We start from the raw sequence: 72,089 nt of genomic DNA on the forward strand, positions 1-72,089 counted from the left end.
CATGGCAAAATTATATTTACTTTTTAAAGAAACTGCCAAAGTATCTGCCAAAACGTCTATAGCATTTTGCATGTTCATCAGCAGTGAATGAGAATTCCTGTTGCTCCACATCTTTGTCAGCACTTGGTATTGCCAATTATTTAAGAGGCCAACCACCCTCACTGTTCTAATCGTAGTACAATAATTAATTACCTGAGACATACTGGCCTATTCCAATTTAAAAAAAAAAATTCACATTAAGATTTTGTCTTCTCCTAAACCAGCTTGTAAAGAATTGTTCTTTTTCCTGGAGATTTTTGCAGTGGATTTATTGGTTCTTTTACTAGCTGTCTATTTTTCTGGGTTGTTCTCAATTTTTATGACCCACTACTTCCTTATCTGCTAATGCTGTTATTCTTTCACCATTTTAACATTTTCTGTCATCTAAATGAAAACTCTGGAAGAAGGAAAAGATGATGCTTCTGCTCTGTATACATCCAAGAACCAAATACTCATCTTCTTAAATGTTTATTTAATAGGGATATTTTTGTGTAAACATATGCATATTTTTCAGAAATTTACTAAGGTTTTCCTTGTAGCTTAACAATTCTACAACATTTTCCTATGCTTTTTTATAAGGAAGTTATACCAACTGTACAAATACAGATTTGTAAGTCTTATTAAGGATCATCTAGGTAAGGCATATAGACAATATAGGTAGTACATAGAAGAAAGTTAAGAGCAATCAATTAATTAGGGACTGCAAAACTCAACTTTATTCTTCAAAGGAGGCTGAGAAAGAGAGAGTGTTAATATAAGAAGAATACCAGGAGTATGTTGTATACTTTCATTATATAAGCTATATGTAGAGAATATTTCAAGAATTATGTGGTCAACTCTGATAAATTCTGCTATGAAGTTGACTGAACCAAGAGCAGAGAACTGGCAAGATGTTCATCTTAATTAACCTTGAAGAGAGCCAGTTCTGCTTGGCAGTGTGTTGAATACTTCTGTAAATCACCTATATGGCAGTATCTTATTTTCTATATTTGGCTACATTGGAGGCTAAAGGTGACCCAGTATTTTTGACAGCAGAGGTAGAAAGTGTGTGGTCAGGAAGATCTTGACCATCTTGTCAGCCCATATATGATTTTCTTCCTCTGATACATAAAATAAAATTATTCCAACATTATATTTTTTGGATTAAACACCATGATTCATCAAATATGAGATGCTATTAATCACAGGATACATCATTATTCTATGTATCACTAAGAATAAAGGAAAGAAAGAAAAAAAATACAAGCAAAATCCTAAATCATAGCCAATGAAATTATAGCAATGCCATCAATTGTAAGACATATACCAATTACAGAGATGTTAAGATGTAGGGAAAATTTTGTCTTTGAATTGATGAGGTACTGTAAATCTCCTCTTAAATAAGTTGAGATATTACTTTTGCATTAAGCAAACTCAAATAGAAATCAATCAGTAAACAAAGAAATAGTTTCAGGCCAATGATGAACTCCTTAACATCTAGGCAATAAATAAAAGAATGTTCCCTAAAAGTGAATAGAGATCCATTAAAGAGAGTACAGAAAAGAAAAACTGTTCTGTGTGTAAGTATGTTTGAATCCTGCACTATGTCTAGCTTGCTTGTTTTAGGGTCTGCTTTGGTTGAGGCACAGGATATATTTTAAAAATGGATCAATATTGTATTATGTAGATTAATGCAAACATTGGTGAATTATTTTTATTTTTTTGGTGAATTATTTTTAAATGGTAAGGTTATTTGAAATTTTGATTTCCAGGTCACTGGAGGATAAGTAATTTGAGAAAAATAAAAAGATAAATATTAAAAAATTGGTGGTGCTGAGAATGAGCTTTACTTTTATCTTGGTAGCAAAAATTGACACAATTAACATGGAGCTTGTATATGATAAAAGTATTTTTCTCTTTTCTTTAGGCAAAGTCAGTAGGAGCTTTAAAGTGGTGGTCAACTCCCTCCCTCTCTCTCTCTCTCCCTCTTTCTCTGTCTCTCTGTCAGGTTTCCTCCTAATTGTGCATGTCACCATGATGAGAACTATCTGAAGGGCATAACAAATTCAATTTAAAAAGTATGTTAAATTGGTGAGCCTCAGATAACCATGGGTCTGTGATGTTGATGGGAATACTTCTTAGAAGTAATGGATTCAGAGATTATAGGCAGAAACAACACTTTATTACTTCTTTGAAGGATATTTTAAATGCTAACATTATCTTTATTTATTCCTTTGATAGTGTAATTGTCCCTCAGGTTTTAAGCAATTTCGTGACTGGGGCCTCTGGATTTCTAGTTATTACCTTATTAGTCTTTAATTGAATGAACTTTGCCAATGGCAAGTTATTCTAATATAAAATTTTGAGAAAATAGTATGTGAAAACTCTGCATATTAAAGCACGAAAAGCCTTTCAAATTCAGCATTGTGTCTTCCACTTACAGAACCTCTTAAAGCAAGAAAACAATATATTTAAGTGGATTTATACATAGTGGTATTAGGTGATATACCTCATACAAATACATAAAGAATTTATTGATGGGCTTCCCTGGTGGCTCAGTGGTTGAGAGTCCGCCTGCCGATGCAGGGGACACGGGTTCGTGCCCCAGTCCGGGAAGATCCCACATGCCGCGGAGCGGCTGCGCCCGTGAGCCATGGCCGCTGAGCCTGCGCGTCCGGAGCCTGTGCTCCGCAATGGGAGAGGCCACAGCGGTGAGAGGCCCGCGTAGCGCAAAAAAAAAAAAAAAAAAAGAATTTATTGAAAGCATAACCTATTTACCTGAAAGAATTGCCTTGTTAAATTATATATTCAGAATGCTATAAAGCTTTTGCTAATAGCTATACAATGGCAGGCTTATTTCACTTTTTTCTAAAACAACTAGATAGTACTGAAGAAATCTGAAATATATATGGAAATATTTTAATAACTTTGAAAGAATACATACTCATCATATCCTTCTATCCAGCTAGATTTTGGAGTAGAAAGAAATTAAACAAAAGATAATTAGGTAGTAATAAGGAACAGGAAATATATTTATGATTTATAGCTTATCTGAAGGACAAGTAAGTAAGCTAATAAGAATGTATTTGGAAAAAGAATCAATAACCTGGAAGAAACATTTTTAAGAAAAAATTGGCTTGGTAAGAAAAATATACATAAAATCTGTCCAGTAAAGAAAAAGAGGAGTTATTACCAAGAAAAAATCAACAGTAGGTGGTATTTCAAAAGAAGGAAATATAATAGGATTACAAATAGTACAGATGACCTCAAAGAGTCCTACTTTAAAGAATGTAGATAAAATGAACCAAATAAATTTGAAATGTTTAAAAAATGATAAATTCTATCTAATGGTAAAAATTTATCATTAAAATTTGACAGAAGAGCGAAATGATAATGAAGGTTATACTTTTTGAATAGTGTCTATATGTGTACATGTTTTTGTGAGTGTGTATGTATAGAATATCCTAATTGTTATTATATGATTATATTATAGCAATTGTAGTAAAATGGAGATTGATTTCTATACAGATTGAAAACTATTGCCAAGAAAGAGTGTGATTAGGAGTTTTCAACGTTTAGCTCTCCTGGATGTGTGACTCTGATGAAAGGGTATTCTATAAACTTCAGAAATGACAGTAAAATAAATCATAATAAACATGGTAAAATTGGCTGGTGACATGGAAATATATACAAATTTGAATGTGAAAATTTATTTATCTATAAATTCACATAAAACAAAAATTGAGAAGCAGGTGAATATGAAAGAGATAAGATCAGAAAATATGTATATCCCAGGAGAGGGATTTAAAATTTTGTCCTGGAGAAAAATAAAATTTATGAGTGACTTTAAATATTGATATAAACAAGTTCATATTTTCAGGAGATCATTATGAGGCCCAGTAGCATGTTCCCCTCTGGTCACCAGCGCTATATGCCTTAGAGCTATTCACCATGTGGTCTGCACATGTCCTTCTATTGTGGTGGGCCAACTACTGAGGTGCATTGGTAGGCAGGGTAGCCACTGAACCATTGGCTTCAAGGCCTTGTCTCCCTATGATGGCTGTGGGCCCACTGGAAAGTGGGACTGGGTCCTCAAACAGTTTTCTCCAGGGCTGGGGAGGCTGGGGGGTGGTGCAGTCTGCTGTTGAGCAGGGTCAGATCCCTGGCACTAACAGGCTAGAGCTAGGATTCCAAAACAGTGCTTGCCAGTGCCAATGTTATCGTGGTAGAACAAGCTCCCCAAAAAGGCTGTTGCCAGCCTCTCCATCCCCAGGAGGCTTTCCAAGACCAGCAAGTGAGTCTGACCCAGGTTCCTTTCAAACTACTGCCTTTGTGCTTAGACTTGGAGAGTATGAGACTTTGCACCTTAAGAGCAGAGTCCTTGTTTCCTTTAGCCCTCTGGCTCTCCCCAACATAAGACCCACTGTTTTTCAAACAGTGGCTTGTCTTTCTAGTGCAGGACTCCCAGGTTGGAGACTCTACTATGGGTCTCTGACTCCTTGCTCCTTGGGTAGAGCTTCTATGGTGGTGATATTCTACCTGTTTGTGGGTCACCAACCTGGAGGTGTGGGTCCTGAATTTATCACACCTCTGGCCCTCTACCTATCTTGTTGTGATTCTTTCTTTATGTCTTTAGTTGTGGAAAATCTTTTCTGCTTATCCTCAGGTCATTATCATAGGTAACTGCTCTGTAACAGTTGTAATTTTCATGTGCTCGTGGCAGGAGGTGAGTTCAGTGCCGTCCTATTCTGCTGTCTAGGTCCACCTCCTCAGGAAATATTTTATATGGTCATAAGAAATACATTTCTTATTCAATGATTTTTGCATATGTATGCTAAATATTTTAGGGGAAAATGCTGTCTACACAGGCTTTTAAGATGAATTTATAAAAATGCTTCATGTATAATGCAACATTTTTGATACATTATTTTTGTAAAATAAATCATGGGAAAGTGAAACAATCATAATGTTTTAACCTATTCTATAATTCAAAAAAATCTGCTTTTCTCCTTATAGATGCCATAGAGAAATTATAGGCCATTTTGGATGTGTTACATTTTTGGTTTTGAAGTTCATCACCATTTTTTGAAGCTTAAGAGAGGATGTTTTCAATTGGCAAAGAGTCTAAGTGGTTTGAAAAGCTTTACAGAGAAAGTTAATATACCTAAAATGTCACTTTGTCTAGTTGACAGAATTTAATGAGAAATTTTCTATCTTAAGACTCAGACATGAGTTTTCAATCAGACCATTATCTTTTCTGCAATAATCTGTCTTCTAGACTTAAATTAGGGCAAACATGAAAGGCTGACCACCTGGTGAAACTGAAAATAAACTTCACTCCCTTTTTTCAATATTACCATATGTATTCTGAAATATGTGTGTTCAAAAACTTGCACCCGCTTTGTTACAAAATAATAAGTGATGTCTATGTAGATTCTCTCTCTCTCTCTCTCTCTCTCTCTCTCTGTATGTGGGTGTGAGAAATGCAAGAACAATTTTAGTATATCCATTTAATATAGTGTTTATAGCATAGATTTGATTAAACTCACATGCCTTATTTATATTCTAATAAAATGTTATTTATGTATTGTCTAAAAGTACATACAAGCTTTCATTTTTGGTATAGGACAAACTTGGGCTTGATTCTTAGCTCTGCTATTCAAGCTGATGAATTTGAGAACTTTCCTTAACTTCTCTGATTTTCAGTATTACAATCTGTAAATTAGTGTAATAGTACTACCATATAGTCCTGTTTTTAGTATTAATGTGATGTTATTGGTGACTTATCCTAAGGATTGGTTTCATATAAGCCATTACTTAAGCTCTCTTTTCTTCTATAGAGCCTGAAAAGTCAAGTCTCTCACCTTTCCAGATTCTTTAGCATCTAGATTGTGGACATGTTATGAATTCTGCCTAGTAAAATGTAAGCCAAAGCCTCTTGGGAAGGCTTCTGGGAATATTTCATTTATGAAAAAGGTTCAGTTGGCATATCACTTGGGATTTTTGCGCTTATTTCTGCCCAGAATGTGGAAACAATGCCTGGAGGTGAAAATCATCTTGCAAAGAGGAGGATGAAAGCCATGTGCTAGAGATAATGGAGCTCAAAGATAAAAAAAAGTAAAAAAAATCTCTTTCCTAATTAACATCTTTGAACCTTTGAACTAACCCTTGGTTACTGTCACTAGAATTCTTAAATGGTTGAATAAAGTATTTACTTGTTTAAGACACTGTTAGTTTTTAGCTTTTGTTTGTTTGTTTTTGTTTGTGGGAAACACTCCTTGTTTTTATAATGTGTACAGGGTCTAAGAATTCTGTTAACATAATTTTTTCTTAATATATTTTAATCTTCTCCCAACCACTTTACTGACTCCGATAGTACAGGATAAAAGAAACAAAAAACAAACTACGGAAAATTAGAAAATCTTCACACTGTACAGTTAGGTATTAGCTTGTTGCTTTGTTATTTTTCTTTCTTTCTTTCTTTTTTTTTTTACCTTTTATTGGAGTATAGTTGCTTTACAATGTTGTGTTAGTTTCTATTGTGCAGCAAAGTGCATCTAGCTTGTTACTTTGAATAGCAGAATTTGAGAGTAGCAGAACTTCTCAGGAACACTGTTGTTGTAATATTCACTCATTTTAAAGCAGAATACCACTGTTCTACACATCACAACAATCAATCAGATCGAGTACCTATCTCATCAATAAGTCATGGCTATTTTAATAAGGAGATGAGACAAGTATTTTACAATTTATAATTTTTACTGAAATTTCATCACAGCGTTCATAAACAACTCAAAGTTTTCTCCCCTTTCAGCTCATTCATCCCTCAGTTGCTTTGGAGACATGGTCCCTCAAAATCACCTTGAATGCCTAAGCCATTCAGCTCTTACTCCCATCCTGCCAAATCTTTTGCTTCACAATTATGTCCATGGTGAGAATGGGAAGATGTACAGGGTGAACCTCAGTTAATTTTGTAAAAACTGCAATGAAATGAAAATGAAGTAAACAGGAACTATTTTACATGTTCATTATTTTATAAAATTAGGCATTTAAAATAACATAACAAGAAAAAATTACTTATAGTAACTGATTGTGAAACCTAGTAGAACTATTCCTCAAGGGACTGCATTTTGTTACCAAAAAAGTGGTTTAATGTTACTACATCAGATATACTTATTAGTGTGTAATTTAGCAACAAAAGATAGAGTGAAATAAAACTGCCTAAGCTTGTGCTTCCTTTTAATTATGAGCACTTGGGTATAGGGAAATATACAGGTTTAAAACCCAGATGTTTTAAAATTCAAAGATGATGCTACACTATGTTATGTAAATAAGCAAGGTTATTGACAGCTCTATCACCACTGCCTACTCGGAGGCCAAATTTTAAGGAGATATCTTTATCCTCTATAATTTGAAATTAAAAAAAATATTTGGATACAGTCAGTTCATTCAAACAAAATGTACATTTCTTTTTTTCACTTTCTTTGTATCTTGGGCCTAAATATTTATTATTTATTTATTTATTTTTATTCTACTTTTTCAATCTTTGAGCATAAAATATATTATATGTCTGCTCATTGACAAGAGGGTCCTGAATCAAAGTGGGCTGACTCATTCAATTAGAGAAGGAGTTTGTTCTTTATTCCTCTTCCCAAAACAGAACTCCCTGTCTTGTGGCACCAACAGCAATTGATACCCATGCTTTTTTCTTTTGGAGATTGGCAGAAGAAGCAGGCTGCAAACAAAGACAGGCTTCTCTGTGCTTTAGTGGCAGTTTAACTTCTTGTTCATCTTAACGTATAAGCAAATCCTATTGAAAAACAACTCAGAGGCTATTCATTGTGGAGAGTTTCTAGCTTCTAAAATGTGCTGTATTGACCTATACATTTTAATATAAAAGTAATATACATGTACTTTTGGTTTGGTGCTCATATTTATAAAATATTTTCATCAGGAATCCTCATCTTTAGTTTTCTTCCTATGAAACATGGGGTACCAAAATAATATTTGTTTGTTCTTTATCACTCCAAAAATTGCTAAATGATAGAAATGGCCAAAAAACAGAAAAGAACTATTTTTCAGAAGAATTTGGTGAGGAAAAATATATTTTTACATGTCAGGCACAGGCTTGGTGCACTACTTACATTATCTCATTTAACCCTAAAAATAATTCTGTAAAGTTAGATGAATTACATCATTTTAGATGATAAAATTGAAGCTGAGTGGAATTAGGTAATGTTCTCCAGGGTCAATGGCTGGCTATCAAACTACAAAGCTGGAATTCAAGCAGGTGCTTGTTTATCCTGAAATCTCTTTTATCCAGTATGTATGTTGGGGGAGGGAATGAAGTTTGATGGTTAATTTGCTACTCTGAGCCCCAGAAATTCTAGGGAGAAACAGCAAAATGGTTTCATTCCTATCTGTTTCATACCTTTGGCTCTCACGTAAAATATGATCTTAAGAAAATATCCTTCTGCTAAGATAAATGTGAAAGCCGTCACTATTAACACACAAACAACTATTTTAGAAAGACTGCATAGCTGTGGAGAAACCGTCTTTTTCTAAATTCTTTGTCACAATTTTCTCATTTTCACTAGTTTCAATTGTTTGTTAACTTATTATGCCTCTATGTGTGTTTCCCAAATGGGTGTGGATATAACACTGAAAGTTTGCAGATACAAAGAATCCTGGCCCACAAAACTGAGGAGCCAGAACAGGATGAATAAATTTCAGTATTCAGCATAAAGAGATGATGAAATTTCAGAAACAAGCAGGGTAATGTGGAAAGATACAAACTTGTGATGTTAGGTAGTTCCCAGGGATTAAATCCTCTGTAGAGTGAATTAAAGAGAATAATATGGAATAGATTGAGTTCATTTAACTCATAATTGATTGTTTATTATACTTAACATTACTTAGAATAAAGCTGAAATATATAGATTAAATTTCATTAGTGTAAAAACTGAGTTATATATTATTTGTACCCATAATTTTCAGGAAATGCTATATACATTAGAAAATTATTATCTTACTATGTAGTTGTCTTGAGATTCTAGTGTTGTTTTGTCATTGACACATCAATTTTCCTATATTTTCTTGCATGTAGTGAAGATTCAGGAAAGAGTGTTAAAAGAGTCAATGAAATGAATTTTGCTAATTTCTGCAAAACACAAAATGATCACTTCTTTTAAAATAGTCTCATTGTGTTAGGTAGAATAATGTACCACCTCCTCCAAAGAGGTCTGTTAGGTTCTAATCCCTGTGACATGTGAACCTGTTCTTTCACATGGTGAAATGGATTTTGCAGAGGTGATTAAGTTAAAGATCTTGAGATTGGAAGATTATATTGTATTATCCTGGTGGGCCTAATGTAATCACTAATATTTTTATAAGAGAAAGACAGGAAGAGCTAGAGTCAGGGAAGGTGATGTAAGGAGAAAAGCAGTTTGGAATGCTATAACCACAAGCCAACTGATGCAGGCAGCCTCTAGAAGCTGGAAAAGACAAGTAATAGATTCTCTTTTATAGTTTCCAGTAGGAAAGAAGTTATGCTGACACCTTGACTTTAGCCTTGTAAGATTCATTTCAAACTTATGACTTCTAGAGCAAATGAATCTGTGTTGTTTTAAGACACTGGGTTTGTGGTAATTAGTTATATCAGAAATAGAAAGGTATACACTCATCTATAAAAATGACTTCTATAAAAGTCTATAAAAATGACTTCCAGAAGATTGATAATCAAAATTTAGAAAAATCCAAGTCCATGTCTCTGTTAAGATGTTGTTGTCATGGGATCATTTGCTGGTGATATAGAAGCATATAAGGGAAGCCATCTAGTATAATCTGAGGAAGTATGACTAGGAGTTAACTGCTATGCAGTAGACATAAGAGTTATCCAAACTAAAGGGAAGTTGTGTGGGAATACGCAAGAAGAGGGAAGTACTTCTGTCAAAGGGAAAATGTATTTGTGAATAATTTATGTTGGTTAAGAGCTTGGAGAAATTCAGAACTGAAAGAACTCATATGGCTGAAATCTTCAAAGTAATGTGGAAAGTAGTATAAGATGAGACAGGTGAGCTGGAAAGAGTGTAGAGCTATTGGTCATTTTAAGTTGGGCAATCAAGGATTTCGCCTTTATTTTAGGAGCGCTTGGAAGCCATCAACGGATCTTACTGCACAGGACTAGGGTAGTTTGGACTTGTGCTTTAATTAAACTATCCCATTTTATGGCATTCCACCCACATTATTCATTCACATATTTAAAAGCTGTTCTTCACCCCAACATTAAAGGCATCTGCAACAAATATATGACAAGGGTCATTACAGTTTTAGGATACCATCCTAATATGCATCTGTAATAATGTAGACACCATAGATGATTGAGGTATTTTGTACAATGAAACACCATAATTAAATCCCCATATCTCTGGGTACTGGGTAGGCAGTTTAGATAATTAATGAAAGTCAGTTAGTTGTTCACATCATCTTAATCAATAAAGTTAGATGGCCTCAATATTTCTCCCAGCCCTAATGTAAATGGAGATTAAAAAGAAAAATCACTGTGATTAAAAACAAATCTTCTATAAGTGAACTTTAAAATGAATGTGCCACTTGTGATAGTCATGGTCTGAGTTTTATTCCCAATTAAGTGCAATCTAAAAATGAATTTAAAATGACATTTGTAAATGGATGGAAAAGAAATCATATATAACAGTGATTTGATTTTAAAGACCCAATGATATTAGCTCTTTAAAAAAGTCTGAGGGTAAGAATGAATTGGCCTATGAAACTTCAGGTGTCAGTATTTCCCACAGACAAATGAGGTCTCACTAATTTTTACTTATTTGAATGGAATCTAAGTTTGATTAAGCTCTTTTGTAAGAGGGGTACAGGATGATATATATATATATATATTATTTTATATAATCTTTATCAGTCATAATAAAAATTTAATGTGGGAAGAGTCCCACTGAAAACTGATTTTAGAAAGGGTAAAGAAAACTTCATGTGATGGCTCTAATTACAATCAAGGTAAAGCGTCTACTCCCCTATCACATATTTCCAAATAGATTTAGATGTAATTTTTAAAAATTAAAATGGGTCCAGATCATTTTGTATATTATCTAAATCTCCTACTAGTGGATGAGTAACTCAGGTTGAAGCAGTAGGACTCAGTTAAAGTCTGTCTTAGGGTCAGGATATCTGCTCTGTGCTGGCAAAAGTTAAGTTTTTCTCTACTCAAAGTACATGTTCTCATTTTTTAACCAGAATCATTACATTCACATAAAAATACTTTAAGTACTATGAAATCATCCAAACTCAAGGCACCATGTTCAGTCTTGGAGATAGAACATCAGATTCTTAGACAAAAATGTCAAGGTTCTTCCAGACTGTCCTCCACGCATTGACTTCAATTTATCCCCCTTTCTCCCATTCAAATAATTATTTTTTCCTTATTCATGATCCATTTCTAATATAAAACCTTGTTGCTTATGACATTATGTTATTCTTAAAACAATTTTAAGTGAGAGAATGAGTATAATGGCTGTGGTCCATGAAGACATTATGATTTCTGGATTCATTTTCTTACGAATTTCAGATTTAATTCATGGTCTTCTGTGTTAGGAGACATTCATGTATGTTTTTTTTGTTTGTTTTATTTGTTTGTTTGTTTGTTTTTAACTCCAACTCCTTTATATTTAAGGTCTTGAGGTGGTTTGTGATACTTGAAACCAAAAATTTCCCTAGAGAAACACCTATTATTCACATAAGACAAAATTAGGATATAAATTATTTGTGCTTATAATGTTAAACATCAAAACTGGTTAAAATACTTCTGAATAAAATAATGTAATTATTAAATTTCTATGAAGAAGTTTAGTACTTTAGATGATTATTTCTATTCCAACTGAAAAAGATCTATCATGATGACTTTCTTAATTATCTGCAGAAATATTCTTTTGCATCATTAGGAGGTTAAATGACATATATATGTTCCACTTCCTTTTCAACTTTTCCAGTATCTTCTATTAGTAAGTGATAGTAAGGCTAACAGACTCCTTTTGGTTGTCTAAAATCTTTTCATGAAAAAATCAGGGACAGCCTGGTTTAATCTAATCCTAAACTTAATGAAAAATGACATATGTAACGAACAATTTGTTTCTCAGTAGGATATTACCTATGCACTAAAACAATTCTGGTAGTGGATATATGTATATGTATAACTGATTCACTTTGCTGCACAGCAGAAATTAACAAAACGTTGTCAATCAACTGTACTCTAATAAAAATTAATTTAAAAAAATAATAAAATAAAACAATTCTGGTAAATTTTTTAGACCATATACAGAGATTTCAAAATCAAAAAAATATTTTAAAATCCAAATGAGTTCTATGTGTATTTATATTTTATATATTATATATTAATAGAATTATGTTCATATGTGATATATTACATAATATCACATATGAATATAATATTACATATTAATATATGTTATAAATACAATTTTTCAACTTTCATAAGCAGGAAAAATATAATCAGACATCGTTGGTGTTGACAATTGGAAACTAAACAAATAAAGGTTAAAATAATTTAATGATGAGGCTAGTCTGTCCCTTGGGAGGTTCTGTTTTGATCTGGATAACATAGAAATTCATTTTTGGTTTCAGAAATAAGTATATAGTCATGGAGCGTAGAGATTAGTGCTGACCTCTCACATGCCATTCTTCTTTTAGGGACAAATTAGGATTGGAGAAACCAGCTTCATCACCTGTAAGTAGAATGCATGTATTCTTTTATGCATTTAATATCATGGCGCTAGCAATTTGGAAATATGAATTAGGTTATTTATTTATTTCTTGGAAGCAAAATTTGAGGAAAATAGGGCTTTATTATCTCCATCTGTAGCTGAGGGAGACTAATACTCATTTATGTTTGTGGCCAATGTCACACAACTATGTAAAGACCTGGTTTTGCCACAGATCATCAGAATTAACAGTTGACAAGGAAGGCTGGAATTAAAGCTAATAGGATGGGCGAGGACACACTGGAACCCACCAAATTCTCAGTGGAGATATTTCTCAACACCTCTGAACAAAGATGACCTTTCAGGGTGTTATGGCAACTGCTTCACCTTGACTCCCAAATCTTGTACAACTTCATTTTGACCAACTCTAACCTCGAATCACACAGGAAAGGGTATTTTGTGAAATTTAATGCCTAGTGTAACCAAGTTGACAAAAGCACAATTCAGCCTATTGCTCAAAACTGAAGCAAATATTTTGTCAAATCTTTTTTTTTTTCTGTTTGAAGCTATTTTTAACTGAGGTATAATTGACATGTAACATTATATTCGTTTCAGTTGTATATCATAATGATTTGATATTTATATGTATTGTGAAATGATCACCATAATAAGTCTAGTTTAAAAAAAAAACATGGGGCTTCCCTGGTGGCGCAGTGGTTGAGAGTCCGTCTGCCGATGCAGGGGACACGGGTTCGTGCCCCGGTCCGGGAAGATCCCACATGCCGTGAAGCTGCTGGGCCCGTGAGCCACGGCCGCTGAGCCTGTGCGTCCGGAGCCTGTGCTCCGCAGCGGGAGAGGCCACAACAGTTAGAGGCCCGCGTACTGCAAAAAAAAAAAAAAAAAAAAAAAAAAAGAAAGCATGTTCTCTGTATACAGAGAGAGAGAGAGATTGAGTAGCACTAAGTAGAATCTATGGTACCCTTAGTATTCTTCTATACATTCATTTAACTACTAGCAAATACTTTTCTAAAGGGCATACAGATACACTGTTTTGAGAATATTAATAAAGATGTTAAGGATCAAAGAGGATAGGGATTCTACACTCAGTTGTTTGGGAAATGCAGTGTTAAGCTAGGTTTAAGCAAATAATTAATAATGCTGAGAGAATTTAATATTCCGGTATTTATTTTGAGTCAATAAGAAAGGAAAACAGGAACTAGTATGAGGAATTTTGTTAAATTATTTGTCTATATAACTCAGTTTTCTCCCCACCTTGGTAACATCTCTAAGAAGAAAGAAGGAAATGTCTCTATAGACTGAAAAATCTGATACAAATTTTCACCTACAGGTCTTATTCTCTGAATTTAAAAGGTAAATTATCTCTTTAATATGAAGTATGAGGAAGTTTGATGACTTTCCACAATATACAGTCATCTTCTGACAATTTTGGATTGGCCAGAAACTAAAGAATGGATAGTTTAATGCAAACAAACCAACCATTAAGGGTCATTTTTAGTTAATCAGCAATTTTAAAAGTTTCATAAAGTATCTGCAGAGTGGAATTCTTTCTTTGTCCTTGATTCATGATACTCCTATGACTTTGCTCAGGGGAAGAGTTGGCAGAATCATGCTGCAGTCAATCATAAAGCTATCATTAAATGTCCATGTTAATGACCAGCTTCTAATCACATTGTGGATCATTTTAATCAAAGATAGAGACATGCTTTGAGAAAAAAATTACTCGTGAAATTGGTTTTGAGTGAAAAGTTACTCTTCTGTGTATAAAGTTAAATTTTAATTTAATTTCATATTTTTATTTTAACCCTAGAGAACTCACATTTCACAGTCTGAAAAGACATTTAGCACTGACAAGTTTTCCTAATATATTATTTAAATAGCAAGTCAGTATGAAGACTGTAATATCTTAAAAATGCTTTAGTATATAATAACCCAAATTCAATGTGAATGAGAGCTCAAAAGTGGCACCCTGAAGAGACATATAAGAAAGGTCAACATTTTGAAGCAATATAGGTACTTTCTATCCATAGATCAAAATTAGTGTTTATAAAACTGATGCTATGAAAATATTGCAAGAATGCTAGGAATAGAAAAATTAAAACAAACATATGAATAAAAGTTGTATTGGTAAAATGTTTTCAGTGCTTTTATATTTGCAATAGGATCCATTATTCACTCCAGATCTTCAATGGCTTGGTTTAAATTCTATCGACTTCTCTAATCTGCATAGTTTTATCTCTCCCTTCTTTTGATTAAAGAGTACAATTAAAAATAAGATTATCTTGTTGAATATTAAAATAAATATATACACTATATATGTAACAACATATTCTTATAATATTCATATATAATATTATGCAATACAATATTATATAAACACTTGTATATGCTATAAATAGCATATTTGAATTAATTTTGATATGATAAAGGGATTTGAAATTAAAATGAAGTGATATTTCCTATACTTGTAGAGGCATGATATAAATTTATTTTCTGATCTATCTGAATATATTCTATATATTTTTGGTTAAGCTATATCTTGTAGCAGAGAAAATTAACTTTTTGAAAGTAAGTCAAAAATGCTGGTAGAGAAAGTTCACTGAGTTTCCCTGAAGAATTCTTCCCTGAAGAATTAATACCAATATGATTTGAAAATATATTTAAATTTGCCAAATTTAATGAGAGAAAACCCATTGGAAAGAAATGCTAATCTGAATTTCCAAAAGAAAACTAACAAAACTTGAAAATACAACATAGTTATCAAGGTACATTTGCAGAAAATAGATTGAGTAGATACGATTTCATAGCAAAGTTAGATGCTTAATTTTTAAAAGATTTTAAAAGAATTAAAAAGGAGATTGCTTGGGAAATAAAACAAGAGATTCCTTGATGAGTAAAACAAGTCTAATTTTTTATTGAGTTAATTTTGAACAAACTATTCATTAGAGTATGGATAAACCCCAAGACAAAAAATTTTACTAGTTTGGGGTATAGTTAATAAAGAAGACCAAAAAATTGAGTGGATCAGTTCAATTAGATCATTTTTTCTCTGACTTAGGAATACAGAAGTAGGTGGGTAGAATGTAGGTTGATCAGCTGATGCAATTACAAAAAGGTCCAGGTTCCTTCTACCTTGAACTTGCCTTCTCTGAGGTGTTCTACTGAACAAGAGATCAATGCCATCTCGCCTACACATTGCCTGTTCTACAGTTACTTAGAAGGGCAACAGAGTTATTTCCTTCAAAGCACTTAAAGTCAGAAACCACTTCCTTTACAAAGATTTGACATGGAAGCCACACCCTTTGCTTCTGCTCACCTCTCACTGCTTGAAGCTTACTCTCCTGCTGCCCCACACATATTCAATGGATGCCCAGGTTTGTATGCTCTAAATTAAGTCACCATATATCCAGCTAAACCAAAGTGGCAGGGGTGTGGAGAGACCATGAGAGGCTCTGTGGCTGGAGCCTCTGTACAGTTTTCCTTTATTTTTTTTGTCTTTGTATTTCTCAGACTAGAAAATCTCAATTGACATATCTTCAAGTTCACTGATTCTTTCTTCTGCCAGTTAAAATTTGTTTCAAATCCTTTAATCAGTTATTCACTTAATTTATTGTAGCTTTCATTTCCAGAATTTCTAGTTGTTTCTTTTTTTTTATAATTGCTATCAGTTCATGGTTATTCTCTATTTTGTGAGACTTTATTCTCATACTGACTTTTGGTTTTTTAGACATAGTTTTCTTTAGTTCTTTTAACATATTTATAATAGCTGATTTAAAGTCTGTCTTAAGTTCAATATCTGAACTTCTGCAGGGACAGTTTCTATTAACAGTACCTTTTCCCATGTATGGGCCATACTTTTCTGCTTCTTTGTGTGTCTCATAATTTTTTAATGAAAACAGACATTTTGAATAATATACTGTGGCATCTCTAAAGATCAGATTTACCCACCTCTTCATAGATTGTTTTTATTGATATGCCATTGTTTTTTGTCTGTTTGTTTGGACTATATTTATATAGTCTGCATTATTTTTCAGATGCAGCCACTGAAATTTTTGCTGAGTTATCTTAGCGGTTAGCTTTTGTTAGACAGAAATATCCTTAAATACATTGAATCTTGCTGAGGACAGACCAGGCAGTTTGCAACTCTTCCTTAGCCTTCACATTTTGTTCAAAAACAGCTAAAGGTGAGACATTAGGGCCTTCTTATATATTTTCTGGGCAGGTACACAGTCCTGCATATGTGTGTGACCTTTACATTTTAAGAAATATATTAGAGTTTTTCAAAGTCCACCATGGACACATTTTTCCCCAATTTGCCCTTTTAAGATTTTTGGTGAGTCCCTTATTATCTCAAACTGATGTTGCTACTTCGGATTTCTGTGATATTAAGAACTGCCAATGATTATTTTTGAAAAATGCCTTGAATATTAGTCTTTATGCTGAGAACTTACACTGAGTCATGTCAGTACAGACAACCTCGAGAGGAGAGCTTTTCAGAGACCTTCCTGCCTTGTCAAATAATGATTCTCCCTTGCACATGGGACTTCTGAGGTGCTCCAACCCTAGTCTGTTTCCTGTAGTGACTGCTGAGCTGCTAGGCTGCTGGGTTTTATAGATACTGTAATTGCAAGCCTGTTAATTTTCAAGGATACCAAAAATACATTGAGGGGAAGTATGGAAAGATTTGTGGCAAGTTAAAATGTCCCAAAACTTGCTCTTTTCATTGAGATTTAGCCAATTTTCTCAAATATACTCTTCTTGGATTGTTACAAGATTTTGGTTGATTTCCAGAGTTTTTAAAAGGTTGATTTTGAACAATTTTGCCAGTGTTCTCAATATTTTTGTTGAGAAGCAGATTTTTGAATTTCCTTAATTTTTTTGTTTGACATCTGGTTTTATAATTTGACACCTCTATTGTTTAAATTGTATATAATAACTAGTTACCTCAGTAATCTTTACCATCTCTTTAAATATATCAACTTACTCTGGAAAATAGCTATGGCAGGTTGTCTTTCTCTTTACCTTACATATGTATTTTTATCTTTCCCTGCAGGTTGAATACATAACACAACTCTGTGGAACTCAAGCATAGTTATATGACTTGTTTAGGTTAATAAGATGTGAGCAGAAGAGTGCTTATCACTTCTTGGCAGAAATTTAAGGGCCGATGTATACTTTTCCATACCCTCATTATTCTCTCATGATTCTAGGTATAATCTATATTGAAGCTACACCAACATCATGGGTCTCTGAGTAAAGATGTTGGAGAACAATGTGTAGCCTCCACTGATGGACTCATGCAAAAACCACTGAGATTTTGATGTTTATTACTGCAGCATAACATACCTCATTCAAATGTATATATTGACCTAACATAACACATATATATGTTAAACAAATACCTGGCATTTTTTTATGACAAAATCCCACATCCTTTATGATTCACAGGGGGTTTTTTTGTGCATTAAAACAAAAAATAACTATTTTGCTTCTATATGGTGAGGCAGTGAACTACACTTTATAGTGTATCCAAGATGCGAAAATATCCTGTATATTTCAAAAATGATACATGATGATCCTAGAGGCTATTTGTGCTTATTTTTAGGGAAAATGGGTTGTTGCTTACATATTTGAAACAGAGTGTATGCATGGAACACTTGATGGGAGTTTGAAAATTCTTAACTTTGCATTTTGTTTTTCTCACTAAAAAATAAACAAAACCCACAATCGTAATGATTCTCCTATGTTCCATTCAGAGTTGTTATAAGAAAGCATTAGTGAAAAAAAGTTTAATACTCTCTAGGTGTAATACAGTGATGTGGTGACTATCACTATCATTTAGTACTATCTAGGCATAAAGCAATGATGTGGTGACTCAGATTTGTATAAATCTTCAAATACTCATCTTCAAATAACTACCCTGTTCTCTTAGGGAACTTTAGACTAGGCATGATCACAGAATAACAAGATATTCTGTTAAGAATCAATGTGAGATCTCACCTTTCCCATTCCCTTTATTTTACAGACAAAAACTCTGATGTTTTGGAAATTTAAATGACTTTTCAAAAGCAACCCACCTGGCAAATCCCTTGTCTAGATGGAAACAAGGCCTTCTGCATCCGTGGCAAGCTCTGATCAACATTTAAGGAAAAAAATTGGTAATGTATAATACTAGGTATTATATCGTATGTATAGAAGCATAATATTATTTTATATACAATTATAAACACACAGAGTCGAGTCCAAAGCCAGATAATGGCAGGGTAAGCTTGGAAGAAAGACAAGAATAAATCTCAGGTCAGGGAAGAAATGACCATGCACGTAACGATGGTGTCTAATTCTTCAAAATAAGCCGTTATCGTAGTAAAACAGAAATTTGATTTTGAATGAGAATTCATGTTTGGAAGTTGTTTCAAGGATGATGTGTCTTCCTTTAAGATGATTAGAAAATTGCTTTTTTCTTCAGTAATCCTTTCGTCTTTGCAGTTAACAGCTGCTTGTCAAAGGAATATATGTGTCACTGTTGTCAGTTAACAGTAACTTCATTTTACTTAATTAAAAGTTTAAGAAAATAACATCTTGCAGTTACACCAAGACTTCCTCTATAAGTTTATCATCATGGGCATTAGGTAATTGCCATTCAAGACCCAGATATTCTTTGGACACGACACACTGAATTTAGCTAGCCACTCCGGAATTTAGCTAGTGTAGTTACTGGGGTGTCTTCTGGAGCTCCCCAATCATGTGGTCAAATAGCTTTCATGAAGATGTGGAAAAAAATATCTGAAGAATGTTTGTCATCCACCATCCACCCCCAATCCTTATTTTTCCACTATCAGTAAAACACAGTAACTGAGTCTGTCCTGCCCTGTTTTGGAGCACGTCGTGTGTGGATCAGACAATTCTGTCACTTTTTTTCCCCTACTTAATGTTGTTTTAATTTAGTATCTTCTGGAAAATTGTTAGTGTTGTGAGAGAGGGGAAAGCCTGTGTGAGTGTTTGCCTCTGGCTCAGCTTTCATCAGGGGATTTCCTGTGGCTAAGAACCCTGGTTGAGTTTTATGATACAGGTTCTACTCACAAACCTGTCATTGTCCCTGGAAGAATACTGACAAGGCAGACACTCACACTAAAGAGAAAACCCCAGGGATTCTGGTCACTTGTCTCTCCCTTAAGCACAGAACCAGGCTATGAGAGGATCCTTTGAAACAACACACATAGATTTCACTTCTCTGGTTATGTCCCTGTTTCACCAGAACATTAGGCTGAAATTTGCCTTTGACATTTCCTGAGGTTGCATCTCAACTGCTGGCAGATTCTTTGATTCTTTATGCAACATCTTTTAGAAAGCTTGTAAAGTTAGATCAGAAATACCTATGTGGCAACACATTTAAGCTGTCTTATTAGAAACAACTTTGCAGGCAGCTTTGCCATAGTTTGTTGCAGAAGCTTGAACAAGAAACCTATTTGCACACACAGCATGCTATAAAGGCCAATGTGATCTTTCCAAACTTGAAGTGCTGCCTCATAAACAATCTCAAAACACCTAAGTTTGCCGGCAGGTCCTCAACTGTGAATATCTGTTTGGAACTTGGACCACAAATTTGTAAATTTTTTGGAGATATTAATGTGTTAAATGCTTGAAAGCAGACAGTGCACTTTATTTTGGGCAGAATGGCTCTCCCTCTTCAGTGAAGCCTATGCAAATGAATTTTCTGATGAATTCTTACAAGTAAGTTGCTTTTGTTTCAGTTGTAGGAATTTAATTGGTTGATTTGTTTATAATTGCGGTTACATGCAATGCTCTACCTTCTGAAAAGATAGATGCCATGTGTATTTTTAAAACCTTCTTAAATAAATTATGTTACTTAACTAAACAGATCTTTTTAAAATGCAAAGTGCTGCTTCAAAGACCAAGCAATAGGTGCACTGGTAATTGAATGGAAAGTGGTCTCCTCGTAATTCCATTTGTATTGTATGTTGTGATGGTGTTAAAAAGGCAGTAACCTGCCTTTGGCATCGTTAAGTGTCTGAAGAGGTTATTCTCCTATGTTTTAAGTTAAATTATTACTTTGATTTGTAAATGAACAGGTAAATACCAAGAAATTAACAGCTATGCTAGTTGGAGCTCTAAAACAGGATTCAAAGATTTGTGAAATGCTGGAACTGCAGTATTTATGCAAGGAATGCAGAAATCAATTTTCAAAATGTTTTCCATGTGTTGCCAGGGGAAAAAGAAACTGACATTTCAGGTAATGCAATAAGCATTGACAGATCAAATGTCTAGGAATTCTTTCCCTGTTATAATCTAACACGGCATCCTATTATTCCCCTACATAATTCTTTCTTCAACATTCAATTAAGTAATATTTGTTGAATTCTGCTATCTTCTAGACACTGTTTTATACACCTGGGTTATATCAGCAGTAAAAAAGCAAAGTAACTTAGAACCATGGAGCTTAAGTTTTAGTTTGACAATAAAAATTAACTGTAATAAAGAAATAAATTTTATGGTATAGAAGATGATAATTGGTGTAATCAAAACAACAACAAAACAACAAAACTCTAGCAATATGAGGAAAAGGGAAGGGGTGAGGGGTGGAGGTATGGGAGGAAAGTTTTTATTATTAAGTAAAGAGATCAGGCTTACTTGAAAAGACTTAAAGGAAGTAGTGGGACTGAACAATGTTTCAATCTAAGACAGAGCTTTCCAGGTACAGGAAAATGAGTACAGGGTCCTAATGCTCCTAGGAACATGCCTAATGTGTTGGAGCAGGGGCAAGAGAGAGAAGTGTGGCTGAATAGCTGGCTGGGGTGTCAGGGGAGACAGAGGGTGGATTGTAGGAAATGAGATTTATCAGAGTTTCATATAAGAGGGATAGGGAGATCAAGTAGAAACATGTAAGTTATTGTAAAATCTCTGGCTTTCACTTTAAATGAAGATTGAGAGCTATTGTAGAGTTTTGAGCAGAGAATTGGACTTTCTTGTTTAAAAGATATTTCTGGCTTGCAGGTAGAAAGAGACAAATTCGGAGGCTATTTCAGTAGTCAATTTGAGAAAAGATGGTGACTTAGACCAAAGGTTGGCTTTGGTAGATGTGGTAAGAAGTGCTCAGCTTCTAGATAAATCTTGGACATTAATCCAACAAAATTACTGACAGATTGGATTAGGGTGTGAGCAATTCAGCATGACCAAAAGGTATCTACAAGGATGGATTTGCCGTTGAATAAGGTGTATAAAACTGGAGATCAAGCAAATTTGGAAGAGTGGGAAGTTCAAGAGTTTTTCTTTGAAAATGTTAGGTTGAGATATTTGTTAGATCTTTATTTGGAGATAACCAGAGGCAGTTACAAGGACCTGCAATTCAAGAGCAAGTTGTGAGTTGGAGATATACAGTTAGAAATGTAGATTAAAGTCATGAAATTATATGAATATGAATGTAGATAAAATAGAGAATACAAAGGAATAGAAGAAAAAGAAAGGTGAGGGGATCACAGAGGAGGGAAGAGGAGAAAGGAGAGAACAAAGGATTAAGACCTCACAGTCAATATTAAGTGGTCAAGGAGAAGATTAGGAATTTAAAAAAGAAATTGAGTGCCCAATGAGACAAGAAAACAAAACAAGATGAAACAAATATCCTGGGAACTGAGTGAAAAGACTGATAAAATTTGTCAAATACAAAGACTGTTCAAGCAATATATTGACTAACATTGATCACTGGATTTAGTTACATGGCCTTTATTGGTAATTTGACAGAAGCAGTTTCAGTGGTGTGATGGTGGCAAAAGTTTGGAGTGGGCTTAAGTGAGAATTGCCAGATACTTCTTATCTGTACCTACACTTAACACAACAGAAGAACATGAAAACTCAACAATGTAGGAAAAAGAGGAGGCAAGTTCTGAGGAAAAAATGTCCTTTAACAGACAAGAGGAAGTGGTATCTCTGCTCCACAGAAGATATTGGCCTGCATTAGGATCACACATAGTTGACTGATGTCAAATCAAACTGTAAAGATAGGGAGGCTGTTACGTAGGAAAGTATGGTGGTGAGACTGTCAACTTTATCTTTTGATTGTTTCAGTGAAGGGAGAAGCAGGATCATTAACTGAAAGTAAGGATGGGAAGGAGACTTGGGGTTTAGGAGAGAGAAGAACGCAGGAAATAGTCTTCTAGAACCTCTTTCTAACGGTATGGTCTAAGAAAAAGCAGTATCAGCATTACTGGGAGTTAGAAATGCAGAATTTCATGTTCCTCCTCAAGTTTATTGAATCAAAATCTGGACTTTACTAAGATTCCCAGGTGATTTGTTTGCATTTTATTCTATTTATCCTTTTTTATTGAAGTATAGTTGATTTACAATTTTGTGTTAGCTTCAGGTGCACAACAAAGTGATTCAGTTATATATATTTCAGATTCTTTTCCATTATATTCCTTACAAGGTATTGAATACAGTTCCTGTGCTATGCAGTAGGTCCTTGTTGTTATATGCACTTTATAGTTTAAGGAAAGAAAAAAAACTTTTCTAGGAGAGTTAGGAGAGCAAAATAACTATAGGAATATATTTTGAGTGACTGGTAGCATTAAGGAAGCACTGGAGGTTGAGGTCTGTGGTTATGAATACAGGGGCCACAAATTGTGCTTGTGTGTTTTTCTCAACCACATTCAGTTACATGGATATATACAAGGATTGGGCAAAGAGTTAGATTTAACTGGTTGTGTTTTTGTCAATGGAAAATAACAAAACATGAGGGGACAAAAGAGACAAGAGTGTGTACAAGAAAGAGATTTTAATGTCTGGCAATGGAATTTAAGTTAAATAATGAAAAAGAGGATATTTAAGGAGGTGAGGTACAGTGAAAATAAAATTAGATCAATGGATTGTAGATTATGGTGAGTTAAAGGACTTCTAGACACAGGATATGAGAGGACTTGAGATGGAAAAATAAGAAATAGTTTGTTGGGACTTCTCTGGTGGTACAGTGGTTAAGAATCTGCCTGCCATTGCAAGGGACATGGGTTCAAACTCTGGTCCGGGAAGATCCCACATGCCGCAGAGCAACTAAGCCCATGCGCCTTGTTACTTAGCAAGGAATATTCTTTCTGATTATCTTTTGCTGTTGTGCCAGCATATTTCAGCCCATGCTTTTCATAGACAGAAAGGAGAAACGTACTTTCTATGACTCTTATTCTGTAAGGATTTCCCTTTTCATCTTATTCATGCATGAACACTTACCTAACATATCTGGGTGCACAGAAATCAAAATGCAAATGTCATCTAACACAAATGACTAAACATTGACTATTATAATGACTACCTTGCTCAACCACCAGCAGTGGACTTAAGTCTGGCAGGTGTTTTTATTTTTTAATTTTTATTGTTTTACATCTTTATTGGAGTACAATTGCTTTATAATGTTGTTAGTTTCTGCTGTATAACAAAGTGAATCAGCTATATGTATACATATATCCCCATATCCCCTCCCTCTTGTGTCTCCCTCCCACCCTCCCTATCCCACCCCTCTAGGTGGTCACAAAGCCGAGCTGATCTCCCTGTGCTATGCAGCTGGTAGATGTTTTTAATAAAAAAAAAAAACACTTCTTAGCCAGACCTAGTCCTTTAGCAAAGCCAAAGGAAGATCAATTTACCTGAACATAGCTATTTTATTTAAAAAAAAAAAAAGGAAAAAAAGGAAACAGAAAAAGAAATCTTGGCACTGTAAGGTGCAGTGTCATGGCTGAAAGAGGGGAGTTCCTTCTTAAGCTCTGTAAACTTCATGCCTCCATTGTCAAGACACTTGCAAATCAGAAATCACTGTGCCCATTATATCTCATGAGAATATAGTTGGCAGTAAAAATAGGTTAAAATCTTCCAATATCATTGTGAATTTGAATAGTTCCCCTTTTGGTTTCTGCCCATTTGATTTATATATTTTGACATTATGTTATTAGGTACATACAGATTTAAAATTTTACATATGTTGGTCAATAACCCTTATATCATGTTCAGATATATCTCTTCATCTTAGTAGTGTTACCTTAAATTCTATTTGTCTGATAATAGTATAGCCACATGAGTTTTCTTTTGGCTAACATTGTTCAGTTCCTTTGCTTTTTTATTTTTCTTCTGTGTCTTCATATTTAAAGCAAGTTGTAAGCAGAATTGTTTTTTTGTTTTATTCCCTTTCAAACTCAGTTTGACAATATTTGCTTTTAATTAATTATTTAAAACAAATTTTTGTAATTATGACATATTTGGGCTTAAGTGTAGCATCTAACTTTCTCTCATGTTGCAAAGCTTAGCTTATTACATATTTATATATCTTTTCATTTATCATTCTAGTCATCAATTTATTTCATTTTGTAGGCATATCAAAGATTGTTGTGTACTACCGTGCACTTCAACCCTAAATACTTAAATGCCTGTATATCATTTTTTATTACCTTTATATCTTAATTCTTGTCTACTTATTTGTAAAACAATTTTTTCTTATGACTTGCCAGTTTCATATCTTTTATTATTATTTTTATGGTTCTTATAGAGATTACAATCTAAAATTTTGATGTATAAAACTTACATAAGTTAGGACTTCTGCAATTTTCTCATGACTCAGTGACCTTAGAGAACCTTAACTCAGCATATCTATTCCTTCTCTGTTTGCTACCTTAATCATTTAATTTTATTTGATACACATTTTAAACACAATAAAACAATTATCTCAACATATCCAAAACAGTCATCTGCTTCCCCAATAAACCATCAACATTTCCGAATTTCCCTACTTTAATGAAAGAATATCAGTTTCCCAATTCTTTAGCTCAAAACTTTGCTGTCACTCCTAGGCAGCCCCATTATCTCTTCTCTCTTGCCTTATCAAATCCAGTCCCTTGTTTATTCTATTTATTCAGTTACTCTCAACTGTACCTCTCTCAGCTTCCATTAGTTTTATTTTCTCATCATTATAACATTCTAGGTCAGATGATCTCTTGACTAGATAAGTTCTAGTTTGACTTTCTTCTACTTCCTTCCATTGTTCACCTGCCCTCCCACCAAAGTCCCAGGTTAATCTTTCAAAAGCATACTACTGATTATGCCACTTCTCTGTTCAATGATCTTCAATACTTCCCTATTCTTTAACAACTTGTCAGCTGCACACTGAAAGTTCAGGATTCCGTGAAGTTAACCAGCTTTTACAGCCTTTACTCTCAAGCTTTCATGCATCTGATATTCCTGCTACATGGACTACAACTTTTCCCTCAACATCCATATTGTTTTTCTTTTTCTTTGCTCTTTATCCACTAGCAAGTCAAACTTGAAGTTTAAAAAAAAAAAAATTCCTACACTCTGAGCTTCTTACTGGTTAAACTCCAACTCACTGAACACTTCCTTCAAAAAATTTGTCTTAAGCACCACAATCCCCACAAAGAAAATTCTGCTTTTGCTATTGAAACTTCATAACACTTTTTATCTCTTTTATGTTTTGTTTTAAAATTGTCTCTTCACTCTTCTATCTGTCCCTTGAGGGTCTAACCTACTTCATTGCTGAGACTGTATGTTATTAGTGTATCCATAACATAAAAAAAACATAATGTCTTATGCATAGCTTGTACACCATAAATACTTGACAAACTAATGTCAAAAGAGGAGTTGAGGGCTTCCCTGGTGGCGCAGTGGTTGAGAGTCCGCCTGCCGATGCAGGGGACACGGGTTCGTGCCCCGGTCTGGGAAGATCCCACATGCTGCGGAGCGGCTGGGCCCATAAGCCGTGGACGCTGAGCCTGTGTTCCGCAACGGGAGAGGCCACAAAAGTGAGAGACCCACGTACCGCAAAAAAAAAAAAAAAAAGAATTGAAAACCTTATATTGTCTTCACCTTACTAAACAGTAGGAGGCAATGTAGATTAATGAAATGGACTGAAATTACCATCTCATGCCACTTGAACTTGCCTTCCAACTTCCTCCCTGCTACATCTATTTCCAAAGGCTAAAAAGTAAATCAGACATCCAACAAATGCAAATTAAATCAATGTTAAGGAAAGTTTTGTTAATGTAAAAGGATACAGTATAACTACATTTCACTGTTAGAATTTATATATTTTATGGCCAGAATGAGGATGAGGGAATCTTAATGATATATATATATCTCACTGAAAACTCAGAACTAAGAACCTTAAAAGGTATGTTTAGCATCAATTAAATAGGGTGACATTTGCTCTTATGTAGTTATGTAAAAGAAAAAATACCTTATAAATAATACTAAATTAAGTAGCATAATCAGTTTTGCTTATAGGCCATATTTTCAGTGAAACTATTCCATTCCTTCATGATACTACATTTGCTCACCTCAGCTGAAATAGCTTGGAGAAAGTGTTTTACTTTAAATGTACAATATTAATTTTCAGAGTTTTCTTGTACTACCAATAGGCTGATGTTTTATCATTCAGCAGCACTCAAAGTTGCTCTAAGGAATTCTTTCCCAAAACATGTATGCTCTTGGGTCTTTCATTGGAATTAAGAAAGAAATCTGGAAACAAAAGTTTCCTTACTCAAATAGGTTAGGAAAAACTGTGTTCAAGTTATTTTAATATAAATTTTACAATGCTCTAGTTTGTTGGTTTATTTAATAAATATCAAAGAAAAGGATATACTTATAGTAGTTCAGAATTCTATGATGATGAAACAATTATATTTTTCTTCTTTATATGCAGTCATGGATCTCCTAACATACTGAGGAACATGTCTTGGAAAATAAGTATCAATACTACTGACTATGTTATATGTTTCCATGTGCTGTGTTTGCCAGTGTGATTTCTTTTTACTAATTATATTGGACATTTGTTATTCCATGGCTTCTTGCATTCGTTCCTCTGGCTCCTCTGGTAGCAGACCCTCAATATACTTTCGAGGAGTTCTCTCATTTAGCACAGAACTGATGGGAATGATGACTCCATGCTATACCCAAATACTGGATGTAATGACCCAATCTGGGCTATTGGTACTTTCTCTTCTAAAATTTTGAATCTTTAGTGGAAAGACAGAAAAATAAAGAGCTAACTCATTCCAGTAAATAGCTGGCAATACTGTTAAGTGTGGCAGGTAGAATAAACACCCCTCCTGCTCCCCCAAAACAAAAGATATTCATGTCCTAATCTTCAGAACCTGTGAAAAGTTAACCAGGTGGGCCCGATGTAATCACAAGTGTCTTTAAAGGTGGCAGAGGAAGGGGCTTCCCTGGTGGCACAGTGGTTGGGAGTCCACCTGCTGATGCAGGGGGGACGCCGGTCTGGGAAGATCCCACGTGCGCGGAGCGGCTGGGTCCGTGAGCCTTGGCCGCTGAGCCTACGCGTCTGGAGCCTGTGCTCTGCAAAGGGAGTAGGCCACAACAGTGAGAGACCCACGTACCGAAAAAAAAAAAAAAGGTGGCAGAGGAAGGATGAAGAGGGAAGATCTGGAGAGTGAGAGTGTGGAAAGGAATCTGAGGTTGCTGGCTTTGAAGATGGAGGAAGAGGCCTAAGTTAAAGAGCATATGTAGCCTCTTAAAGTTGAAAATGTAAGGGAAAGAATTCTCCCCCAGAGCCTTGGAAGGGAATGGAGCCCTGCTGACCTACGGATTTTAGCTCAGTGAGTCCCATTTCAGACTCCCAAAATCACAGAACTGTACGATACTACATTAGTGTTTTTTTAAGCCAATGTGTTTGTAGTAATTTGTTACAGCAGCCAGCCATAGAAAACCAATACAATAAACCTACCTTGATTCCTGAAATCAACATGGGTCTTATCCATTAAATGGTTCTTCAACTTTCTCTTACATTGTATAATTTCTCCTTAAACATTCTGATAAATTCTATTTTTGTTAAATTTATGCAGTCAATTTCTGAGGCTTTATAAACAAAGCATACAACTTAAGATGTTTATCAATATATTTTGGTCATCTTTTGTCCTTATTGGATTATAAAATCTTCATAGAAAATATCTTCATTTATTCCATATATAAATGGAATCTAATGCAGTCTTATGAATACTTTGTCACTAAATAGATGTATGCTGATCCTGATTAACTGGATTTATTGAAAAAGATTACAAAAATAATTCACAGGAAACATGTATTATGGATATTTTATTAGAATAAAAGGAATGATGTAAAATTAGTTGTAAAGCAGAAAATTTCCTCTGAAGTCTTGTTTAAATTTGTAGGTCAACCGTGTGTGTTGTGTGTGTGTTTTCTAGATGCTTCACAGACAATTTATTTGTAATTAGTGTTCTGTAGTTTAACTATATTGTGCCTAGGTATGGATTTATTATATTTACCCTTATTGGAATTATAATTAGGAATTCTTTTTTATTGATTTGCTTAGTTGGCTAGGTCTAAGAATTAGTGTTGCTCAACAATTCTGGAAATTTCTTGGCTAATAGTTCTTTCAATATTGTTTCTTCATTGCTTTTATTTTTCAGAACTCTGATTTAATTTACATTTTTTCTATTCTTTTGAACATGCATGTGTCTTCAGCTCCTATCATGTTTTGTATCTTTCCATCCTGAAATCTGTTACATTCTTTAAATCTAAAAAACATTTCATTAATCCTTTTACTCTAATTAATACTTTTTCTGTTTCTAATCTGCTGCTTACTTATCCTTTGATAATTTCAACAATTATATATACATATATATGTAAATGCATGTGTGGATATATATTTATATTTCCACTTTAAGACTTTATAATCAAATTTCTTTTCTTTTTTATTTTTAAATATGCATATATATTTCTTATTTAGATATTCACACATTTCTTATTTTTATAAATATATTTAACTTATTGCTTTATAGCCATGCTTGATAATTAAAATATAAGCATTTTAATATCAAATTTTGATATCAAGTTTATTTTATTAGCTGTAAATCATTTGCTTCATTTCCTTAGCTGATTTGTGATTTTTGACTATGAGGTCATATTCTTTAGAGAATCTGTAGAAATATGGTGAGCATATGTTAAAGTAGAGTTACTCTGGAAAGGATTTTTTGCTATCATTTGACTATCTGGAGGCACTACAAATCTAGGATCATTTTAAATTAAATTATTTGGTTAAGATTTTTCAAAAGAAACAGGTTGTTTGAATTTAGATTACAGACCTGCATGAGAGCCAGATGGTAAAAAAAGAGAGAAAAGGGATTTTAAAAAAACTATCCTTTAATTTTAGACAAATTTACATATACTTCTAAATATATATGTTTTTACATTCCCTAATAATATTCAAAAGGGAGAATGTCATTTTTTGAAAATTTTGATTTTTGTCCTAGAAAAGTGAGTTCATTATAATATTACTTATTACAATATAATATCACTTAATGTATTCCAGCAATAATTTATGGTGATTGTTCAGAACTGACAGGGACCAGCTGAATAACAAAAGGAGGTCTGGAGAGATACAGTTAACAAAGAATAAATGTAATAAAATAAAAAGCACAGCTCAGTTATCACCATACTTTCCTTAACCTTCTGATATTATAGGCACAGTACTGTTAGATTTCCAAATTTTATGGAGAAGCTAGAATTCTAGATCTTGAAATATTAGGAACACATTAAAAAATAAATAACAGAATTTCATAAGCAAAAATGGTGATATAAGGACCTCTGAAAATTTGACCCTCCTTAAACTATGGTCAATTAATCTATGACAAAGGAGGCAAGATTATACAATGGAGAAAAGACAGTCTCTTCAATAAATGGTGCTGGGAAAACTGGGCAGCTACATGTAAAAAAATGAAACAAGGGGGCTTCCCTGGTGGCACAGTGGTTGAGAGTTCTCCTGCCGATGCAGGGGACGCGGGTTCATGCCCTGGTCTGGGAGGATCCCACTTGCCGCAAAGCAGCTAGGCTTGTGAGCCATGGCTGTTGAGCCTGCGCATTCAGAGCCTGTGCTCTGCAACAGGAGAGGCCACAACAATGAGAGACCCACATACTGAAAAAAAAAAAAAAAGAAACAAGAACATTCTTTAATACCATACACAAAAATAAACTCAGAATGCATTAAAGACCTAAATGTAAGATGGGATACTATAAAACTCTTAGAGGAAAACATAGGCAGAACACTCTTTAACATAAATCACAGCAATATCTTTTTCAATTCTCCCAGAGTAATGGAAATAAAAACAAAAATAAAGAAATGGGACCTAATTAAACTCAAAAGCTTTTGTACAGCAAAGGAAACCACAAACAAAACAATAAAACAACCCACAGAACCATAGAAAATATTTGCAAAAGATGTGACTGACAAGGGATTAGTCCCCAAAATTTACAAAGAACTCATGTGGCTCAATAACCAAAAAACAAACAATCCAATCAAAAAAATGGGTGGAGGATTTAAATAAACATTTTTCCAAAGAAGACATATAAATGACCAAGAGGCACATGAAAAGATGCTCAAACATCGCTAATTATTAGAGAAATGCAAATCAAAACTACGATGAGATATCACCTCACACAAGTCAGAATGGCCATCATCAAAAATGTACAAACAATAAATGCTGGAAAGGGTGTGGAGAAAAGAACCCTCCACACTGATGCTGGGAATGTAAATTGGAACAACCACTATGGAGAACAGTATGGAAGTTCTTTTAAAAAAAACTAAGAATAGAGCTACCATATGATCGAGCAATACTACTCCTGGGCATATATCCAGAGAAAAACATGGTTCAAAAGGATACATGCACCCCAATGTTCATTGCAGCACTATTTACAATAGCCAAGACATGGAAGCAATCTAAATGTCCATTGACAGATGAATGGATAAAGAAGATGTGGTACATATATACAATGGAATACAAAGCCATTAAAAAGAATAAAATAATGCCATTTGCAGCAACATGGATGGACTTGGAGATTTTCATACTAAGTGAAGTAAGTGAGACAGAAAAAGACAAATATCATATGATATTGCTTATATGCAGAACCAAAAAAAATGATACAAATGAACTTATTTACAAAACAGAAAGAGACTCACAGACTTAGAGAATGAATTTATGGTAATGGAGGGAAAGGTGGTGGGGAGGGATAGATTGGGAGTTTGGGATTGATATGTACACACTGCTGCATTTAAAATAGATAACAAGGACCTGCTGTAAAAAAAAAAAAAGAAAAAAGAAAAAACAATGAAAAAATCTGTCAAAAACTGTCAGAATTAACTTTTTCAAAACTATGAAAATTAAGCAAATGCTTGCAGCAACACTTATTTTAAAAACTGCTGAATGTTGATATTAACAGTGAGCTTTATAGTATTTTAACTTGCTCTAGCTCTGTTCCCTTCTATCCAGCCCAGGAATAGACTTGTAAAATAACAAGTCAACTAAAAAGAAGTACCAAAAGGAAAAGCACAAAGCTCCAGCTTTTTCAAAACCTCATTCTGAAACAAAAATGAAATTATTATTTCTCCATTCCCTGGAAATACTCCACTTGAAAAGTCTGTCTTTTTAAACATGACTCAAACTCATGCAGTACTAAAGTTTCTTCTGAGTTCATTTTTTAAAAAAATAATTATAGGTAAGTATTTTAATGTTTCAGTTTCTGCAGGTAAAGGATAAAATTTGGGCCAAATAATAGACTGCTCAAAAAAGCTTAAAAGGAAAAGCTGCAGAATAAGTTGTTACCCTAATAAAATAACATAGACTAGGTATCTTAAACAAAAGAAATTTTTGTTTTTTTCCTCACAGTTCTACAGGCTTGAAGTTTAAGATTCAGGTACCAGCATGGTTGGTTTCCATTGAGAGTGCTCTTCCTGGCTTGCAGAAAGCCACTTTCTCACTATGTCCTCATATGGCAAAGAGAGAGAGCGAGAGAGATCTTTATTTCTCTCTCTTATTTTTCTTAGAAGCCCACATTCTTACCAAATTAGGACCCCACCCTTATGACCTGATTTAACTTTACTTTCCAAAGAGTCTATCTCTGGATATAATCATATAGAGGGGTAGGGCTTCAACATGTGAATTGTGGAGGAACACAGTTTAGTCTATATAAGATATCATAAAGCCTTTGATAAGCTCTGATGTATTGCTGGGGGTCTAGAATGCCATGCATATTTATGGACCTGTGTAGATGCCTAGGAAAAACTTGAGAAGGCCCTAATATCTCACTTACAAATGATCTTGAAACTCTGCATAAGCAGAAATTAAAGGCCAAGACAGAGTGATAAAAGCATGCCATGACATGCACACAGACATCTCAATAAAATGGAGAGATTTATTAATTTCAGAAATTTAAGGAAATCTCTAACCACTAAGATAACCAAGGAGAAACCTCAGTGGCCACAAATGACAAGGAATACATAGTTTACAGAATCAGTCCTGAAAAGTTAGGAAAGACAGCAACTACAATAAGCAGTGATGAAAACAAACATTGGAGATAGGAGAGAATAAATAGAAACTCTCCCTGAGGTAGTCATGTTGAAATTGTTAGACAAAGACTTTAATCAACTATTTAAAATGTGGTTAAGGAGCTAAAGGAAACCATGTCTGAAGAACTAAAAGAAAGTATCAAAAATACAACTATAATGAAAAATGCAGTATGGTGATCAACAAGCAATAGACAAGAAGACAGGTCAATAGACAGCAGAGAATATCAATAAAGTCAAAAGTTGTTTCTTTGTAAAGATCAACAAAACTGGCCAACTATATCTAGACTGATCAAATAAAAAATTTTTAAATTACTAAAATAAAAAAAAATATAAGAGGGGATGTTACTACCCAATGTACAAATTAAAAAAAAAAAAGAATTTAGGTGAACAATGAACAGTAATATGCCAACAAATTAGATAACCTTATTAAAATGGACAAATTCCTAGAAAGACACAAACTACCAAAACTGACACAAGAAGAAATAGAAAATCTGAATAGGCTCCTAACAAGTAAAGAGCTTGCATTTACAAAAAATAAAAACGAAAAAAATAGAATTCCCCCAAAAATGTTCAAGTAGAAATGGCTTTGTTTGTGAATTCTATTAAATATTTAAAGAAGAATTTGCATCAATTCTTCACAAACTCTTAAAAAATAGAAGACGAGAGAATTCCTTACTCATCCTATGAGGCCAGTGTTACCATGATATCAAAACCTGGCAAAGACATTAGAAGAAAAGAAGCTACAGCACAATATCACTTATGCATATAGATGCAAAACTTTTTGACAAAATACTAGCAGATTGAATCCAGCTGCATATTAAAAGGATTATATAGCATATCCAAATGGGATTTATTCCAGAAATATAAGGTTGGTATAATATACAAAAATTAATGTAATAAACTGTATTAATAAAATAAAGAACAAAAACAATTGAAGAAACTTAACCGTCTCAATAGATGCAGAAAACTCATTTGACAAGACTAACATCCTTTCATCATAAAAACACTCAGCAAACTAGGAATAGAGGTTTAGTTCTGCTACACAGTCAAATTCACCAATGATAAATCCACAGCTGACATTACACTTAATGGTGAAAGAGTGAAAACTTTCTCCCTAAGATCAAGAACAACACAAGGATGCCTGCTCTTGTTATTTCTATTCAACATTGTATTGGTGTTTCTAGCCAAGGCAATTAGGGAAGAAAATGAAATAAAAGGCATCCAGATGGAAAAGGAAGAAATAAATTATCTCTTTTCACAGATGTCATAATCTTATAGAGAAAATGCTAAGAAACACACACACACATACAAACACACACACACACCATACAGTTAGAGACAATAAATGAAGACAGCCAGATTCCAGGCTATAAGATCAGTATACAAAGATGCACAGTATTTTATACACTCACAATGAACAACTGAAAGTGGAATCAAGAAAACAGCTTGAATAAAATTATTATCAAAGATAAAATGCTTAGGAATGAATTTATCCAAAGTTCAAGATGTATGCAATGATACATACAGAAATTTGTTGAAATAAATTAAAGAAAACCTAAATAAATAGAATGACATCTGTGTTCATGGATTGGAAGACTTAATGCAGTTAAGATGGAAATACTCTCCAAACTGATGTATAGATTCAACATAATCCCTATCAAAATACCAATGAGGGACTTCCCTGGTGGCACAGATGTTAAGAATCTTCCTGCCAAGGCAGGGGACACGGGTTCGAGCCCTGGTCCAGGAAGATTCCAAATGCTGTGGAGCAACTAAGCCCGTGCACCACAAAACTACTGAGCCTTCTATCTAGAGCCTGTGAGCCACAACTCCTGAGCCCGCATGCCACAACTACTGAAGCCCAGGTGCCTAGAGCCCATGCTCCACAACAGGAGAAGCCACCGCACTACAACAAAGAGTAGCCCCCACTCACCGCAACTAGAGAAAAGCGCGTGCATAGCAACAAAGACACAATGCAACCAATAAGTAAACAAATTTATTTTAAAAAATGCCAATGACTTCTTTTTAAATAGACATGCTTATTCTAAAATTCATATGGATTAGTAAGTTTGCCAGAATAGCCAAAACAATCTTCAAAAAAAAGAATAGAGAGAACTCAGAGTACTTAAAAATTTACCACATAGCCTTGATAATTAAGACATGTGGTATTAGCATAAGTATGGGCACACAGAACAATAGAATTGAATTGGGGATGTAGAAATAAATACATATTTATTGACATTTTATTTAAGAAAAGAGTGCCAAGAACATTCAAGGCAGGGAAGGAAAGCCTTTTCAACAAATGGTGCTAGAATCATCAGAAATCCACATATAAAAGAATGAATTTGGATCCCTATTTCATGCAGAATGTACAAATTAACTTAAAGTAAAATAGTTTAAAAAAAACTATAAAACTGATAGGAGAAAATATAGGTGTAAATCTTCATGACTTTGAAATAGCCAACGGTTTCTTAGATGTGACAGCAAAAGTACAAGCAAAAATAGAAAAAATAGACAAATTGAACTTATCAAAGTCAAAAACTTTTATATATCAAAGGGCAGTATCAGGAAAGTGAAATGACAAACTATAGAATACAAAAAAAACGTATATATAAATCATATATTTGATAAGAAATTAATGTCTGGGATGCGTAAGAATCTTTAGAATTCAACCATAAAAAGATAAAATAATCTAATTTAAAAATTGACAAAGTACTTGAAAAGACATTTCATCTATATCTATATCTATATCTATATATGGATGGTCAATAGGCACATGAAACAATGCTTGAAGTCATTAACCATTAGGGAAATGCAATTCACATCTACTAAAATAGCTATAATCAATAAACAGAAGATAACAAGTGTTGGTGAAGATGTGGAGAAATGGAAACACTTATATATTGCTGGTAGGAATGTAAAAAGATGCTACCTTTGTTGAAAACCATTTGGTAGTTCCTCAAATAGTTAAAAATAGAGTTACCACACAGACGTCATTCTCTAAATCACCATAAGTAGAACATCATGGTAGATCTTACTGGGAGTAAAGCAATCAAAAGGCATGAATATTGTCCTTCAGCTAAGTGCAATACAGTTTGTAGGATAAATTTTCTAGATATCAAAGTGATATGATCTGGTTTTAATAATGCTATAATCCAAGCACAACATTCTAGAAGTGTACCTTTCCGTGTTACAGTGGATTACAATTAATGGGAGTTCTGTTTATTAACTCACTTGCATTGAAATTGTTTTTGAGCAACTATTTTTTGTTTTCAAATTGGAACAACCATATGAATTGTATAAATACTCTATCTTAATAAGTACATCTATATTGTATTATATATATATTCTATTTTTCATTTGGCAGAAGATGCATTTAAGACACAGAAATGCCAAGAAACAATCCTAATTTGCCAGATCTGATAAACAGTGAAACCATAATTTTAACTCAATTTTTAGGATTCCAAAATGTCTAGAATTCCAAAATTATGGTGCCACATGTCTTAACACAATATTGAGATGTGATTCTTGAAATCTGTTGGGTGATAACCATTTTAATTTTTATGTTCTCTTAAAAAATATCGTGTCTGGATTCATGGAAACTGGGTTATATCTTCAAATTCTGGGTGCCCCGAATTTATTTTTTTAAATAGACAGTAAATAAATGCCTTTCTAGACTCATTTTGAAGATCTAATAAGTAAACTCTTTGTGAAACACAAAGTATATTGATGTGATTTTTCTTTGTCTTTATCATTAAGGATACCACTGAGACCACAGGCTGAAGTCCCCAGACTAAAGAACAAGCAGTAAATTTTAGGCCCTAAGCATCCTGTAAAAAAAAAAAAAAAAAAAATCTATCTCTGTATGAATCATTATCAAGCAGTCTCTGTCACACACTTGAAGTAGTATCACATTTTTTAAAATGTTATGCCATGTAAAATAGATAGCTAGTGGGAAGCAGCCGCATAGCACAGGGAGATCAGCTCAGTGCTTTGTGACTACCTAGAGGGGTGGGATAGGGAGGGTGAGAGGGAGGGAGATGCAAGAGGGAAGAGATATGGTAACATATGTGTATGTATAACTGATTCACTTTGTTATAAAGCAGAAACTAACACACCATTGTAAAGCAATTATACTCCAATAAAGATGTTAAAAATAAGTAAATAAATAAATAAAATGTTATGCCAACTGATGATTGAACATGTAATTGCACAAAGCCAGCTTAGTCACTGGATATTTTTGCTCCCTGAAATGGCCTTTCTAATCTTTAGAGCAGAACTTTTGCCTCAGGCTGTGTTTAATAATATATTAAGCATTAAATGTATGATTATAGCATAAACACATTAATATTTTTTTTCAATACATGGCTTTTCTTGCATCTTTAAAATATTATAAATAAGTCTGAGGAATTATCTGGCATCTTGCTGTTTCTGTAGCTGGAAAACTTAGATTTTATTTATAACCCTGCTGAATTGTTCCGTTTTCAGCAATGTAGATACCATCCAAAATTTATCTGATATCTTTTCTTTTAACTGTTGGGGTTTGCTGAATCAAAGCAGTTAAATTTAATAGAAGTTCAGTGTTGTTTCCTTCAAGAATTAACTCATCCTAAAAAAAAAAAAAAATCAACTCATTTTTTGGGCATGAGATACCGAACAAGCAGCTCCTGCTTCATCCAAGTCCAGTAGATGTATTCTTTGCCAAAGAAATTTTGGATTTCAGCAAGATACCCATTCTCCTGAAGAATGACATTGATGGTGAAATTGGCATGCACAGACCTCATCTTAGAATAGACCGACACCCTTGGTCATGTTCTGTACATGACTACAGATAGTACAGATGGAAACGAGTTGCTTTCTATTTCCCCATGCTTTGTAGCCTGGAGCCTCTTCTTTTTCTTTCCAAGGAGACTGAGTTCTACATTGATGTGATTGAAGTCCTTCCACAAGATGCCTCTGGAATTGTGCATCCCTTCAGAGTGATGTAAACATCATCCGGAATGTGGACAGTCTTAATCCTGAGAACAGTCTTCATCCTTGCAAAAGATGCAACAAAGAATCATATTCATATTTTTAAACTGCCCTGAATTCCATATTCTTATGTACCTGTACTCATTTCCTTGTCAAAGAAATATAATTTATTTAATATATATAGTTTCTTGTTATTTTGCCATGTGTGTCTTTCCACACAGAAAATATTTTTTTTACCTAATTTTTAATTGTAGTATCTCAATAGCTACTTTCAAACTCTCTTAATCCTAGACTTGTAAGAGTTTCTTAAGCTGTTATAAATAGAAAAAAAATATACAGCTGGAATTTAAATCTGAAGCTATCATAGCCCTATGGGTAGAGGCATAGTTAAAAGTGATTGGCATGAAAAGTAACTTAAGTAGCATCATGAACCGTTCAAATTTAATAGGGGACAGGTTCAAGAAGGATCCTTTTTTTTCCCCTTAAATCATGCTCAATACATTAGGTTTTATTCACTAAAATCTCAATTAAATGCATAGACTGAGTACTGTGGGGTTGCCCAGATCAATTGCGTGTAGGTCGATCACTGAGCAACCATCAATAAAGCAATCAAAGTTGAAATATATTCTGCTTACAGTTTCTTGTTTCCAGTATGCTATGAAGTAACTGTAATTGTTATTCCCTTTAGCTCTGTCACTTGGAAGACTGACAGAGGAACAGCACTTCAGGAGGAAATGTTCTCCTCATTGGATAAATTGATGAGTGGGTACTTGAAAATTAGGGCTGTAAGACTGAGGAAATCTGATCAATCCTGTACCAATGATATACACTAATATACAAAAGTTATGATGTTGGCCTCTCCAAAGAATGTTAAAAAGTTTGCAGTTGGTCACTCAGATTGAAAAGGTATCATGAAAGGGGGTTACTATCCCCCAAATTCTTCATCTTAATTCAAACCAAGGTATAGAATTATTTGGTATCAGTATTTAAAATGGTCATAATGATTGTAGCAGGCAGTGGAATGCCACAATGTTTTCCCACCTTCTGGTACCCAGGAATTTGTGAAATCTTTTCTTGACTACAAGGTGGGACCAGTGAGTTGATTCTAACCAATAGAATATGGCAAAGGCAAAAGAATGTCACACTTTTGATTAGGTTATTTTATACAGCAAAGGTGATGGGAAATCACCCCCATGATTATTTTATGAAGCAAACATACATGTTGTAAACTTCCTATTGAAAGGGTCACATGGCAAGGAATGGAGGGTAGCATAGAGGACCTGGCAGTTAGCAAAAATGTGGAGACCTCAGTTCAATAATTGCAAGAGGTTGGATTTTGCCAGCAGCCTGAGAGAACTACAAAGCAGTTCTCAATTTTAGCATCTAGATGAGCACATAGCCCAGCTAACACATTGATTGCAGCTTTGTGAGACCCTGAGCAGAGGAGCCAGATAAATTGTGCCTGCACTCCATCATCGGATGAATGGATAAAGAAGATGTGGGACATACATACAATGGAATATTACTCAGCCATAAAAAGAAATAAAATTGAGCTATTTGTAATAAGGTGGATAGACCTAGAGTCTGTCATACAGAGTGAAGTAAGTCAGAAAGAAAAAGACAAATACCATATGCTAACACATATATATGGAATTTAAGAAGAAAAAAAAAATGTCATGAAGAACCTAGGGGTAAGACAGGAATAAAGACACAGACCTACTGGAGAACGGACTTGAGGATATGGGGAGGGGGAAGGGTGAGCTGTGACAGGGCGAGAGAGAGTTATGGACATATACACACTAACAAACGTAAGGTAGATAGCTAGTGGGAAGCAGCCGCATGACACAGGGATATCGGCTCGGTGCTTTGTGACTGCAGGGAGGGTGGGAGGGAGGGAGATGCAAGAGGGAAGAGATTTGGGAACATATGTATATGTATAACTGATTCAATTTGTTATCAGGCAGAATCTAACACACCATTGTAAAGCAATTATACCCCAATAAAGATGTTAAAAAAAAAAAATGTGCCTGCACTTTGACCCATGGAGGACATGAAAAAATAAATGTGTGTTGTTTTAGCCTCTAAGTTTGTTATATATTATTATTATTATATTTTTATTATTTATGTCATTGAACACACAATAACAAAGGAATAATTTCCACTTATATTGTTGATGGCAAATATTTCTGATAAAATAGTGCTGTAACATCATTAACAAGTATTTATGAATGGTAAATTTGCTCTATGAAGTTTCTCCTTAAGATGAGTTATTTATTTAACTGAGAGGGCATGCATTGCATAGTGCTTAAGAGCATGAATTTTACATTCCTGGGATCAAATCTCAGTTCTTCTACTTTCTAGCTGTGTTATCTTGAGCAATTCATGCAAGCTCTCTGAGCTTCAGTTATCTCATCTGAGAAAAAAAAAAGGATAATAATTGCATATATCTCACATGCTTGCTATGAAGACTGAATGAGTAAAAATCATGCCATTTATATTTGTTAAATTATTGAAATAAATATTTTGGTTTTATCCAGTCTAACTATACTGTAAAGTGTGTTATTTCTGTCAAAATAATTAATCTTCAAAAATGAAATAAATAACTCTACCCATTGTACCTAGAATTAATGTCAGGAATAGTACAGGCTATGAAACAAGTGAACAAAAAAATTGCAGATGCCCAAAATTGAAAGAAAATGAATTCAATGACAGAGCAAAAAGAACATTGAGAAATAGTCACAGATTCATAGCAGGTAATCTCAACAGATTACAGAAGTCAGAGAAAGAGAGAGCATGTAGAACTGCTTTCAGAGAAAATTTGTTACCTCTAGGTGAAACAAAATTCTAATGATAAAAGTTTTGGTTAAAAACAGCTGTAAAAAAAGGGAAACTTTATTTAATAAGGATATGTAAACAGTAGCGAGAAGAACTAGTAAAGAAATCATTATGCTAATTGTAAATTTTAAGAGAGGCTAAAGTCATTAAAACACACTAAGGAAAGAATGACAAAGAGTGGCTCACCCAGGAACATATTTCACAAAGGTAGAACAGAGACCATACTCACTTGTTCCTTGCTGGAAAATTACTATTAACTTCTATATGATGTCACATCAGCAGTGTAAACTAAGTTTACCAATATTTTTTGTTTCTAGTTTTTATATAAATAGTGAATCTGTATATGAGTCCATCCAATATATAATCTGATTCCAGCAAATATGATTTATTGGATTCTCAGTTAACTGATGCAATTTATCCTTGAAATCATGTTATTCAATGGATTAGCCCATGGTTAATTTTCCTCAGACTTCTCTCTCAGGCGTAAAGATTTTTATTCAAGGTCCTTGTAGCCGAAGTGGGCAATGTATTCGAAACAGGCCATGTGACTTTGCTTTAAATGGACATTGAGTTTAGTTACCTTTTCAATGATTACTTTTGATTTAATGACCTTTTCAATGATTACATTCAATAGGTAAAATTATTGAAAATTAGGATCCTTTGAATCAAATTCTCTTTCTTTTTCTTTTGAGTACAGAGATAAATTTAATTTTCTATTATAAAGATAAAACAGTTACAAAATAATCAACTTTTGATGAATAAAATCTTCTGGTGAAAAATAAAAGTGAACTTCAATCCATTTGATATTAATGAGGGGCAAAGTTAGATGATGATCAGGAAAGGGGGTACTTACCGTGATCCTAAAGAAGCTTCAGATTTTGAATTTTTTCAAGTCTATATTGCTGTAATAAATCACAAAAATATAACTAACAAATCTCAGTAAACATGACCTTTTTTAAAGGATTTGTAAATATCACTGTATTTTTCTCTGTCACTCTTCTCTAATTTAGAAAGGTAAATAAAATATTAAATATTGTTCTGGTGTTGAAACAAGTAGTCATTAGTATTTAAAGTCCTAATAGTTTTTCCTCTTAAATACCCAAAACTCTCCAATAATTTTAGATATCTATCAATTAAATACTTCCTGATGTAGTAACATTATTTTTTTAATTTATATAATGAAATATTTATTTTGAATGTTTAATGTGTCTATATATAAAACATGATATATTCTATTGGCTTAATTATCTATGTGAGACATCAGAAACAATTTTGTGAAGTACAGAATGATAAGCAACATTGTATATATATATATATATATATATATATATATATATATATGCATATGTAGGTTTAAATATTTCTGTTCATACTTCTCTTTTCTGTTATTTATATTTACCCTGCCATACAAATGTATCTCAACTGATGCTATTATTCCAATCTGAAATGGGGGCAATTCATGTAATATATACCATTATGACACAATACTAAATAATAGACACAAAAAATAAATTTCCAGATAAGCATTTCTCATAACATTATAGACATAGATGCATAGATAGATGATAGATTTATAGATAGCTAGATTTATAGATAGATTTATAGCTAGCTAGCTAGATAGATAGTGGTAGACAGATGGATAGATATCCATTGGTAGTAGATGATAGATTTATAGATAGCTAGATAGGTTTATATATAGCTAACTAGCTAGATAGTGGTAGACAGATGGATAGCTATCCATTGGTAGTAAACTATACTAGTGTTCTGTAAGTAGTCACATAATTAAATAAATAATATAACTCTAAAAATAATTCCAAAGAGAAGTGATAAAATATTTTGGAAAAAATGTTATCAGTGAGATAAATGTGTAAACAGAGGAGGAAATAGTTAGATTCAACAAACTATTTCTCATTTGTTAAGCATTTATTATATGTCAATATTTCTTTTAGGGAACTATATTAGGTATTAGGGATATTACTACTGTATATTTAGAAGCATAATTTTCTACTTGTTTTTTAAATGTAGTCTCATTAATTTATAGACATACTGAATAGTAGGTAGATTAAAAATGCTAAACCTAGTTAATTCCTTACTTTATTTATACCAGAAATCCTATCAAGTGATGTCATTGTGCTATTCAATGCATGAGAGAAATGTTTCTTATCCCATGGAGCTTGAAATCTAACAGGTAATATTCTTCTGAATTTTAAATCATGTATTCATTTATTTATTCATTTAAAAATACTTATAAATAATTGAGGGAGAGAAACTTTTAATTCTGATATATCTTAAAGGACATGAAAATATTTTCAACATAGTCACTTATGACCAATCCTCATACTTGAAATAGGAAATGTGGGCAATTGTGGTGATATATACATATAGATGGATGGATAGATACAAGGATGTCAAGATTTTTTTTTTTTTTTACTATTCTTGAAGGTCTGTATTTTCTAAGATATATTTATGGCATTGTATGCACAATTAAATGATGCTTCAATAACAGGAAAAGGGGATGTTAATTGAGGAAGACAGTATTAGGTTGTTGCTCATCTATTTATATGAAGACAAGGTAGAAGGTAATGTTTAATCTATGTGTGTTGCTCTATTTACTATGAAAATTTGATTATGACTTCACTGGGAAAAATGAGATAGAAAATACATGTTAAATTGTGCATATTAAATTTGAGAGGACAAAAGGTGATTTTCTTAAGTCCCAGGCCATGGGTTGATGACCCCTGTACCAGATCAAGAATAATGACAACGAGCAGCAGCATGGCTAGCAGAGCCAGCACCTTGGAGCTCCTCACACTTAAGTAGTGTTGCTCTCCCCCTTGCCCAGAAGGTCATGGAGATAAAGAAGACAGGAAAAAGGACAGAAAAGGACCAGCCAGCAAAATAGCAGGAGCACAATTTTCAGCTGACAGAGTGTTGGTTCTCCAGCCGGGTGTCAGGCCTGAGCCTCTGAGTGGGAGAGCTGAGTTCAAGACATTGGACCACCAGAGACCTCCTGGCCCCAGATAATATCAATTGATGAGAACTCTCACAGAGATCTCCATTTCAACGTTAAGACCCAGCTCCACTCAATGAACAGCAAGGTCCAGTGCTGAACAACCCATGACAAAAAAATTGCAAAACATGAACACAAACCCACCCATTAGCAGAGAAGCTACCTAAAATCATAATAAGTTCACAGACACCACTAAACAAACTACGAGATATGGTCCTGCACACCAGAAAGACAAGATCCAGCCTCATCCACAAGAACACAGGCACCAATACCTTCCACCAGGAAGCTTACACAACCCACTGAACCAACCTTACCAACTGGGGGCAGACAATAAAAACAATGGGAACTACGAACCAGAAGCCTGCGAAAAGGAGACTGCAAACACAGTAAGTTAAGCAAAATGAGAAGACAGAGAAATACACAAAAGATGAAGGAGCAAAGTAAAAACTCACCAGAACAAACAAATGAAGAGGAAATAGGCAGTCTACCTGAAAAAGAATTCAGAGTAATGATAGTAAAGATGATCCAAAAACTTGGAAATAAAATGGAGAAAATACAACAAACAATTAACAAGGACTTAGAAGGACTAAAGAGCAAACAAACAATGATGAACAATGCAATAAATGAAACTAAAGATTCTCTAGAAGGAATTAGTAGCAGACTAACTGAGATAGAAGAATGAATAAGTGACCTGGAAGATAAATAGTGGTAATAACTACCACAGAGCAGAATAAAGAATGAAAAGAATTGAGGGCAGTCTCAGAGACCTCTCGGACAATATTAAATGTATGAACATTCAAATTATAGGGGTCTCAGAAGAAGAAGAGAGGGGAAAAAAAGGGACTGAGAATATATTTGAAGAGATTATAGTTGAAAACTTCCCTAATATGGGAAAGGAAATTGTCAATCAGGTCCAAGAAGTGCAGAGAGTCCCCATACAGGATAAAACCAAGGAGAAACACACCAAGACACATCTTAATCAAACTATCAAAAATTAAATACAGGGCTTCCCTGGTGGTGCAGTGGTTGAGAGTCCGCCTGCCAACGCAGGGGATACGGGTTCGTGCCCCGGTGGGAAGATCCCACATGCTGCAGAGTGGCTAGGCCCGTGAGCCATGGCCACTGAGCCTGCGTGTCCGGAGCCTGTGCCCCACGATGGGAGAGGCCACAACAGTGAGAGACCCGTGTACTGCAAAAAAAAAAAAAAAAAATTAAATGCAAAGAACAAAGATTAAAAGCAGTGAGGGAAAAGCAACAAATAACTTACAAGGGAATCCCCATAAGGTTAGCAGCTGATCTTTCAGCAGAAACTCTGCAAGCCAGAAGGGAATGGCAGGACATATTTAAAGTGATGAAAGGGAAAAACCTACAATAAAGATTACTCTACCCAGCTAGGATCTCATTCAGTTCGATGGAGAAATTAAAACTTTACAGACAAGCAAAAGCTCAGAGAATTCAGCACCACCAAACCAGCTTCGAAACAAATATTGAAGGAACTTCTCTAGGCAGGAAACACAAGAAAAAGAAAAGACCTACAATAACAAACCCAAAACAATTAAGAAAATGGTAATAGGAACATACATATCAATAATTACCTTAAATGTAAATGGCTTAAGTGCTCCAACCAAAAGACATAGACTGGCTGAATGGATACAAAAACAAGACCTGTATATATGCTGTCTACAAGTGACCCACTTCAGACTTAGCGACACATACAGACTGAAAGTGAGGAGATGGAAAAAGGTATTCCTTGCAAATGGAAATCAAAAGAAAGCTGGAGTAGCAATACTCATACCAGACAAAATAGACTTTAAATAAAGACTATTATAAGAGACAAAGAGGACACTATATAATGATCAAGGGATCATTCTAAGAAGATATAAAAATTGTAAATATTTATGCACCCAACATAGGAGCACCTCAATACATAAGGCAAATGCTAAGAACCATAAAAGGGGAAGTCAACAGTAATACAATAATAGTAGGGGGGCTTCCCTGGTGGTGCAGTGATTAAGAATCCACCTGTGAATGAAGAGGACATGGGTTCGACCCCTGGTCCCACATGCCATGGACCAAGTAAGCCCATGAGCCACAACTACTGAGCCTGCACTCTAGAGCCCTCAGCCACAACTACTGAACCTGTGTGCCACAACTAATAAAGCCCATGTGCCTAGAGCTCCCACTCCACAACAAGAGAAGTCACAGCAATGAGAAGCCTGTGCAACTCAATGACCAGTAGCCCCACTCGCCATAACTAGAGAGAAAACCTGTGTGCAGAAACGAAGACCCAACACAGCCTAAAATAAATAAATTAAATAAATAAATTAAACAATAATAATAATAGTAGGGGACTTTAACACCCTACTTTCACCAATGCGCAGATCATCCAAAATGAAAAAAACAAGGAAACACAGCTTTAAATGACACATTAAACAAGATGGACTTAATTGATATTTATAGAACATTCCATCCAAAAACAACAGAATGTACTTTCTTCTCAAGTGCTCATGCTTCTCAATGTACTCTCCAGGATAGATCATATCTTGGGTCAGAAATCAAGCCTTGGTAAATTTAAGAAAGTTGAAATCATACCAAGTATCTTTTCTGCATACAACCCTATGATACTAGATATCAATTACAGGAAAAAAACCCTGTAAAATATACAAACACATGGAGGCTAAACAATACACTACTAAATAACCAAGAGATCACTGAAGAAATCAAAGAGGAAATCAAAAAATATCTGGAAACAAATGACAATGAGAACATGATGACCCAAAACCTATGGGATGCAGCAAAAGCAGTTCTAAGAGGGAAGTTAATAGCAATAAAATCCTACCCCAAGAAACAAGAAAAACCTCAATTAAACAACTTAACCTTACACCTAAAGCAATTAGAGAAAGAAGAACCAAAAAAACACCAAAGTTAACAGAAGGAAATAAATCATAAAGCTCACATCAGAAATAAATGATAAAGAAATGAAGGAAACAATAGGAAAGATCAATAAAACTAAAAGGTGGTTGTTTGAGAAGATAAACAAAATTGATAAACCATTAGCAAGACTCATCAAGAAAAAAAGGGGAAAGACTCAAATCAACAGAATAAGACATAAAAAATGAGAAGTAGCAACTGACCCTGAAGAAATACAAAGGATCATGAGAGATTACTACAAGCAACTATATGCCAATATAATGGACAACCTGGAAGAAAAGGACAAATTCTTAGAAAAGCACAACCTTATGAGACTGAACCAGGAAGAAATAGAAAATACAAACAGACCAATCACAAGCACTGAAATCGAAATTGTGATTAAAACTCTTCCAACACACAAAAGCCCAGGACCAGATGGCTTCACAGGTGAATTTTATCAAACATATAGAGAAGAACTAACACCTATCCTTCTCAAACTCTTCCAAAATATAGCAGAGGGAGGAACACTCCCAAACACATTCTACAAGGCCACCATCACCCTGATACCAAAAGCAGACAAAGATGTCATAAAGAAAGAAAACTACAGACCAATATCACTGATGAACATAGATGCAAAAATCCTCAACAAAATACTAGCAAACAGAATCCAACAGCACATTAAAAGGATCATACACCATGATCAAGTGGGGTTTATCCCAGGAATGCAAGGATTTTTCAATATATACAAAGAAATCAATGTGATACACCATATTAACAAATTGAAGGAGAAAAAGCATATGAAAATCTCTTTAGCTGCAGAAAAAGATTTCAATAAAATTCAACACCCATTTATGATAAAAACCCACTAGAAAGTAGGCATAAGGAAAATTACTTTAACATAATAAAGACCATATATGACAAACCCACAGCCAACATCATTCTCAATCATGAAAAAATGAAACCATTTCCACTAAGATCAGGAACAAGAGCAAGTTGCCCACTCTCACCATTATTATTCCACATAGTTTTGGAAGTTTTAGCCAAAGCAATCAGAGAAGAAAAAGAAATTAAAGGAATCCAATTTGGAAAATAAGAAGCAAAACTGTCACTGTTTGCAGATGACATGATACTATACATACAGAATCCTAAAGATGCTACCAGAAAACTACTAGAGCTAATAAATGAATTTGGTAAAGTAGCAGGATGCAAAATTAATGTACAGAATCCTCTTGCATTCCTATACACTAATGATGAAAAATCTGAAAGAGAAATTAAGGAAATATTCCCATTTACCATTGCAACAAAAATAATAAAGTGGGGCTTTCCTGGTGGTGCAGTGATTGAGAATCTGCCTGCTAATGCAGGGGACATGGGTTCGAGCCATGGTCTGGGAGGATCCCACATGCCGTGGAGCAACAGGGCCCGTGAGCCACAACTACTAAGCCTGTGCGTCTGGATCCTATGCTCCGCAACAAGAGAGGCCGCGATAGTGAGAGGCCCACGCACCGTGGTGAAGAGTGGCCCCCACTTGCCACAACTAGAGAAAACCCTCTCACAGAAATGAAGACCCAACACAGCAAAAATGAATAAATTAATTAATAAACTCCTACCCCCAACATATTCTTAAAAAAAACATAAATAAAGTACCTAGGAATAAACCTACCTAAGGAGACAAAAGACCTGTATGCAGAAAACTATAAGACACTGGTGAAAGAAACTAAAGATGATACAAACAGACGGAGAGATATACCATGTTCTTGTATTGGAAGAATCAACATTGTCAAAGTGACTATACAACCCAAAGCAAGCTACAGATGCAATCCCTATCAAACTACCAATGTCATTTTTCACAGAACTAGAACAAAAAATTTCACAATTTGTATGGAAGTACAAAAGACACCGAATAGCCAAAGCAATCTTGAGAAAGAAAAACGGAGCTGGAGGAATCAGGCTCCCTGACTTCAGACTATACTACGAAGCTACAGTAATCAAGACAATATGATACTGGCATAAAAACAGAAATATAGAGTCAATGGAACAGGATAGAAAGCCCAGAGATAAACCCACTCACCTATAGTCAACTAATGTATGACAAAAGAAGCAAGGATACACAATGGAGAAAAGACAGTCTCTTCAATAAGTGGTGCTGGGAAAAATGGACAACTGCATGTAAAATAATGAAATTAAAACACTCCATAACACCATACACAATAAACTCCAAATGGATTAAAGATCTAATGTAAGGCCAGGCACTATAAAACTCTTAAAGGAAAACATAGGCAGAACACTCTATGACATAAATCACAGTAAGATCCTATTTGACCCACCTCCTAGAGAAATGCATATAAAAAGAAAAATAAACAAATGGGACCTAATGAAACATAAAAGCTTTTGCACAGCATAGAAACCATAAACAAGATGAAAACACAACACTTATAATGGGATAAAATATTTGCAAATGAAGCAACTGACAAAGGATTAATCTCCAAAATATACAAGCAGCTCAAGCAGCTCAATATGAAATAAACAAACAACTCAATCCAAAAATGGGCAGAAGATAAATAAACATTTCTCCAAAGAAGATATACAGAATGCTAACAACACATGAAAGGATGTTCAACATTACTAATCATTATAGAAAGGCAAATCAAAACTACAATGAGGTATCACCTCACACTGGTCAGAATGGCCATCATCAAAAAATCTACAAACATAAATGCTGGAGAGGGTGTGGAGAAAAGGGAGCCCTCTTGCCCTGTTGGTGGGAATATAAATTGATACAGTCACTATGGAGAACAAAATGGAGATTCCTTAAAAAACTAAAAATAGAACTACCACACAACCCAGCAATCCCACTCCTGGGCATATACACTGAGAAAACCATAATTCAAAAGAGTCATGCACCACAATGTTCACTGCAGCACTATTTACAATAGCCAGGACATAGAAGCAAACTAAGTGTCCATCAACAGATGAATGGATAAAGAAGTTGCTGCACATATATACAATGGACTATTACTCAGCCATAAAAAGAAATGAAATTGAGTTATTTGTAGTGAGGTGGTTGGACCTAAAGTCTGTCATATGGAGTGAAGTAAGACAGAAAGTGAAAAACAAATACTATATGCTAATACATATATACAGAAGCTAAAAAAAAAAGAAAAGTGAAGAAGCTAGGGGTAGGACAGGAATAAAGATGCAATCATAGAGAATGGACTTGAGGACATGGGCAGGGGGAAGGGTAAGCTGGCATGAAATGAGAGACTGTCATTGATATATATGCACTACCAAATGTAAAATAGATAGCTAGTGGGAAGCAGCCGCATAGCACAGGGAGATCAGCTTGGTGCTTTGTGACCACCTAGATGGGTAGGACAGGGAGGATGGGAGGGAGATGCAAGAGGGAGGGGATATGAGGATATATGCATATGTATAGTTGACTCACTTTTTTATACAGCAGAAACTAACACAACAATGTAAAGCAATTATACTCCAATAAAGATGTTAAAAAAAATAGAAAAAAGAAAAATAGGAAAAGAATAATGACAAATCAATTACCTATGTGTAGATGTTAGTAAATAATGCTGAAAATAAAAAATAACATAATTAATTTAGTTTCCTGAAGTTTTAAAGAAAATTAATTTTTCTATAAGTAAACCATTTGTATCTAAGGCAAATCTTTTGTCTACTAATCTGTTCATTTATTAAACAAATTTTTTTTTTTTTTTTTTTTTTTTTTTTTGCTGTACACAGGCCTCTCACTGTTGTGGCCTCTCCCATTGCGGAGCACAGGCTCTGGACACGCAGGCCCAGCGGCCATGGCTCATGGGCCTAGCCGCTCCGTGGTATGTGGGATCTTCCTGGACGGGGGCACGAATCCGTGTCCCCCGCATCGGCAGTCGGACTCTCAACCACTGCGCCATCAGGGAAACCCCTAAACAAATGTTTTTAAGTAAGGAGAAATTTTGAGTGTATTAACTCTGTATCAATATGACCAGTCAATTATTTAATTTTTCAGTTTAATGGATACATTTTTAACATTTAAATGATTGATTCTTAGAAAACTGATTAAATTCATGTCTAACCATATAAAGAGTTCATTAAAAATGCTTTATAGGGCTTCCCTGGTGGCGCAGTGGTTGAGGTTCCACCTGCCGATGCAGGGGACACGGGTTCATGCCCTGGTCCAGTAGGATCCCACATGCTGCGGAGCGGCTGGGCCCATGAGCCATGGCCATTGAGCCTGCACATCCGGAGCCTGTGCTCTGCAGTGGGAGAGGCCTCAACAGTGAGAGACCCACATACCGCAAAACAAACAAACAAACAAACAAAAAACCATTATGTATTGAGTTGATACTATTTATTCATTGATTATTTTTTTGATAAAATAATAGTAGTAGGAATAGCATTATTGTTGTGTATATCAGTAGGTGTCACTCTTTTTCTTGCCACCTCATCTGATTGGTTTAAAAAGTTTTACTTTTATATATAAGTTCATATGTAAACGTTTATACCATCATTTATTTTTTAATTACATGTGTTTATATAGTCAGTTATTAATACCTAGGAAAAAACCTACCTAAGGAGGCAAAAGACCTGTACTCAGAAAACTATAAAACACTGATGAAAGAAATCATAGTTGACATAAACAGGTGGAGAAATATACCATGTTCTTGGATTGGAAGAATCAACATTGTGAAAATGACTATACTACCCAAAGCAATTTACAGATTCAATGCAATCACTATCAAACTATCAACGGCATTCTTCACAGATTTAGAACAAAAAATTTTACAATTTGTATGGAAACACAAAAGACCCTGAATTGCTAAAGCAATATTGAGAAAGAAAAATGGAGCTGGTGGAATCAGGCTTCCCAACTTCAAACTATACTACAAATCTATAGTAATCAATATTGGCACAAAAACAGAAATATAGATCAAAGGTACAGGATAGAAAGCCCAGAGGTAAACCCACACACATGTGGTGACTTAATTTATGACGAAAGCAGTAAGAGCATACAATGGAGAAAAGACAGCCTCTTCAAAAACTGGTGCTGGGAAAACTGGGCAGCTACATATAAAAGAAGGAAATTAGAACACTCCATAACACTATACAGAAAAATAAACTCCAAATTGGTTAAAGACCTAAGTGTAAGGCCAGACACTATAAAACTCTTAAGGGAAAACAAAGGAAAAACAGTCTTTCACATAAACCACAGCAAGATCTTTTTTGACCTACCTCATAGAGTAATGAAAATAAAACCAAAAATAAATGAATTGGACCTAATGAAACTTAAAATCTTTTGCACAGCATAGAAACCATAAACAAGATGAAAAGATAACCCTCAGAATGGGAGAAAATATTTGCAAACAAATCAAAGGACAAAGGATTAATCTCCAAAATATACAAACAGCTCATGCAGCTCAATATCAAAAAAAAAACAAACAACCCAATTAAAAAATGGGCAGAAGACTAAATAGACATTTTACCAAAGAAGACATACAGATAGCCAAGAGGCACATGAAAAGATGCTCAACATCACTAATTATTAGAGAAATGTAAATCAAAACTACTATAAGGTATCACCTCACACTGGTCAGAATGGCCATCATCAAAATCTACAAACATAAATGCTGGAGAGGGTGTGGAGAAAAGGGAACCCTCTTGCCCTGTTGGTGGGAATGTAAATTGATACAGCCACTATGGAGGACAGTATGGAGGTTCCTTAAAAACTAAAACTAGAGCTACCATAAGACCCAGCAATCTCACTACTGGGCATATATGCTGAGAAAAACATAATTCAAAAAGACAAATGTACCCCAATGTTCATTGCAGCTCTATTTACAATAGCCAGAACATGGAAACCTAAATTTCCAACAATAGATGAATGGATAAAGAAGATGTGGTACACATATACAATGGAATATTACTCAGCCATAAAATGAAACAAAATTAGGTCATTTGTAGAGATGTGGATCGACCTAGGGTCTGTTATACAGAGTGAAGTAAGCCAGAAAGAGAGAAACAAAAATCATGTATTAATGCATATATGTGGAATCTACAAAAATAGAACTGATGAACCTATTTGTAGAGAAGGAATAGAGATGTAGACATAGAGAACGGACATATGGACATGGGGGGAAGGGGAGAGTTGTTTGCAAGAAACTGAAATTATAGCACTAGAAATTATGTTTAACATCAATACACTACCATATGTAAAATAGATAGCTAGTGGGAACCTGCAGTATAGCACAGGGAGCTCAGCTTCATTCTCTGTGATGACCTAGATGGATGGGATGGGATTTGGGAGGGAGGTCCTAGAGGAAGGGGATATAGGTATACATATAGCTGACTCATTTCATTGTACAGCAGAAACTAACACAACATTGTAAAGCAATTTACTCCAATAAAAAAAATACACATGTAAATGTATAAATTAATATATCAGTATGCATATACAATTGTTTCTTTATTCATATTCTTATACAAGTAGCATATTTGTGTATGTGTATCATTGCAGAAATGACACAAATTAGCAATTATAAGACCAATTTTATTTGAAATCATGATGGTTTTATTTGTATTGATTACAAGGTGTCTGCAGCAATTGCTAACAAGAGCAAATCCATAGAAGTTGTGAGAATATCAATATGCTTCTAAGTCACAAATAATGAAGATGTATAGCCAAGGTACTTTGAGTTTCTGAAAATTATTCCTTAGCTCTCAGAGTGGATAGTACTACAGTAAAATCATTTTTGGTTGATTAGATAGAAATGACAATATCAAGTGAAAAGAGAATATAGTAAATTGTTAGATTCATTTTAATGCACATGGTATTTTACAGTGATATAAATACACAGTATCTTGCAATTATATATGTTGCAAGTCATGGTAATTTTTCCTGCACTGTTTTTTCTTTCCTAAATTGCCATGTAGTTGAGTTGTCAATATGATATTCTCAGAGTAAGTAAAATGGAAACTTAAGAAAATACTTAGATAACTCAAGCAATGACAGTACGAAAAGTTCTTATTTCAAGAAGAAGAGGTAGGAAGGTTGATGTGTTCAGAATCACAGACTCCTCAGTTTGATATCTTTATTTCATGACTTAGGAATTAGCAACTACAGACAATGAAGTTTATGAATAGAAAAAGGTTGAGAGAGCCGACATTATATTATTCCTCCAATTATGGTGGTATCTCCGATTTTAAAATATCTTGTTAAAAGGTGTATAACAGGGCTTCCCTGGTGGCGCAGTGGTTGAGAGTCCGCCTGCTGATGCAGGGGACACGGGTTTGTGCCCCGGTCCGGGAAGATCCCACATGCCGCGGAGCGGCTGGGCCCGTGAGCCATGGCCGCTGAGCCTGTGCGTCCGGAGCCTGTGCTCCGCAACGGGAGAGGCCACAACAGTGAGAGGCCCGCGTACCACAAAAGAAAAAAAAAAAAAAAAAAAGGTGTATAACAGTAACCATTTTAGTAATTAACCCCCTGTTATTTCATACCTCTGATTTTATTATAATGAATATGTTTAACGTTGATATTTATGCAGTTATAAGAGTTAATACTTTTAAGAAGATTAAACAAACTCTTCTGAGACATACTATTAATTTGAGAACATGTTAAAATATAATATTCAGGCATATAAACCATGTATTTTCACTCTTCCGCCCAGTTCTACAAAACTGACATTTATAATTCAGGACATTCCCAAGGAGTAATTAGGTAATGTTTTAATTTTACCAGAACTTGGATTCATCTTCCAGAAGCATAATTCTGAAATGTCTTGTTGTAGAAATTTATATTAAATTGCCATCAGGAAACCACTTTGGACTATTAGAAACTCCGTTCTCATTTAAATTACCCCTGCCTCTCTTATTTTTTTGTTGAAGGATCCCATTAGTATAAAATCCTTTATAGGAAACTAGACATGAATAAAGAATTTTTGTCTTTATTCTGTATTTGCTCCCTTTTACAGGTGATATAATTTCTTACAAACTGAGTTTTAAATCAGATTATCTTAAGGCAAAGTCCTGAATGTACATAGGTTGTTGCCCCTGTTTAGACATTTACTGAATCCATTACCTAAGGGGATGCAGGAAATGGGCAGTGAAGATTAGGCCTCATTTAACAGTGCAGATTCAGAAGAGGCCTATTTGAGATGCTATATATAGAGAATATATAAAGAAATTTTATATTTTCAATATTTTGGGGGGAAAATGTTCTGTGCTCAAACTTTTTGCGCTGAATTGAAAGTAAATGGGGAATGAGAAGGAGCTAACATTTGTTAGACCCTGCTATGAGCCAGGTAATGGAAAGAAAAAGAAAAAAGGAGGTAATGTATAAGCCATATTGAATACCTTTTACTTTGGTGAGCTTTCATTGAAATTTCAGGGTTTTTTGCAAATATTGATTTATTTAAAATTATTTATCCCTAATTGTGTTACTAAAGAATTGTAGTAAGTGCCTTTTCCCCCACAGAAGTTCTGTCATGCCAGGATCTAAAAATTTAGCTTGATTAGCTAAATTATCTTTCTTTTTTCAACTGGTGATAATTGTGTCTGAAATTTAGAGAGAATTTAATATATTATATTCGTAATATTCTTTGCTGTGCAAACTGTCCAATTTTTGAGACTTACAAACACTTTCTGTGTTCCTTATTTTATTTTATTTTATTTTTGCGGTAGGCGGGCCTCTCACTGCTGTGGCCTCTCCCGTTGCGGAGCGCAGGCTCCGGACGCACAGGCTCAGCGGCCATGGCTCACGGGCCCAGCTGCTCCGCGGCATGTGGGATCTTCCTGGACCGGGGCACGAACCCGTGTCCCCTGCATCGGCAGGCGGACTCTCAACCACTGCACCACCAGGGAAGCCCTGTGTTCCTTATTTTTATGTACATAATATAAAACCTGTGACTAGGAGTAATCTTAAGAAATAGATGAATCCTTTGATTGCTTTTCTCAGGATCAGCAGTTCATGACATAATGACTATGTACAACCCTATCATGAAGAAAGATTACTTAGTAAATACTTTAACATGCTCAAATGCCCCCTCCTGTGTCAGAACATTCAATTCTTTGGGAGTGATTATGGCAGCTTAAACGTCCTGGCAGGTCCTTCAAGATGTTCTTAGATTAACAACAAGAGGACCTATATCAAGATCCAAAAGGCAATGAGGATTTCAGTTCCTTGTATGTTTCATGAATGTTTTCAAATTAAGTTTCTTGTTCCATGACAAACGTCCAAGAATTTAGGTATCTTCCACGTGGCTGAAAACTATCTAACATATTTTATAAGAAGACTATTAACTCTATATGTAAAACTGTGTTGCCCACACATGAGCTGATTTTCTTTAGGACAAAGAGTAATATCTGATTGAAGGCCCTTGATAACTGAGTAAGAACATCATCCTCCTTTTCTCTGGGATCTCAAGCATGAAACTGGCAATTCATGCAACAATAACAAATATCAGCACAGTAAACTCTTGTGCCATGAACAAGGCTGTCTTACATACATGAAGAGACAAATTTTGGGGTTTTGTTAGCTAGTTATGTTACCCTGTATGTTTCCCAATTCTGCTTTAATTTCCAGGAGACATTTAGTAAACTAAGAGCCACTCTGCTGAAAATACTTATTTCTTATGTACCTTGTTGATTGTCTAAGATCTGTTTTTATTTTTAATTATTCTGTTTTGCTTTATATTTGTTCGTTAGGCCACCTCAAATCCTCTTGGGTGTAGACTTTTCTGAAGTAAATTATTAATGTACTATCTCTGAAGCACTCAAGGTAATAATACACTCAAGGTTGAAAGAAAATAAGCCTTCTGAGAAGAGCTCTTTTCTCCATATCTTTAAAAATGGACTTATTAATCACGTGTAAGAATGAAAATCATAAGGGAGGAAAGAGTGGTTTAGAAACTGAGATGGAAGATGACAGGAAATCATTAGAAAAATCAATATGTTTAAATGATGAAAGATCAAAGCATCATACTTCTAAGAAATGTACAAATATCAAATAGGGTAGTTTACTTTTCAAAAGGTAGTATTATTCTACTCTAGGGGAAAACAGGGGATCAGGGTATAAAGCATGATAATAGGGGACCTAAAATAAAATTTAAAGTTTTTCAGAGTGTGAAAATGATGCTGAGTTCCAGGAAAGAAGGAATATTGTGATGGATTATAGCATTCCATTTGAGAGTTTTGCTGATAGCAGTGCATTATAAAATCTGTATCTGTTTAGGCATATGTGGTGTGTGTTTATACATGTGCTCATGCAGGAGAGAGAGTTGAAAAGGTTTAGTTATTAGGTTGTGGGTCTACACAACCTTGCTGTTTTTTAAAATAAATTTTAACATACATATATTCTAAACCAGCAATTCCAATTCCAGGCACTTCTCCAAGAGGAAATAACAGAGCTTTCCACAGAGAGATTTGTACAGTAATCTTCATAATAATGTTACATACAATAATCTTAAACTAGAAACAACTCAACTATCCACCAATACAAAAATAGATAAGCAAATTGTGGTATTCATTAGCAATTAAAATTCATTAATTTAGTATACTTTAAATTTGTGTATTTTACAGTATGTAAGATTTACCTGAAAAAAGAACTTTAAACAAATATTAAATTCTGATTAATAATACGACTCCTGAGAATTTTGAAGTGGGATATGCAGTTTTCTGAAACTTAATAAGGCATATTTATAGGTGGCTAGAGAGAAGGATATGTATACAATACAACAATTTCGACAAAATGTTAATAATTATATAGTTTTAGCTATTGGAATATGTCTATTCACTGTACAATTTTATATATGTTTAAAATATTAATGATAAAATGTTGGGGATAGATTAAAAGAAACTAATACCACAAAAGGAATGATTGTTCGCTCTTATGTTTACCTCTATATTTATATCTATATCCATATGTATCCAATACATATAGCAGCAGGAAGGAATTATAAAAACATTAAGTGAAAGAAATTGGACCAAAAATCTATATACTCTATGATACCATTATTATGAAGATCAAGAATGGGCAAAAGTAATACATGATAATATAAATGAGAAAACTGTGCCTATGGATGTGGTGATGGCCTGAAAGAAGCAAGAGGGACCTTCGGAGGTGCTGGAAATGCTCTATATCTTGATCGAGGTGGTGGTTAAATGAATGTATACACGAGCCAAATCCATCACTGGTAAAATTAAGATTTTACCCAAAAGAAAAATATTGAAATAAAAACATTTTAAGATTTTTTAAAATGCTAAGATGACTCATGTGCAATATAATTTTAATAAAGGAAATACTAAAGAATGTTCTTTATCAGAAGAATAACTGCAGGTAGAAGCATGGGGAAACAGGAAGGAATAAGGAGCAACATAAAAGGTAAGTGTATAGGCAAATCTAGATATAAAATCATTTTAATTGTTTTATTGTGTTTAAAATGTGTATCAAATAAAATTAAATGATTAAGGTAGCAAACAGAGAAGGAATAGATATGCTGAGTTAAGGTTCTCTAAGGTCACTGAGTCATGAGAAAATTGCAGAAGTCCTAACTTATGTAAGTTTTATACATCAAAATTTTAGATTGTAATCTCTATAAGAACCATAAAAATAATAATAAAAGATATGAAACTAGCAAGTCATAAGAAAAAATTGTTTTACAAATAAGTAGACAAGAATTAAGATATAAAGGTAATAAAAAATGATATACAGGCATTTAAGTATTTAGGGTTGAAGTGCACGGTAGTATACAACAATCTTTGATATGCCTACAAAATGAAATAAATTGATGATTAGAATGATAAATGAAAAGATATATAAATATGTAATAAGCTAAGCTTTGCAACATGAGAGAAAGTTAGATGCTACACTTAAGCCCAAATATGTCATAATTACAAAAATTTGTTTTAAATAATTAATTAAAAGCAAATATTGTCAAACTGAGTTTGAAAGGGAATAAAACAAAAAAAACAATTCTGCTTACAACTTGCTTTAAATATGAAGACACAGAAGAAAAATAAAAAAGCAAAGGAACTGAACAATGTTAGCCAAAAGAAAACTCATGTGGCTATACTATTATCAGACAAATAGAATTTAAGGTAACACTACTAAGATGAAGAGATATATCTGAACATGATATAAGGGTTATTGACCAACATATGTAAAATTTTAAATCTGTATGTACCTAATAACATAATGTCAAAATATATAAACCAAATGGGCAGAAACCAAAAGGGGAACTATTCAAATTCACAATGATATTGGAAGATTTTAACCTATTTTTCTTAGTAACAGGCAGAATAAGCAAACACACAACAAATCTGTAAGGATAAAGAAAAGTTCCATTGTGAATGACAATTATGATCAGATTTTTATATCTGTAACATAGTACCAACAACTGAAGCATACTAATTCATTTTAAGGGCACATGGAATATTAACAAAAATAAAAATATGCTAGGAAATGAAGCGAGTATATTAACTTACTAACGTGAATTTAAGATAGACAACAATTAAAAAAATATAATTATAAAGTACCAAATATCTGGATATCAAGTAGAATATTTCTACATTGCCAAGGACTTAAACACATACAAAATGAAAATTATAGAATGTTTTGAACTCAGCAAAACTTGAAAATATGGATTTATAAACTTCTGAAGCAAGAATGTTTATATTCAACTTGGAGAGAGTCAGCACTCTTCAGTTGTGGTGTCTTTAATTCTGTTCTCCAGCTCCTGATATGTTGTATTGGCCAAAACCTTGTCAAGAAATGACTAATCTGGAACTCTGGTTATCTATTTTATCTCTTTTCTCTCCGATTCCACCCTCCCCTCTAAGAAGTATCTTTCCCTGTGCTTAGAACAATGTGCACCACATCATTTCATAGCTAATAATCCATAGATACTCATTCTCATAGAAACTCATTATATCCATTTTCTTACTGTGAAAGTTGGATCAATATTGGCTAAAATACACACACAAGAAGTTAGATGATCCAGAATATATATGTGAGCTCCGTCATCATCATCATCACAACAAACACTTTCATAGTTCTGTCCATAAACTCAGCCTTAAAACAGGTCTGTTAAGTGGATACTATTTTATACCTCACTTATACATGAGGACACTCAGGCAGGAAATATTAAATAAGTTTTTCTGGTAATAGAGCTAATAAATGCTGACTTAATTTGAACGAAGGTAGCCTAGCTCAAAAGTATGCTCTTAGCTACTATGCTATGCTGCTTCTTATAAATATAGCGCATGAAAATATACCCAAATATAGGCATTTTTTTTCATCAGGTGCCACCTAACTTTTTGTAATTAGGTTCTCTGAGTTAATCTAATGTATCCTAATTTTAGAGTTTACTAATCAAGAAAACTTTGACTTTATTGTACTAGATTTTTTTTTTTATTAGAGAATGATAACCTACAAATTGATTAAATCTTTGCTGACTAGCTATATGCTTTTTACCCTTTAAATATATGGTAGTATGCAACTACTTCAGGTCAGGAGGCTTGCCAGAGCATGGCCTTTCAATGCAAATGCCTACATTCAAATATCAGTTTATTATTTGAACCAATTCAGTGAATTCCTAGTTGTACAAGGTCAGGCAAGTTACACAAACTTCCATAATGCCAGTTTCCCCATGTGTAGAGTTAAGATGATAATCCCTGTTCCATGGGAAAGTATTAAATAAAATAGTGCAGGTAAAACACATAAAAATCTTTGTAAACTAGTTGAAAGAGAGACAGAGAAAGAGAAAAACACAGAGACAGAAAAAGAGAGTTGTTAAAAGTTAAACTGAAGCATATTAAAATTTTAAGAGTTTATTTGAGTAAAAATCAATTTGAATGGGGCAGCATCCAATCTAGCAGATAGAAAGGAGACCTGAGGAGTTGTACACAATGAAAGACTTTTATTTATTTTTTTTTCTTTCTCATTCTGGAACAATCAATCATTTTACTTTCCTTACCTACTTTTCATACACAGCTTTTTTCCTTTTACTCTTATTATGCCTAAGTAGTTTTAATTACGTATATTGATTGGAATTTTATCCCGTAGAATCCTTACTTTCTAGTAAAAACTAAGAAGTGAGCAATTGTGGACAGTATTCTATGGATTGGCAAATTTATAAATACATCTTGTAATTTCTAGAAGTATATTCTTCTTCACAGTAAAATTTCCAATGTGGCACAAAACATTTTTATTAATAGACCCAAATATCTTTAGTTTCTCTGTAAAAGGAAACTGAAGGTGGATAACTCTGTGTTCAGTAATTAATGTTTTAGTATTTTATCTGTTGGAAATGATCTAGGTATTCAAGACATATCCATTAGATAATTTATCTCAGTGTAACTAAAATTTCGAGATACCAAAATTATTTTGGAAACTATTTTTAAGTAGACATACCATAAAGCATAATTATTACTGAAAAGATTATTTATAATCTTTTATCTTACATCTATTTAATTTACTTGTTTTTTACAATGATATTTAAGTTAGTCATGAAAATTTCATGAGACATTAAACACCTAACCATCAGCCTAAGTTATCTTTCTTACCGACAAATTCCGTCTGTAACAGAGAGAACATGAGCTTATTAGGCTTTCAGTAAATGTAGGTAGAAAAGAATAGTATATTTAAGGTTGATAACTCTAAAGACATGTTTGTTTTAAGTAAACAAACTGAAACTAGCTTTTATTTACCAAAGATTATCCTAGCTCACGTGACCTTGAAAAACATTTGAGTTAGTTTCTGTACTTCTGAAAGTATACTTGATTTATATAAATCAAGCTTGACTTTAAGCCAATTAAATAGAGCTCTTTACAAATTAATTTTGAAAATGCCATCCAGAGAAGAAAAATCACACACCTATAAAATACATACATATACATAATATAAACATACAGACAGACACAAACAGAGATCTTAGAGCTTTTATTTTAAAATTTTAGCCATGAGACAGGTGCAATAATGCAAAAATCACTATTTTATAGAAGAACAGTTCAATCCAAATTGTGTTTCTGGCAGATGGAATAAGTGAAATTTATCTGCTCAGACAGTTAAACCTTTTTACTAATATTTGTGAAAAAGATTTTAAGATTTTTCATAGACCTAGTTTTCAAAATAGCCTCTTTTTTTTTCTCTCCTTCTGATAAGAATTGCCTTGGTTCCCAGAGAAGATCAGGGGAATACTTCTATCTCAAAAGGCATAGAGAAAGTAAACAAGTTCTGCCAAGATGGACTTTTTTCTCCTAAGTCCAGGCCTTTTACAATATCTGTATGTCTTCCGAGATAAATAAGGGAGGTTTGGGGATTTGTAAAAAGGTAGATGGAATTTGAATTGTTTCTAGGGCCACATTTCTGTGCTTGTTAAGACTTGAATTGTAAGACAGGTACAGTTGTTTTAATTCTTCAAATAATTGGGCTACAACCTGAATGATGGGGAGGCTGATACACCTTCCAACTACACTTTCTTTAATTTGCTTCTGTATATATCAGGGAGAAGATCTTCAGCTAAGATGGAAATCAAAATATTCCTACATTGTACATTTAGAGCTGTGTGCCTTTGGAATGTTTGAATAGATTCCTCCACAAAATCTTCAGAATATTTTTCTTTCCCTTTGGGTATATAATTTCATTTTAGTTGTGTGGAGAAGGCCTAAAACAGTTTCTATCAGACCCTGAATATCAGCTTATAATCTGGCCAACTTTTGACCATAGAGATACTTAAAATATATATTTCGAATATCTCGTCAAGTTTCAGTAAGTATTCCTGGATGACCAGTAAATATTCCTGGACAACCAGTAGTGGACAACCCTGTGACCTCAAGAGGCATCCCCAAAGAGGGTGCAAAAAATACTACCTTTCCAAGATTCAGACCACTTCCAAAGATAACCAATGTAAACTAATTATATATATATATATATATATATATATATATATATATATATATATATATATATATACACAGTAGGCAACAAATAAAAAAAGAGTTTATTTGGGGTCTAAAGAATTGCAATTTGGGAGACACAGATTTGGGTAAAACCAGAAAAAGTATTCTGGGGAAGAGATAGTGTCAAGGACTTATTAAGACAAAAGCCACAAGTTTGTTAAAAGTTGCCTGGCAAGAATTGTGATTGGCTCTGACACAAGTCAGGAAATATTTGGCCTTAAGGAGTAACGAGTTATTTTAGGGTAAGGGTTCAATAAATATCTTGATTTTCTGGCAGATGTTCTGTACGCCTTTGTTAAGACAATAGGTAGTCAAAAGATCAGACTCCATCCAGGCTGAGATGTGCATGAGTCACATTTCCTCAGTAGATTTCCGGCTCCATTTGAGAGAGCTCTCTTAGTAATACCGACTCTGCTTAGATTTTCTTTTCACATCAAAAGAAAAAACGACTTAAAAAATTCCCCCTGAGAGCTCGCAACAGTTTGTAGGAACCCTAGCTGTAAATAGAGTGCAACCTACATTTCTGTCTGGCCATATTTTGGGGTCCCCAACTTGGTGGTTGCCAATCCAAGTTCTCAGGACAAAAATACACAAACAAGAAGGTAATAGGTGTCCTTGGGGGAGAAAGGAAATTCCCAAGTCACAATTTAAAGATTTAATTCTTACAAATTTTTTCTGACTGTTAATCTGAATTTGGAAAAGAAGGGATAATGTGAAATTTTACTTCTCCCTTGACCAAGCACTGCAGATAAAGATCTGGGAGCACTGACTTTGGTAAGGATTCACACCTTTTCCCAGTTTCTGTCAGTTCTCCCAGGAACCTGTCTACAGGTGCTGGAGAGAGTGTGGTGTCCCGATGGGTCTCATCTTGGTCACCAGAAATGGTGGAGAAGGAAAAAGAATTTTCCTTCTATCATTACAGTGAGCGCTTGGCTGATACTCCCTTTTCTCTAGGGCATCTCATAAATGGATAAGCTTATCTAGATTAAAAGTTCTCTATTGTGGCCACTGTAATACAAGAATTGTCTTTGTTAAGGTTATCCTGCTTGTTCAGCCTTAAAAGAAAATTTTATTCACCCAAAGCCTCACACTGGACCACTCCAGTTTAAGATGGATCTAGTCCAGTTTCCAAGCCAGACTCCATTAGATCTGGACCCAGCCCAGTTTTTAAATTAAGCTGACTCTGCCTGGTCTCTGGACCCTGTCTCGAAAAGAAATGCTCAAATAAAGTCTGAAAGCTCACAATGCAAAAACTTCAGAGCTAGGATCTGAGGAGGGACTTACCCACGACCTCCAGAGGCAGAGAGAAAGCATCAAGATCAAGGGCTTAATGGGTACCTATGTTTGGTTGCTCATTGGTCATGGGGACCATCAGTGGTATCCTTCAGCTCTTTTTTCTGATGCCAAAACTGTTAAAAGATAAACTGAGGGGTATTAGAAATTTTAAGAATTTATTTGAGCAAAACCCAATTTAAATAGGGCAGTATCCAATCTACCAGATAGAAAGGAACTCTGAAGAGCTATACAAAATGAAAGCCTTTTTCATTTATAGGCATAAGGGAGTGGGAACAAGTTATTCTAGGCAAAAAAGCAGGTTGGTTATTGCAAACTTACTTTCCTTTAGGGGATGTCACGGGTCTACCAGGCAGATTACCTAACTAGTGCTGATCAGGAAAATTTTGATTGGTTTAAGATTCCATTTCTAGGAGAGCCAAAAGTATGATTAAGTTAAACCTTTGTTTGGTGACTCCATTTTGGGTTTAGCATAAGGGACTCTGTTTTAGCCCTGTTGTCTGTTTTTCTTTTTCTTTTTAAACAGAATAAACAATCAAAAATAAGTAAATGAGAAGAATTTTATTATTACACTGTTGGACACTGTGCTAATTCCTGTGAAAGATACAGAAGGAAGTATGTCCTGACCTCCAATAAACTTCCATTCTAGTTGAGCCATGAGGCCTAAGTGATTCGAAATAACAAGTATACAAACCACAATTTATAATTAAGTTAATTAGACATAGGTAAAAAGTCCTTAGATTTGAATATGGCTTGTAAGGCTCTTTATAATTTGACCTCTATCTACCCCAGCATCTTCAGTCCATAGACTTTAAGGTCACAGTTCTTTCATCTAGCAATCCTTTACTTGTCCTCATTTGGTCTTCTTGGAAAATTCCTCACTGTCCTTTGTTCTAACTTAAGTGTCACCTTTTCTATTAACCTTTTTTACACTCGTGTACAATTTTGGTCTACACTACACTACATTAATAGACGTTTGTTTTATTTACTATCACACTAAATTGGCAGATGACACTTTATAGTTGAAATTCTCCTTTTTGAATAATTTCTCTAAAAATTACTAGACAAATGACCATGGTCAAGTTAACTAAACTCTTTATGCCTTGGTTAACACATCTATAAAATGAAATCTAAAGTTCTACCAAAATCTTAATGTCAGCATGAGATTATATTGACTAGGACTAGGGTAGTAAACAATAACAGTAAACTTTGTTGAGTGTTTATTATATCTCAGACATTATTTTAAACTCTTACATATATTAACAAAAATCAAATATCATTTGTGTTATTATTTTCCACATATCACAATCAAGAAATCTTATGGACAGAGGATTTTTAAAGTTATGTAGCAGGATATGATTTTAAGCAAGATATGGTTGCTACAGAGTCTACGCCATACAAAAATTCTGATTTTGTAAATATGATATAAAATACACTGGGAGATATATGAAATAAAGTACAAATGGTAGCAAATATTGAACTTTTTGTAATCCATGTTCAGAGAGTTAACTTAAAGGTAACATATTGTTGTTTCCTTCTTTTGGTTTTCATGAATGAGGAAATGCTGCCTTCCATTTAAAGAAGCAACATTTATTTCTAATTCTATTCTGAGCTCATGAAATTGCATAATGTTTCACCAGTTAGAAGGTAAACACACTTTTATGCTTGAACATGATCAGGCTTGAAAAGCCAAATCTTCTGATTTCTTAATAGGCATCACTGGATGGTTTATAAATTCAATCTATTGTAATGAATTCACTGAGGAAAATTATGTTGTTTAATATTATCTAATCTGAACTAAGAGGTTCATCAATAGAGCTGTTTTGCAAATCAATTATGCTATGTTTTACGTAATCATGTAAATTGCTGTTGTATCTATCCATTTTATTCAGTGAATGATATTTAAAGTAATTCTGTACTTGTTGTCAAGATTTAAATTACAAGGGCATTTAGCAGTTGTTTTATGGTAGATGTCAAATAAACAAAAGTTATCAGGCACATTTAGAAACCACTTATATACCAAACTATTTAGTCTCATCTTAAGGTAAAGTTAATTTTATAAGGCATGATAAAGAATAAATACTTACCCTTGAGCACAGGAATTGATGTGGGAACACATTGATTACTTTCTCAGAAAATTTGATTAGATAATTTTACAATGCTTAGGATGTCAAACAAATAAGCACTATTGAACTCTCTGCCACTTTATGGAAACATATAAACCAGACTGGAGCTTAACACCACTCCAGTGAGGTCAAATATATATGTGTACATAATACTGGGAGGTTATATATTTATATATTGAATATTTATGTTACATGGTTCTCTATGCTCCTGAGAAGCTTATGATATAGACCATCACCTGACTTTAATATCATTCTAATTTTTAAACTCCTTATCACAGAGACATATTTCTATTTGTATAGTTGACTACCCAATGTTTACTTATGGAAACAATTGTACAAATGCCTAAAACATAGATTTTGGCTACCAAATCAAGCACAGTTTTCTTTCCATCCATATAATTTCCCAAATAAGTCCACCTACTATAATATAACAAAGCCATATATAATTGAGCTAACTTTTGAAGAGCTGGGGTAAAAGAATTGCACATAGAGAAAAAAAAATGTGTGAAGTCTATGAATGGGAAAGGACTTGGAGCAATAAAATAAAAAGAAAATAATCTCATGCATGTAGGTTTTGGGGGGTATTAGTGAACCAGAAGGTGTGGGATAGAGATGAGGTCAGAAAATCATTGTGTAGAGTTGAGATTGATCCTGTTGGCCATGGTAAGGAATTGGACTTTATTTTAAAAAGAGAAGTTATTTGAAGGTTTTTTAAAGTGAGAGTAGTGTGCAATGATTTAGGATTCAAAAATCTAACTCTGGCTTCTGTGGGATTACATTTTTGAATTTGGATAGAACATTGAATAGCTATTGCAGCAGAAAAAGCAAAAGATTATAGTTACTTGGATTAGGCTAGCTGCAGAGAATAGCTAGGAAAGAAGAAATATTTCAAAAATATTTTGGAATAATAAACAATAGAACTTCTTATGGATTAGATGTTATAGATGAGAAAAAAAGGAGAATTTAATAAAGATGGGTCTTAGTCTGTGTCAGCTGGATGGGTAGTTGGCCCAATTACTATAATGAGAAAATCTTCAGAAAAAATGGATTTTGGTCAGAACTAGGGATTAAGATGTAGGTTTCAGATAAATGTGTGAGATGCTTCTTAAACACAGATATGGAAGGAACTCTCCCTCTTGACAGATTTTATGAGAAAAGACCATCTTCACTACCATGATCTTTAGATGGAGCTGTAACTAGTTTTCCCTCCCACCTTGGCATTTTTCAAACTGCTTTAGAAATTCACATTCATCAACCTTAACTTCCTGGTCTGCAACAATTTCTAATCCAAGGTACTTGCCAAGTATTCAAGAAGAGATGAACATTTTTTCATTTTTGCAAAACTTCTTGTATATTTTTAGTACAGCATTTCTAATATTAATATAACATTTTAAAATACTTTATGGGTGCCTTCAAGATGGCAGAGGAGTAAGACGTGGAGATCACCTTCCTCCCCACAAATACATCAGAAATACATCTACATGTGGAACAACTCCTGCAGAACACCTACTGAATGCTGGCAGAAGACCTTAGACTTCCCAAAAGGCAGGATACTCGCCACGTACATGGATAGGGGGGAAAAAAAGGAAAAACAGAGACAAAAGAATAGGGACAGGACCTGCACCTTGAGGAGGGAGCTGTGAAGGAGAAGTTAACATACACTAGGAAGCCCCTTCACTGGCGGAGACGGGGGGTGGGCGGGGGAAGAAGCTTCAGAGCCATGGAGGAGAGCTCAGCAACAGGTGTGCGGAGAGGAAAGTGGAGAAATTCCTACACAGAGGATCACTGCCAACCAGCACTCACCAGCCTGAGAGGCTTGTCTGCTCACCCGCTGGGGTGGGTGGAGGCTGGGAGCTGAGGCTCCGGCTTCGGAAGTCAGACCCCAGGGAGAGGACTGGGGTTGGCTGCGTGAACATAGCCTGAAGGGGGCTAGTGCACCACAGCTAGTCAGGAGCGAGTGTGGGAAAAACTCTGGACCTGCCTAAGAGGCAAGAGACCATTGTTTCAGGGTGCACAAGGAGATGGGATTCAGAGCACCATCTAAACAAGCTCCAGAGACAGGCGCAAGCCACAGCTATCAGTGCAGGCCCCAGAGACGGGCATGAAACACTAAGGCTGCTGCTGCAGCCACCAAGAAGCCTGTGTGCAAGCACAGGTCACTATCAAAACCTCCCCTCTCGGGAGCCTGTGCAGCCGGCCACTGCCAGGGTCCCGTGATCCAGGGACAGCTTCCCCAGGAGAACACACGGCGCACCTCAGTCTGTTGCAACGTCACGCCAGCCGCTGCTGCCAGAGGCCAGCCCCACATTCCATACCCCTCCCTCCCCCCTGAGTGAGCCAGACCCCCTTAATCGGCCACTTTTTAACCCCGTCTTGTCTGGGTGGGGAACAGACGCCCTCTGGCGACCTACAGGCAGAGGCAGGGCCATATCAAGAGCTAAATCCCGAGAGCTGTGCAAACAAAGAAGAGAAAAGGAAATTTCTCCCAGCAGCCTCAGAAGCAGCAGATTAAATCTCCACAATCAACTTGATGTACCCTGCGTCTGTGGAATACCTGAAAAGACAGCAAATCATCCCAAAATTGAGGCAGTGGACATTGGGAGCAACTGTAGACTTGAGGTTTGCTTTCTGGATCTAATTTTTTTCTGGTTTTATGTTTATCTTGTTTAGTATTTAGAGCTTATTATCATTGGTAGATTTGTTTATTGATTTGGTTGCTCTCTTGCTTTTTTATTTATTTATTTTATATATATATATATTTTTTTCCTTTTTCTCTTTTTGTGAATGTGTATGTGTATACTTCCTTGTGTGATTTTGTCTACATAGCTTGGCTTCTGCAATTTGTCCCAGGGTTCTGACTGCCCATTTTTTGTTTTTTTTTTAGTATACTTTTTAGCATTTGTTATCATTGATGGATTTCTTTTTTGGTTCGGTTGCTCTCTTCTTTCTTTCTCTCCTTTTTTTTTATTACTTTTTAATTTTTTTTCTATTTTAATAACATTATTTTATTTTATTACTATTTTTTCTTTCTTTCTTTCTTCCTTTGTTTTTCTCCCTTTTCTTCAGAGCCATGTGGCTTACAAGGTCTTGGTGCTGTGGTCCAGTGTCAGGCCTGAGTCTCTGAAGTGGGAGAGCTAAGTTTAGGACATTGGCCCACCAGAGACCTCCCGACCGCATGTAATATCAAATGACAAAAGCTCTCCCAGAGATCTCTATCTCAACACTAAGACCCACCTCCACTCAACGACCACCAAGCTACAGTGCTGGACACCCCATGCCAAACAACTAGCAAGACAGGAAAAACAACTCACCTATTAGCAGAGAGGCTGCATAAAATCATAATAAGTTCACAGGCACCCCAATCAACACCACTGGATGTGGTCCTGCACACCAGAAAGACAAGATCCAGCCACATCCAGCAGAACACAGACACCAGTCCCTCCCTACCAGGAAGCCTACACAACCCATGGAACCAAACTTACCCACTGGGAACAGACACCAAAAACAATGGGAACTACAAACATGTAGCCTGTGAAATGGAGACCCCAAACACAGTAAGTTAAGCAAAATGAGAGAGAGCTATACACAGCAGATGAAGGAGCAAGGTAAAAATGCACCAAATGAAGAAAAAATAGGCAGTCTACCTCAAAAAGAATTCAGAGTAATGATAGTAAAGATGATCCAAAATCTTGGAAATAGAATGGAGAAAATGCAAGAAACTTTGAACAAGGACCTAGAAGAACAAAAGAGCAAACAAACAATGATGAACAACACAATATATGAAATAAAAGTTCTCTAGAAGGAATCAGTAGCAGAATAACTGAGGCAGAAGAACGGATAAGTGACCTGGAAGATAAAATAGTGGAAATAACAACTTCAGAACAGAATAAAGAAAAAAGAATGAAAAGAATTAAAGACAGTCTCACAGATATCTGAGACAACATTAAACACACCAAAATTCGAATTATAGGGGTCCCAGAAGAAGAAGAGATAAAAAAAAGAGACAGAAAATATTTGAAGAGATTATAGTTGAAAACTTCCCTAATATGGGGAGGGAAATAGTCAATCAAGTCCAGGAAGCACAGAGAGTCCCATACAGGATAAATCTAAGGAGAAACATGCCAAGGCACATATTAATCAAACAATCAAAAAATAATACAAAGAAAAAAGATTAAAAGCAGCAAGGGAAAGCAACAAATAAATACAAGGGAATCCCCATGATGTTAACAGCTGATATCTCAGCAGAAACTCTGCAAGCTTAAAGTGATGAAAGGGAAAAACCTACAATCAAGATTACTCTACAAGTAAGGATCTCATTCAGACTTGACAGAGAAATTAAAACCTTTAAAGAGAAGCAAAAGTTAAGAGAATTCAGCACCACAAAACCAGCTCTACAACAAATGCTAAAGGAATTTCTCTAGGCAGGAAACACAAGACAAAGAAAATACTTAGAATAACAAACCCAAAACAATTAAGAAAATGGTAATAGGAACATACATATCAATAAATATCTTAAATGTAAATGGATTAAATGCTCCAAGCAAAGGACAGAGACTGGCTGAATGGATACAAAAGCAAGACCCATACATATGCTGTCTACAAGAGACCCACTTCAGACCTAGGGACACAGACAGACTGAAAGTGAGGGGGTGGAAAAGGATAGTCCATGCAAATGGAAATCAAAAGTAAGCTGGAGTAGAAATTCTCATATCAGACAAAATAGACTTTAAAATAAAGACTATTACAAGAGACAAAGAAAGACATTACATAATGATCAAGGGATCAATCCAAGAAGAAGATATAACTATTGTAACTATTTATGAACCCAATATAGGAGCACCTCAATACATAAGGCAAATGCTAACAGCCATAAAAGGAGAAATCGACAGTAAAACAATCATGGTAGGGGACTTTAACACCCCAATTTCACTAATGGACAGATCATCCAAAATGAAAATAAATAAGGAAATGCAAGCTTTAAATGATATGTTAAACAAAATGGACTTAAGTTGTATTTATAGGATATTCCATCCAAAAACAGCAGATTACACTTTCTTCTCAGATGCTCATGAAACATTCTCCAGGATAGATCATATCTTGGGTCACAAATGAAGCCTTTGTAAATTTAAGAAAATTAAAATTGTATCAAGTATCTTTTCTGACCACAGCACTATGAGACTAGATATCAATTGCTGGAAAAAAATCTGTAAAAAATACAAGCACATGGAGGTTAAACAATACACTACTAAGTAACCAAGATATCACTGAAGAGATCAAAGAGGAAAAAAAATACCTACAAAAAAATGACAATGACAACATGAGCACCCAAAACCTATGGAATGAAGCAAAAGCTGTTCTAAGAGGGAAGTTTATAGCATCACAATACTACCTCAAGAAACAAGAAACATCTCAAATAAACAACCTAAACTTACACCTTAAGCTATTAGAGAAAGATGAAGAAATAAACCCTAAAGTTAGCAGAAGGAAAGAAATCATAAAGATCAGAGCAGAAATAAATGAAAATGAAATGAAGGAAACAATAGCAAAGATCAACAAAACTAAAAACTGGTTCTTTGAGAAGGTAAACAAAATTGATAAACCATTAGTCAGACTCACCAAGAGAAAAGAATGAAGACTCAAATCAGTAGGATTAGAAATGAAAAAAGGAGAAGTAACAAATGACCCTGAAGAAATACAAAGGATAATGAGAGATTACTACAAGCAACTGTATGCCAATATAATGGAACCCTGGAAGAAATACTCAAATTCTTACAAAAGTGCAACTTTCTGAGACTGAATCAGGAAGAAATAGAAAATAT

At 34.5% G+C, this 72,089-nt stretch overlaps 1 pseudogene; it reads right to left on the reverse strand.

The window, feature by feature from the left end:
* Positions 1 to 37,618: 37,618 nt before the first annotated feature.
* Positions 37,619 to 38,200, reverse strand: LOC115847905 (large ribosomal subunit protein uL6 pseudogene; annotated as a pseudogene).
* Between the last annotated feature and the right edge of the window lie 33,889 nt (positions 38,201 to 72,089).

The sequence above is a fragment of the Globicephala melas genome, chromosome 2 (genome assembly GCF_963455315.2).
Source record: "Globicephala melas chromosome 2, mGloMel1.2, whole genome shotgun sequence".
In the NCBI taxonomy this organism is placed as follows: Eukaryota; Metazoa; Chordata; class Mammalia; order Artiodactyla; family Delphinidae; genus Globicephala; species Globicephala melas.